At 33.4% G+C, this 60,948-nt stretch overlaps 2 non-coding genes across 2 annotated transcripts; one reads left to right on the top strand and one right to left on the bottom strand.

Annotated features, from left to right (window-relative positions):
* Positions 1-23,892: 23,892 nt before the first annotated feature.
* On the bottom strand, positions 23,893-23,996 carry LOC127901620 (small nucleolar RNA R71). Its single transcript, XR_008053864.1, has one exon. It is a non-coding gene; the product is annotated as a small nucleolar RNA R71 (small nucleolar RNA).
* A 7,618-nt stretch (positions 23,997-31,614) lies between these two features.
* Positions 31,615-31,718, top strand: LOC127901617 (small nucleolar RNA R71). Its single transcript, XR_008053861.1, has one exon. It is a non-coding gene; the product is annotated as a small nucleolar RNA R71 (small nucleolar RNA).
* The last annotated feature ends 29,230 nt before the right edge of the window (positions 31,719-60,948 follow it).

The following is a 60,948-nucleotide window of genomic DNA, read 5'->3' as shown; positions in this document are numbered from 1 at the left end:
AAATAAACACATATGCTTTTAAAGAGCATATTTTCCCAACACTATCTTCTTCATCTACAAATCATTGATGGTGAGTGATTGTTTATTATTATATCATATTCCGAGAGAAAATGGTAAAATAAGAAATATTATGTCAAAAACTTAGCTAGTCCTAGAGAAAAATCCCGGGCACTAAGGACGATTGATATAGGAGAGTAGATTATTTCCGAGTTTAGCATTTTGATTATTTCGGAGTTTAGCATTTTATTTTGAAATAAAATTCTGATTCTTTGCTTCCTAAGGAATTCATATTCAAAAATTAATATTTGTTAATTAAGATTCTTAGTCAAATTTATAATTTTAAATATAATACAAAAATCATCAAACGGTAACACTAGTTTTGTAATTAACTGATGAAAAAGACAAAAATAAAGTATGATTATAAATGAACAAATTAAACCAATCAAAAATCGATTCGATTCATTTGTTACTTAAAGATAAAGGAATCAAATCAAAAAATAATTTATATTATTATTTGTTTAATAAATAGATTGAATTTAAATTCCAAAACTTAACAACAAGTTATTTAGGATTTGACACAAATTCAACCCATTAACCCATTTTACCTCCTTTAAAAGACGACGTTCAAAAATGTAAGAGGAGTGTTATTAATGGATGGTGATGTTGTTTTCGAGATATCAAACGCGCCCATCACTTTTGTTAAGCATATAATAAAGTATTTTCTTGCTGATTGCCAATTCTCATATACATACGCACATGCATACATAAATACACCCCTCCCCCCCAACACACACATACACACACCATCCTACCAATATCCAGTTCGTCGAGCTCCATTTGATCAAGCTACTCCAATCTATCGATGGCAAGTATCCATCCAAATGTAAATTCATAATAAGGTATGATGGATATGTCCATATTCATATCTAATTTTTAAAATTTGATATGGATATAGATATGAATACCCATGAATATTTAGTTTTTATCATATGAAAAGAAAGCAAAAAATATGAACTAAAATAATAATAATATAAAATAGTTAAATCAATCTCAGATTTTAATACTAAATTAGAAATAACAAATCCAAATAACAAATATCATAACTACAAATTCACAAAAAAAAACTATCATTTGAAATTACAAGTTAATTTTAAACTAAAAAACAAAAAAAAATTATTCTTCTAATAAGCCTTCTTTGTAAATTATTCTTCTAATGGCTATGTCTCCTATTCATCATCATTATTAGTCATTTCTCTATTTATTTCTTCTCTGTTATTAGCTTATCTTTAGGAATTTCATTTTTCTTTTTTTGTTTTGCTTAAAAAAATAGTTTTGAAATAGAATGTAAACAAATGTTATCAAACAAAATGTGGAACTCAGATGAGTTTGATACCTTTCATTTGAGCTCATATCTAATTCTGAGTACAAACTAAGGGCTCTAATATACTAGGATGAAATCTACTACGATGTGGGATTAAAAATCAACAATCCATACTAAATTCTACTACATGTGTTAGCATGAACATGCACTCACAAATATTGACCAAAATGTTGTTTATGAAATATTTCAAATCCACTATTCATCAAATTATACACTCACAAATAAAAGTAATTTAAACAATAACCATTTTTACCAAGTAAGTATTAGTTTACAAGAAATGGCAGGTGTTTGAAATGAATTTTTAGTCCATAAAATTTATTTAGCCCATAAATTTCAAAAATAATTTCTACATGTGAATTATGTCGAATTATCCATAAATTAACATGCGAACACCAAATTATTGGTATATTTCAAATGATTCATTTAACTCAAGCAAAGAAGAAAACTTCCACAGTTCACGCAACATTTGGACCATCAATTGATATCAAAACACAGACATAAAATAAAAGCTATGTACACATGTAGTTATTAATGCACTGAGAGAAAGATAAAAAGAAAGATATGTTAAATAAGAAAAAGAAGAAGCTGTAACGCTGAAGAGGAGATAGCAAAGTCGGGAATAAACTAATATCAATGTCCCGTGAATAAGCAACAACCGGTGTGATCAATGGCTCGCGAGCAACTAGTAGCTGACGTGTGAAGTAAAAAGAGATAACCTAGGATTTGCTAAAAAAAAAATAGAAAAGGGTATGACATTCGGGTAAATGAATATTATGTCAAATATAATTCTTCACTTCATTTTAATTTTATAAAATATTATTTTTTAGCCCAATCAGATAAATGGATTCACATCTAATATTCATATCTATCCAATATATAATTGGATGTTTTAAAAAAAAAATCATATCCATATCTAAAATACATCGGATAGATATTATCTAATCCAATTAAATTAGATATATGGATATCCAACTTGGATGGATCAATTCGCATCCCTACTCCAATCCCTTTTGAACACAAATTCATTAATATTGTAGTCCATTTGGGCTAAAAATTGGGCCCAAACATAAATAAATAAAGGAAAATTATTTACTATATAGACTAAGTTTACCTTGCTATAAAAAATAATACAAAAATTTGAATTTATTTGATTTTTCACCCTAAGTTTGTAAATTGTATTACCGTCCACCAAAATGTTAACACTATTATAATATTCAATAGAATCTAAGTGAAAAGATAATTTTACCCTTGAATCTGGTAGTTGATCAGAAGGATAAACATCGTTAAGCATGCAATCATCTTCCAGAGCAACAAGGGTGTCTTGGTTCTTAGAATTAGAGGTCTTGATCCATTCTCCTTTCTTCCGAGAAAAATCAATGCTTGTCATAGCTTCCGGACCAATCCTTTTAGTCTCTTTATAGACTGTATCTGGAAGAGGCACTTGAAAAATGTCACAATATCTTAGAAATGATACTGCCATATGAAAGCAAGCGGTGGTTCACTACAGGAGTACTTAACATATGCCTCAAAATAACATACCCAAGATTAATAGGTCGCCCCTCAAGAAGACTATCCAATAATCCGACATCCATCCTCGTCACTTCATCCGAATGACACTTCCTAGGAGTAACAATATGTTGTAATATGGTATGGAGGATCCTAACTTGTAAAGGTAACAGTTGTGATTGGAATGGAAGAGCACAAATATCATTTGTTAGGTCTCGATGCCTACAAATATTCCAAACACCATCAGGATGAACAAAATCAACAAATGAGAATTCCTTTCTAAAAGTATAAATATTGTGAACATTTGGAATACCTAGGATATTGTTTAAGTCCTCAATATCGAATTCTATAAGAACACCCCCGACATGAGTAACCATCCTATCTAATCTAGTTGCGGAAATTGCTATGTTCGAGTAAAAAACACGGATTAGATTAGGATATACTCGATCATCAAAATCTAAAGCCGACTCTGAAGGCAATAGCATGTTTCTAACACTTCTTCCACATACCACCAACTCCTTAAAATCCTCAAAATCCACATAATAAGAATCAATTACCTTTCTTCCCATAAAGCAGTCTTTGAAGCATTTAGTCATCAAAGCTGTGGAGAAATGGATCCTTTCGAATTCGGAGGTTTCCCGTGTTGGTATTGGATTCCTACCGGGAACACCTTTTCTCTTCCGAGCACACCTTGTTAATTCAACCATGGACACACTTGAGGATATTGGACATTTTTGAAAAAGATGAAAAATAAAGGAAATGGAATCGATTAAAGAGATAATGGAGAGTTGAGGATGTGATTAGGAGGCTCAATTTGGCCAAACGATGACAAAAGTCCAGCAAAAAACGAAGAAAACCGATTGGCTTCCTTTAGCATTTTAATTTAGGGCTTGATTTGTTGTTTTGAATTAGTAAAAGTAGCTTAAAGATGTTTAGAAATGTTTCTATCGAAGTAATTTGGTAGGAAAGTGCAAGAAAAATAAAGTATTGGAGAGAGAGAAAGAGCTTGGGTATCGCGGTTATGGAGAAAACGGTGAAATGCTAAGTTGAAGTGAAGAAGCAAAACTAGGAATTTTTTATATTGTACGAATACGGCGAGACATTTTCTATAATCAGCGAGCCGATAAATTCTAGAGACCTCTTAATGGAAAACGGTGATCCGGTTGACATTAACGGTGAAGGACTAATAAAAGATAGCTCTCTATTTTTAGTCGGCGCACCGTTTTTAGCGAGTGATTTGCCGATAATTTTCATATACCATATCCTAGTTTCTAGATTTAAACGGTAAATTGTTTATCACCAAACGGTTAGCCGTTTATTTTTACTATGATTTCACACATTTGTTTTAACTTTTGGCTAGCAATCAATTTATTCCAAGATCATTTCATTGATCTGTAATATCTTAAGTGCTAGTTTAATGCATGATTTAGGAATGCACATAATTCATACAACCAATAAGCAATCACATCAAGAAAGTGAAATAGACTTGATATCATATAAAGCTATGCTATTGTGCAATTTTAATGATTCCAAGCTCGTGCCTAATTTTAGTAAATTGTTCTTCATTAAGGGGTTTTGTGAAAATATCGGCAAGTTATTTCTCGGTTGTAAAAGTTTTAATGCAATATCTCCTTTTTAAACATGATCTCTCAAGAAATAATGTCTAATCTCTATATGCTTCGTTTTTAAGTGTTTTATAGGATTCTTTGAAAGATTAATGGCACTGGTATTGTCACACATGATAGGTATTTTATCAAGGTAAATGCCATAGTCTCTAAGTGTTTGTTTCATCCATAAAACTTGAGCACAACAACTTTGGGCTACAATATACTCAGCCTTGGTAGTTGATAGTGCAACCGAATTTCATTTCTTGCTAAACTAAGAGACTAGAGAGTGACCTAACAAGCGACATGTTCCACTAGTGCTTTTCCTATCAACCTTATATCTAGTAAAATTGGCATCCAAATAACATGTTAAATTTATATGTGTTCCCCTAAGATACCAAAGGCTAAGATCTATAGTTCCACTCAAATAATGAAAAATGCTTTTTAGGGCAAGCAAATGAGATTCTTTAGGGCATGATTGAAATTTTGCACATAAGCACACACTAAACATAATATCAGGTCTACTAGCAATCAAGTAAAGTAAGAATCCGATCACACCTCGATATGTTTTGACATCAACTTTCTTCCTTGTCAAGCTTGATGGTTGAGCTCATTAGAGTACTTTTTATCTTTCCATCTTTAAGTCCGAATCTCTTTAGTAAATCTCTTACATATTTGGCTTGATGGATGAAGATTCCTTCTTCGGCTTATTTTATTTGAAATTCAAGAAAGTACTTTAATTCTCCCATCATGCCCATTTCAAATTCCTTACTCTTACAAGATGAAAATTCCTTGCACAAAAACTCATTAGTAGATCCAAATATAATAGCATCAACATAAATTTGAACAATGAGAATATCTTGATTCTTGTTCTTAATGAAAAGAGTGGTATCTGCTTTTCCCATTGAAAAATCATTATCTAACAAGAAAATTTTAAGCCTATCATACCAAGCTCTAGGTGTTTGTTTTAATCTATACAATGCTTTTGACAACTTATAAACATGATTTGGAAATTTTTCATTTTCAAGACCAGGGGGTTGTTGCACATAAACTTCTTCCATGATATAACCATTTAAAAATGAACTTTTAACATCCATTTGATATAAAATAAAATCTTCATGGCATGCAAATGCTAAGAGCATCCTAATGGATTCTAATCTAGCTACAGGCACAAATGTTTCATCAAAATCAATTCTCTCTTCTTGGTTGTAACCTTCAGCCGCTAATTTGGCTTTATTTCTTAACACCACACCAAATTCATCCATTTTGTTTCTAAATACCCATTTAGTGCCTATAATGGATTGATGTTCCGGTTTTGGGAACTAATTCCCACACATTGTTTCTCTCAAATTGATTTAACTCCTCTTGCATTGCCATAATCCAAGATTCATCATTTTCCGCATCCGTAAAGGATTTTGGTTCAATTTGAGCTATGAATATAGCATGCCTCACATGTATTCCTGAATGATGATCTAGTTGTTACGCCTCGTAAGGGATTTCCTACAATTAAGTCTTTAGGATGAAAAGAAAAATACCTCCACTCCTTGGGGAATGATTGAGAAGCACCTTAATTTTGCTCTTCATTTGTTTCTTCATGTTGCTCTTCTTGATTTCCTAGTGTTGCATCCTTTTGGTTGATGACTCTTCTTGTAGTTCTTCATCTGCGTTATCATTAACAACAACTTTCTCTATAGAGGAGGGGTTAAATTCATTAAACGTAACATGCATTGATTCTTCCAAAACTAAAGTTCTTTTTTTTATAAAATCTATAAGCTTTGCTTGAGTTTGAATACCCAAGAAAGATGTCAACATCATATTTTGAATCAAAATTTTCAAGGTTATCTTTTGTATTCAACATAAAACATTTGCATCCAAAAACATTAAAATAATCAATGTTGGGTTTTCTATATTTCTAAAGCTCATAGAGAGTTTTATTTAGATGAGGTATAATTAACACATGATTTAAAACATAACAAGCAGGGTTGACGATCTCGGCCCAAAAATACTTAGGCAAAGAATTTTCATTCAACATGGTCCTAGCCATTTCTTGAATAGACATATTCTTTCTCTCAACAACTCCATTTTGTTGTGGAGTTCTAGGTGATAAAAATTGATGTAAAATGCCTAAATTATTGTAAAATGTTTCAAATGCATGATTTTCAAACTCTCCTCCACGATCACTTCTAATGCATGCAATACCATACCCTTTTTCATTTTGAATTTTGTTACAAAACACTTTAAAAGCATCAAGAGCATCATCCTTATTAGCTAAGAACAATACCTATGTGTATCTTGAAAAATCATCAACAATTACAAAAGCATAATACTTGCCACTTAAGCTAGCATACCTTGAAGGTCAAAATAAGTTTATGTGAAGTAGTTGGAGAGGTTTCGAAGTGGAAGTATGATTTTTAATTTTAAAGAGGTTTTGATTTGTGTACCAAATTGGCATGCTTTACAAATTCTATATTTTTAAAATCCGATTTTTAGAAGACCTTTAACCACATCATTTTTCAAAATTTTTGAAATTAAATCCATGCTTGTATGTCCTAATCTTTTATGCCGTAACCAACAATCATCATGCAATGCGAAAAAACATTTATCATGGGCAGGTGCACAATCTATATCAATGGTATAAACATTACCACATCTATTTCCAATAAACAAAATTTTGTTATCACATGCATTCTCAATAACACATTTAGTTTTATCAAAAATAATTTTATAACCTTTGCCACACAATTAACGAATACTAATCAAATTGCGTTTCAAATTTTCAACCAAACATATATTTTCAATGAGAGTTGAAGATACTTTATCAATAATACCAATTCTAAGGATCTTTCCCTTTGAATTGTCTCCAAAGGAAAAATTTCCACCATTTTCAATTTTGGTGAAGCTTGAAACCCAAGTATAGTTTTTGGTCATATGCCTTGAACAACCACTGTCCAATTGCCATTTATTTTTCTTCTTCTTCAACCTTTGCAAAAGAAATCTCAAGTCTTAGATACCCAAACCTTTTTGGGTCCTTGAGTGTTAGCAATGGTTCATTCTGGAACCCAAACACATTTTACGCGATAATATGCATTTCTTTTAACTAGAAATCTATACTTCATGTGACCATTTTGATTACAATGGTGGCCGTTGTATGATTTTTATAAGCAATTACTACCAATGCCAATGTGCAAGTATACACAACAAGTAATAAAGTGATGAGTATTCAAAATCGTCTCCACAAGGATTGATGCTACCTGAAATGCTAAAGCAATCACAATAGTACAAATCAACTTAAGACCGAAACAAACAATTGTCAAGTAATTCCTATCGTAATTAATGATCGCAAGAGATTTAAATAAAACAATATTGTAATAAAATAAACTAGGTTAAATGTGTCAAAGATTCAATTGAGATTATAGCAGTTGAACGATCAAACTCTCCTAATGGGGTGACTGTTGTTTATCAAGTTAGTACCAGTTGTTACAATAAGTGCTGCAGCACTAGACATAATAAATCTGCATCCTCAGCTATCTCATGTTGGAAGTCTCGTACCTTTAAATATATTAACAATGACCAGTTGCTAATATATTTATGGTACGACATTATAACCTTTAATCTCTCCACCCTACAAGGTCAACACCTATGTCTAGTGTGTCACAAATCTTAACTTCAAGTATTGCCCTTATGGGATTCAAGATAACTTAATCCAGGAAACTCGACTTAAGATCAAGTAGTACTCTAATACTATCCGCTAAGACATGCCATTTTGCTGCTCTATCTTAACTGAAGCTATTAATTGGGTGGTCAACCGAAATAACAGTTATATTCATAAAAACTACTAGAGTACAATGCTACAGCAATCCCATAACAACATATAAGAACAGTCAAGAACCCATTGGATTATTTGTCACTCAACTACAAGTAAATTTAGTTCATATTCCGAATGAGAAAAATAAACATAAATATATTAATCTCGGAATACATCAAAACAATTAAAGGAAGAAGATAAATATAAGTTGAGCACAGTGAAAGATAAATCCAAATAATTCTACACGATTCTCTAATGTTTCCGAAACAACACTCTTCAATTATGATCTTCTTCTTCTTTCCTTGTAATTATTCTAATGATAATTCTCTTACCGCATTTCTATGTGGTGTTGCCTCCCTTTTATATTGCAAATTAGGGTAAACAAAAGCCCATGAGCGTTCATGCGTTAAATTAGGAAACATATGCTGACTCGCGACTAAGTTTTCTCCCGCATTGCTTCCAGATTGTTACAGCACGGGTTGCTCTAACATCCGCAACAACACTGCATTATTCTTGATTGTGCTTTTCTTCTTTTGTGGCCGTCTTCTTTCCTCCTCTTGCTCATCTAATGTCTCAACATCCCCTCATGAATTAAGACTTTCCGAGAACCTACAATTATGCATATGTTTTTAGCACAAATTACTTTGATTCAAGCAAAACTTATTAAAACTCAACTAAAATGAATGTTTATGCAAAATGTAACCAAAATGTAATAAAAATACCTTATTTGTTCTCTAAGTGATCTTGATTTAAGTCTAGAATTGATGTAATAACTCTTATTTCCTAGAGTTATCAGTGGCATACAACTTGATTATTAGTAGAGGTGCTCTTCCAAAATAATTATTATAAAACTTTTGTTTTAAACACACATTTTTGTGAATTAAGTAAGTTTTCCAATACCTTTTGCCCATTTGTAAATTTTAAGACAACATCACTAAGTTAAATGTTCTTTTTCTTGAGTATTTCATTTTCCTATTTCAAATCATCTATACGTGACTCTAGATGCTCATGTGAAGTGCTTGGTTTCTTATTTGATAATACAACTTTATCATACAAAGTTTTATTCTCTAATTCTAAGCATGCAATCTTTGCACTTAGAGATTCATTTTCATTTGTGAGCTCTGCAACTTTCTTTTTAAGACATGCACCTTTTGTACCATTTTTCATCTAATCATCATGCAATTCCTTAAAAACATCATATAATTCATCATAGGTATGATCATTTACCTCATTGAATTCGTTAAACGATTCTTCCCCAATTGCCATGAGAGGGAGATTTGACATTTCTTGTGGCTCTTCATCATCACTTGTTACTTCATCGTTGTCATCTCATGTGGCTACCGTTGCTTTTTTCTTGAGCTTATTTAGAAGAGGACATTCTGATCGTATGTGTCCAAGCTTCTTACATTCATAAAAGGTGATTGGCTCTTTCTTCTCCTTTTGGTTCTTGTAGTTTCGGAATCTTTTCCGCTTATTGGTTTTCTTGAAAAATTTTCTAAACCTACTAGCCATCAAAGCCATGTCTTCATCATCAAGCTCACTTTCCTCATCACTCTCATGTTTTGATGCCTTGAGTGTGATGCTCTTCTTTTTCTTTTCCTCATTACCTTTTTATGCTGCTAAATCTTCCTCATATGAAATAAGAGAACCAATTAGATCATCAATAGGCAAAGTGATTAAATCTTTAGCTTCCATTATGGTGGTTCTTTTAGGTCTTCATTCCATTTGCAAAAATCTAATGATCTTCTTAACTTTTTCGCTGTTTGAAAAAGTTTTTTCTAGGGCTCCTAATGTGTTCATGATATTTGTAAACCTAGTATACATGGAATAAATACTTTTATTTTGTTCCATTTGGAACAATTCATATTGTCTAGTGTATCTAATAATCTTAGACTCTTTAACTTTATTTTTTCCCTTCATAGACAACTTTAATTTTGTTCCATATTTCTTGAGCACTCTCACAACTAGACACTCTATGAAATTTAGTCTTATCAAGAGTACAAAACAAAGCATTCATTGCCTTGGAGTTTAAAGATATATTTTTCTTTTCTAACTCACTCTACTGACTTGAAGGTTTTGGAATATCATCTCCTGCTTCATTTTTAATCATAGGCATGAATGGACCATCACAAACAACTTCCCAAATTTCATAATCTAAAGCTTGCAAATAAATTCTCATTCTAGTTTTCCAATATGGGTAATCATTACCATCAAAGAATGGTGGCCTAGTTGTGTATTGTCCTTCCCTAAAGGTAAAGTCATTTTGGGTTACCATTGATCTTTTACTCTAGACGGTTAAGTCCTAATAAGAGAACTTTGCTCTAATACCAAATGAAATACTATCTAAGCAACCAAGAGGGGGGTGAATTTGGTTTCTAAAAATATACAATGCTTGAATAAAACTTTAATGCAAATATTAAATAAATTTAAAACAATAATAAATAAATCAACCAAAATGTAAAGAGATAAGGGAAGAGAGATTCAAACACAGCGATATTTACATGGTTCGGCCAACCTTGCCTATGTCCACGCCTCCAAACTCACCAGCCTTGAGGATTCCACTAATTAAATTGACACTTGTGAAGTCAATTGTAATTGTTCTTAAAGCCTTGAAGGCTTTAAGAACAATTACAATTGACTTCACAGGTGTCAATCAACCTTTACACCAAGAAATTATCTCCAATCTCTTAACCCAAGTGTATCCCAACACTTACAATCACTCAAAACAAATATTACAAATGTGTTTTTCTCTTACACAATATATATGATTACAAATGAATACTCAATGCGTGAATAAATGAAACAAGAACAAATTTAAGGCTTAATGAACGTTGTATTCGCAATTACAAGCTCAATGATAACTCTTTTATCAATTCTTGTTTGAATTTGATTGAGCTTATTTATTGTTGAGCTGAAAAATAGCAGTTATTGACTTTCTGCTAGAAATCGGATCGCCATTAAATGTTTTCAGTTAACTGTTTTGACTGGTCCAAGTGATCGTTGAGTTGAATTTTAAATAATCGGTTAACCATTTGCCATTATCGGTTCGCCGTTAATTTCCAAAGACCTGCAAAACAAATTTTGGCTATCCGTTCTTGCTAAACGATTCAAGGTCGGTTAGTTGTTTGCAGTTAATGGTTCGTCGGTTATTCCCAGTAACATGCAAAACAAAATGAGCTTATCCATTTTTGTTAAACGGTTCAAAGTTAAGGATTTATGACTCTCTGAAAATTATCGGTTAACCGTTTTGATATTAACTGTTCGCCGTTTAATTCCAAAATCACAATTTTAACAGAATTTTGCAGGAAATGATTTTTCAATTAAAGTTAACAAATACCCAGATTTCATGAAAATATTTAGAAATATTATACGGCTTTTAAGAAATTGTTTATTAATGAAAACTCCAACATCTTTAATAAAAAACATATAAAGTTTGTTACCATCAAAATCAATACTATAGACAAATACATGTTAACAATGGGACCAATGCAAGTTGAAATTTTAGAGCTATGTATTTGTGTGTATATGACTTTTCTACGTACACATAAGTCTACTTTATTAGAGAGAAATTAGATACATATGATGTGTTCAGAAAACTATGTGAAAATATTAAAAATGAACAAAATTGCAATATTGTCATAATTAAGAATCATCCTGGAAGAGAATTTGAAAACTCTAGTTTTGAAGAAATTTGAAATTTACATCGAATTTCACATGAGTTTTCTTCAACTATTACTCAAAAACAAAATGGTATTGTAGAAAGGAAATATAAGACCTTACAGGAAATGGCTTAAGATATGTTAAACTCAAAGAAGCTTTCAAAGAGATTATGGGCTGAAGCACTTAACACTGCTTGGTACAGTATTAATCATGTTTATCTTCGTCCAAGTACTACGAAAACTCCTTATGAGATATGGAGCGATAAAAAACCTAATTTAGTTTACTTTCATATTTTTTGGGAGTATGTGCTTTATATTGAATGATTGTGAATATCTTGGTAAATTTGATTCAGAAAGTGATGGAGTTGTTTTTCTTAGTTATTCCAATAATAACAGAGTATTCCGTGTTTATGATATAAGAACTCAAAGCATTATTGAATTTGTAAATGTGGTTATTGATGTTACAATCTAATAAACCTTCTTTAAAGGTTGTCGCAGATAAAGTCATTGAAGAAGGTCAATCTAGTGAATCTTCTTTAAAAGAAAAATAATGCTCTGTAAAAGATACCTCTAAGGAAAATCCAGAGAATGTGAAGGAGAAAGTTTCGAAGCTCCAAGCAACCATCGACCTATAGGATTAATCAGAAAGGAACCATCACTAAGAGTTAAGAAAAATAACTTGTCTTAACTTATTTTAACTAATATTGATTGATTAGTGTTCAAAATTGTATGTTTAGTAAGGGGTAAAAATATTATTTTGTGCTTATATTATAATTTATATTTATAATTATGTAACATATTATGAATTTCTAATTATTTTTCTAAATATATGATTTTGTGTATTTTTGTGTGTTTATTAGGTAAAAATAATAATTTCACGCAATTTGGGGTTCCAAACAAATGTACGGATGTCAAATTTGAATTCCAGAAGTAAGAGAAATTAGGTTACTGTCACGGAGGATTTGAATTTTTTTTTTGTAAATTTATAAGTTTTTACTACAGTAAATGTGATAATTGTAAAATTATAAGCTTTTACTATATTAGGTGGGGTAATATTTAGTGAAATGTGTTGGATATGCTTGAGTGGATTGAGTTAGGTTTATGTTTTGTTAATGGGACAAATATATGGCTAAGATGTAATTAGTTTTATTTATTTGTATGGTGTGGATTAATCATATATTAGTATAAATAGAGAGGGAAAACACACCTCTCCACACCTTTTCTTCTCTTCTTTCCCCTCAAATTCTTCTTCTCATCCCTCTTTGTAATATATTTTCAATTTTTAAATGTTTGATGAACTAACATGCTAATTGCCAATTATTTTTGTTAGCACTTTGTTGTTGTTTATGCTTGCTTCAGATTTACATTTTAGCGCCAAGTTTCATGGAAGACTTGTGTTGGATTACTTTTTCCACAAGAATCCATTTGCTCGCTAAATAAAGTTTATTGGCAATGTTAAGTCCATCTTTTATTGAGTTGGCATCTTATGGCAGTGTTGTTAAATTCAAATTTTATTTTATTGCATATCTTGTAATAGCGATTAATTTATTAATTCCATAATTAAGTGATATTCCAATTTATTAGGAATAGTTGTTTCCTAGTTTCATTAGATGCCTAATTTAGCAAGTCTATTAATGATAGGATTCCATAATTAGCACATAAGATTTATTTAGAGCAAGAAGTTAGTTGAAACAGGAAGTTTATTAAATGCTCTAGATATTTCTTGGGACACAAGTAAGGTCAGAATACCATGTTTGTTCCTATTCAGATTCATGGGAATTATAAGAGGAAAGAAACTCTTATTTGGAAAGAATCCAAGTCTTTTAAGACTTGCAATTTTTGTGAAACCCTAGTGTCTATATAAATAGACGTATTTCAGAATTGAAGAAGCACAACACATAGCATAAAGAAGAAAAGCAAAATTTGGCCTCATCCCTAGAGAATCTAGATTTGTCGCATAATGTGTTACTCATTTATTTTCTTATCTTCTTCATTCAAAGTCTTGTAATATGACTATTTCTTTTTATCTCTATTGAAAGTGTATGTGGATCTTGGATCACTAGCCATTGAAGAATTGTTGTTGATCACTTTTCAAAGTGCCTTGAGGATCGTGGATCAAGAGGGGTAACCATTATTTAATTGAAGCAGATTCAGTCTAAGGTTGAGTAAGCTATATGATGATAAATTATAAGTGAGAATCTTATATTTGGTAAATCCATAGATTGTAACATCTCAACCTAGTGAATTGCTTTCCATCTAGGTAAGTCCACGTGGGTGCAGGATTGATTAATCTTAACAGCGTAAAAATCTCCGTGTCATTTAATTTCTATAATTTATTGTGTTTTGAAAATTTAATATTTTTTAAGCAGATGAACAGTAACTGTAAACAGTAATTGCTCACAGTTCTAGTGAACAATAATGGTGAACAATATTTTCAAAAACTAATTAAGCTGTTAATTCCAAGGTTTGAACTGTCTACATCTATTTCCAATAGATCTAAGTCTTTTCCAAAATGTCATTACTGCATTAAAAAAATGGGGTACTTTATTGTTGCATTTTTTCTGCTATCGAACAAGTGTCATAATGTAGCTAATGGCACACTTATCATACAAAATCTATTTCCTCATGAGCATTTGAAAAAAATTCATTAAAGCGATCGCGAAATCTCTTAAGTTTTTTCAGAAGTGACTTTTTTCTAGACCGGCATGCCTTATTCTTTTGAAAATTTTGTAATTCTTTGATTCAGGATGTGGTGATGATGTAGCAGGCAAGCTAATTAATGGCACACATTTCCCTGCTATAATAATTTGTAAATAACAAACGTTTCACTCCCTCTTGGACATTGCTAATGAATTAAAAATAATCTTGTGAATTATGAAAAATGAGGAAGGACAGTGGCATTTGTGGTTTGGTGAAACATTCGTGAAAACTCCATTACTTTGAAAAATAATCACATAAATTTTTTATGGATAATTATGCTTGTTGACACCAAGATCTAGTCAAGTCAATTTACGAGCTATCAACTAAATATCAATGCCAGTCATTTGAATTCATTTATATGGAGAGATGATTCACCAATGTCTAGACCTCTGAGTGTAAATCAAAGACTACAAGTTAAAGCTTCAAGAGCAGCTGCAACCATAAAAAGCGGTATGGGAAGCTAGAAGTTTTTCTAGTGTTAACCTTTCAACGCTCAAGTCAGTTATGGGTTTGATAGAAAAAAGAATATAGTGTCAGGTTGTTTATAAAGATGAATTAAAAAAAATTAAGAACTCTCTCTGCTTAACAAAAAAAGTAAATAAAGAAGAAAAGTCTGTGAGATAAAGTAGTGTAAAGAGTGAGAAAAAGGGACAAATCCCTTATGTTTTGGACTAGTTGCGAGTTTTATAGGGGTTAGAATCCTCTTGGCCATAGACTACGGAATGATGGTTTTGAGATGGTGCTCAATCCCTAATTTCTCAGAGAAAATATGGAAGGAGTTTTGGCTGTGTCTCCTTTTTAAATGGCTCAGTTTAAACATCTCCTTGCAAAAAAATCCTACTCATTAGTTACCTTATGGTTGAGGTGATGTATTCAAGGTCAATGTGAGGCGAGTATTGAGTGTTAGAAAATGCATATTTATAAAGGAGAAAACCGTCATTTTACATTTCAAGTCTTACTAACACCTTTACTTTTATGAATTTAACCTTCTTTTGATTTAATTCCGTTTGTTTTATTTTAATTAAGTATTTTATGTATTTTAGGAGTATCATAGTCATTTCACAATAAACGAGAGATCAGATGGAAAAACGGACATCACTTTTGAACTCAGGACGGTCGAAAACCTTAGGAGGAGCATAAAAGAAAAAATAGCACTGTTCACATGTATGGTACTATTCACGTGTACGGTACTGTATACGTTACTGTTCATGACACTGTTCACGACACTGTTCACATAGACGGACGATGACGTGGCATTGACCAATGATGTGGCATTGACTGATGAGGTGTCACGATCCTGTTGGGCTAAAATTCTTATGTACTGTTGATGGTGACGTGGCAGCATATCAGTGGACGAAAAATCTCGCGTACGGTACATGCATCACACAGGATTATTTTCAACCAAACCGCGTTACTGTTCATCCGGGTCAAACCGTGTTACTGTTCATCCGTATGGTCAAACCGCGTACTGTTGACTGATGACGTGGCGCAATCCTGAGCGTCCAAACTGTTTTTAATCCGATGGCCATGATTTACTCCATGTATCTATAAAAAGGGGGCCTCTCCCCCCTAATTTGATATCTCTGAGTCCATTTTTGGGATCCATTTTCTGCAATTCCTTCTCCATCTTGTATTTTCTATGTATTTTAATAAATTCCTATTTTTCCCCTAGTTCAATTATGAGTGGCTAATTTTCTTTCAAGCTTGGGTTGAAGGTGAAGTCTCAACATGTGTCATGGGCTTTATTTAGTAAATTTATTTTCGCTTCCCCTCTAGTTTTTGTGGATGTTTTGACTTCTCGTCGACAAATAATACTAATCTTGTCTAGTACCGCCTTGGTTTCACCGGCCCTCTAGTATAAGGTTATTATTATTTGGCACGATAAGCCCTTAGCACCATATTGATTAGAGCGTGGTTCATGAGGTGTGGATTACTCCCTCATAATTTAATTGGCATTAATACGGATTATTTAGCCCATGATGCATGTTAATACGGATCCAGATACCCAAGTACATCATTTCAATAGATTTCGCTTCAATTTATTCTCGCTATTGCAATTCCAATTTTAGAATTTATTATCGCCATCTCAATTCCAATTTTAGAATAATTTAAATCACTTCCACCACAATTTCAACCACCCATTTACAAAATTAATTCTACATATAATTAAAATCCACCTCCTCGTGGGATCGACACTCGTCACCATTGATCTATACTACAATAGATTCGTGCGCTTGCGAGTTCATTAAAATTTGCACAACAAGTTTTTGGCGCTGTTGCCGGGGAGGTAAGTAATTTTAATTCATAGAATTAATTTGTGAATAATTTCTTTTATTTGTTTTCTTATATTTTTTTATTAAAAAAAAAGAAAAAGAAAAAAAAAGTGAATTTACATTTAAAGGTTAGTATTTCTTTTCTTTTTCTCTTCTTTAAAATTCTGTAATTTAATTTTCAATTGAAATTTTTTTTGTTTATCTTATTAATTTATTTTTAGTTAATTTAATTTCACGTATTTGTTTTTGTGTATTTTTGTAGAAAGGTTTTAATAGCGCAATAAGGTTAGTATCGTAATTTCTCCTTCTTCTTTATTTTTATTTGTTTTGTTCCCATCTTTATGTTTATTTTTATTTTATTTGTTTTGCATGCATGGTTGTAGGTCATTATTTCCTAATCTTGAACCTATGGACCTTGAACTAGAAAAAACACTTCGCACACAAAAGCACATTAAAAATAAATTTGGAATGGATTTACAAGCACCACAGGAGAAGCCATTTAAGGATTATTTCAGTCCTTTAGCTAATTTGAGCACATCATGCATAAGATACCCAAATGTAGTTGCTAGGAGTTTTGAATTAAAACCTAGTGTGCTAAATTGTCTCCAAACATTCTATGGCCTAGAAAATGAGGACCCATATAATCATCTGAATGATTTTCATGCCATTTGTCAAACTTTTAAATATGAAAATTTTTCAGACGATGATGTTAAATTCAGATTATTCCCATTTTCTTTAAAGGATAGAGCTCGTTCATGGTTAAATACTTTACCTGCTAATAGCATTTCATCATGGGAACAAATGGTAACGAAATTTTTGAATAAATATTTCCCAGTGCATAAAACCAATGCTATTCGCAGGAAAATTTCAGAGTTTACACAGAGAGAAGACGAGCAGTTTTTCGAAACATGGGAGCAATTCAATAGGCTACTCTTGCAGTGTCCAATTTATGGGTACGAGAAATGGCACCAATGCCAATACTTTTTGGAGGGATTATTGCCGAATGTGCAAGAATGGCTAATGGCAACAAGTGGAGGAGAGCTAATGTCAAAAAGTGCATCAGAGATTTGGGAATTCTTCCAGCGACAAGCGGATAATTCCCAACAACGGAGTCGATCACTCAGGAATACTAGAAGAATTAAGGGAGTAAATGAGGTTCACATTGGCGAGTCAACTTCGGGAATCAAAGAAGTTAAGGAGATGGTTGAAGGTCTTGCTCGACAAATAGCATCGTTATCGACTGCTAACTCAACAGCACCACATGACCATGACTCATACTCATATCAAGCCAATGCCATAGGTGTAATGAGAAAGCCATCAAATTACAACCCATACTCCAACACATATAACCCTGGATGGAGAGACCACCCTAATTTTTCATGGTCTCAAGGACTCCAACAGAATGGACCAGCAGCTTCAACTCCACCAATGCAACCAATTCCTCAAATTCCTCAAGCCTCTCAGCCCCCATTTAGAGTATACAATCAGAACCAGAACTACTCTCAACCCAGACCATGGGAGGAGTCATTCCAGAATCTTAAGAATCTTACTCACTCTACGATTGAGCAACAGAACCGCACCATTGATGGACTATGAAATGAGTTGAGAGCAGGCTTCAATTCACAAGCCCAATCAGTTTCAAGCCTTGAGAAGATGATGGGACAACTTGCTTCTTCAGTTCAGACCTTGGCAATGACCGTTGAGAAAGGTAAATTTCCAAGTCAACCAGTGCCTGACCCTAAAGGAGTGCATGAAGCAAGTACCAGTTCACCACAGCAGCATGGAGAAGTCAAAGCCGTCATGACCTTGCGAAAAGGAAAAGAAGTCGACAACAAAGTGGAGATGCCGGTGATAAAAGAAAATCAAATTGTACCTGTGAATGTTGAGGACTCATCACCGGAGGAGAGAGAAGAAACCAACCCACAGGAATATGTTCCCAAAGCTCCATTTCCTCAGAGGTTAGCTAAAGGAAAAAAGGGAAAATCCACAGGTGAGATTCTTGAAATCTTCAAACAGGTAAGTATTAACATCCATTTGCTTGATGCTATTAAACAAGTTCCATCTTATGCCAAGTTTCTTAAAGACCTTTGTACTAAAAAGAGAAATATGCATGTTCAAAAGAAGGCATTTTTAACAGAAAACATTAGTTCTATACTCCAACATAAAATTCCTTTTAAATGCAAAGACCCAGGCTCCCCCACTATCTCATGTAGTATAGGGAGCCACATAATTGAGAATGCTTTGTTGGATTTAGGAGCTAGTGTAAATCTATTGCCTTACTCAGTATTTTTGAAACTTAGACTGGGAGAATTACACCCAACTCCAGTGGTGTTACAGCTTGCAGATCGGTCCACGAAAATACCTCGTGGTATTGTGGAGGACGTGCTTATCCAGGTAGACAAGTTTTATTTTCCTGTTGATTTCATTGTAATTGATGCTCAACCAATACAGGATTCAAGGAAGCACATCCCCATTATCCTAGGCCGACCTTTCTTGGCAACTGCGGATGCTCACATTCAATCCAGGACTGGACATATGCAGTTTCCTTCGGCAGCATGACTATGGAGCTGAACATCTTCAACATTGCCAAACAACCTCACAATGCAGATGATGGAATTGTTGATGTGGATTTAATTGAAACATTAGTTGATGACACTTTTCTTTCAAACCTTAGTGATGATCCTTTACAAACATGTTTAACTCACTTTGGTTTTAATTTTGATATTGACAGATCAGTTGATGAGGTCAATGCCCTGCTTGACTCAGCACCATCTATGGACACTAATAAATGGAAGTCAAGTGTTGAACAACTAGCACCATCAGAGAAGAAACTCATCCCATCATCAGAATCACCACCGAAACTCGAGCTCAAACCATTACCCAACACTCTGGAATATGCATTTTTGGGAGAAGAAAGTACTCTGCCGGTAATCATATCATCATCCTTAAATGACGAACAAAAAGGTAAGTTGTTGGATGTTTTGAAAGAGCACAAAGGAGCATTAGGATGGACCATAGCAAACATTAAAGGTATAAACCCAGTAGATTGCATGCATTACATTCACCTTGATGAAAATGGTAAAACTACTTGGGAGATGCAACGCCGGTTAAATCCTAACATGAAAGAAGTTGTTAGAACTGAAGTCCTTAAGCTATTAGATGCAGGTATTGTTGTGCAAATTTTAATGAACTCGCAAGCGCACGAATCTATTGTAATATAGATCAATGGTGACGAGTGTCGATCCCACGAGGAGGTGGATTTTAATTATATGTAGAATTAATTTTGTAAATGGGTGGTTGGAATTGTGGTGGAAGTGATTTAAATTATCCTAAAATTGGAATTGAAATGGCGATAATAAATTCTAAAATTGGACTTGCAATGGCGAGAATAAATTGAAGAGAAATCTATTGAAATGACGTACTTGGGTATTTGGATCCGTATCAACATGCATCATGGGCTAAATAATCCGTATTAATGCCAATTAAATCATGAGGGGGGAATCCACACCTCATGAACCACGCTCTAATCAATATGGTGCTAAGCGCTTATCGTGCCAAATAATAATAACTTTATACTAGAGAGCCGGTGTAACCAAGGCAGTATCTAGACAAGACTATTATTATTTGTCGACGAAAAGTCAAATCATCCACAAAAACTAGAGGGGAAGAGAAAATAAATTTACCAAATTAAGCTCATGACACATGTTGAGACTTCACCTTCAACCCAAACTTGAAAGAAAATTAGCCACTCATAGTTGAACTAGGGGCAAAATGGGAATTTATTAAAATACGAAGAAAATATAAGATGGAGAAGGAATTACAGAAAATGGATCCCAAAAATGGATTCAGAGATATCAAATTAGGGGGGGAGGCCCCCTTTTTATAGATACATGGAGTAAATCATAGCCATCGGATTAAAAACAGTTTGGATGCTCAGAATTGCGCCACGTCATTAGTCAACAGTCCACGGTTTGACCACGCGGATGAACAGTAATACGGTTTGACTCGGATGAACAGTAACGCGGTTTGACTCGGATGAACAGTAACACGGTTTGGTTAAAAATAATCCTGTGTGATGCATGTACCGTACGCGAGATTTTTCATCCACTGATATGCTGCCACGTCACCATCAACAGTACATAAGAATTTTAGCCCAACAGGATCGTGACACCTCATCAGTCAATGCCACATCATCGGTCAATGCCACGTCATCAATCCGTCTATGTGAGCAATGTTGTGAACAGTAACGTAGTTAGTACCGTACACGTGAATAGTACTGTACATATGGATAGTGCCATTTTTCCTTTTATGCTCCTCCTAAGGTTTTCGACCGTCCTGAGTTCAAAAGTGATGTCCGTTTTGCCGTCTGATCTCTCCTTTATTGTGAAATGACTATAATGCCCCTAAAATACATAAAATACTTAATTAAAATAAAACACATGTAATTAAATCACAAGAAGGTTAAATACATAAAAGTAAGGGTTGTTAGTAAGACTTGAAATGTAAAATGACGGTTTTCTCCTTTATAAATATGCATTTTCTAACACTCAACAGTCTACTGGGCTGATTCATGTGGATGGTTAATATGGGTGTGATATTTCTTTAGACTGGAGATAATGCTTATACTTTTATTTGATTGCTATCATTAATCTGATTGAATAAATACGAGTGTTTCTAAAAAAAAAAAAATCATTTTGAATTTGAATTTTGTTATCGCTTTATTTGCTAGGGACTAGCAATAAGCTGGTTGGGGGGTGTGTTGTTGAGTGTTAGAAAATGCATATTTATAAAGGAGAAAACCGTCATTTTACATTTCAAGTCTTACTAACAACCCTTACTTTTATGTATTTAACCTTCTTGTGATTTAATTACATGTGTTTTATTTTAATTAAGTATTTTATGTATTTTAGGGGCATTATAGTCATTTCACAATAAAGGAGAAATCAAACGGCAAAACGGACATCACTTTTGAACTCAGGACGGTCAAAAACCTTAGGAGGAGCATAAAAGGAAAAATGATACTATTCACATGTACGGTACTATTCACGTGTACAGTACTGTATACGTTACTGTTCACGACACTGTTCACATAGACAGATGATGACGTGGCATTGACCGATGATGTGGCATTGACTGATGAGGTGTCACGATCCTGTTGGACTAAAATTCTTATGTACTGTTGATGGTGACGTGGCAGCATATCAGTGGACGAAAAATCTCGCGTACGGTGCATGCATCACACATGATTATTTTCAACCAAACCGCGTTACTGTTCATTCAGGTCAAACCGTGTTACCGTTCATCCGCGTGGTCAAACCGTGGACTGTTGACTGATGACGTGGCGCAATCCTGAGCGTCCAAACTGTTTTTAATCCGATGGCCATGATTTACTCCATGTATCTATAAAAAGGGGGCCTCTCCCCCCTAATTGGATATCTCTAAATCCATTTTTGGGATCCATTTTCTGTAATTCCTTCTCCATCTTGTATTTTCTTCGTATTTTAATAAATTCCTATTTTGCCCCTAGTTCAATTATGAGTAACTAATTTTCTTTCAAGCTTGGGTTGAAGGTGAAGTCTCAACATGTGTCATGGGCTTAATTTGGTAAATTTATTTTCTCTTCCCCTCTAGTTTTTGTGGATGTTTTGACTTTTCGTCGACAAATAATACTAATCTTGTCTAGTACCGCCTTGGTTTCACCGGCCCTATAGTACAAGGTTATTATTATTTGGCACGATAAGCCCTTTGCACCATATTGATTAGAGCATGGTTCATGAGGTGTGGATTCCCCCCTCATGATTTAATTGGCATTAATATGGATTATTTAGCCTATGATGCATGTTGATGCGGATCCGAATACCCAAGTACGTCATTTCAATAGAATTATCTTCAATTTATTCTCGCCATTGCAAGTCCAATTTTAGAATTTATTATCGCCATTTCAATTCCAATTTTAGGATAATTTAAATCACTTCCACCACAATTCCAACCACCCATTTACAAAATTAATTCTACATATAATTAAAATCCACCTCCTCGTGGGATCGACACTCGTCACCATTAGTCTATACTACAATAGATTCGTGCGCTGCGAGTACATTAAAATTTGCACAACAAGTTTTTGGCGCTATTGCCGGGGAACGAAGTAATTTTAATTCATAGAATTAATTTTTGTGAATAATTTCTTTTAAATTGTTTTCTTGTAGTTTATTTTTTTATTAAAGAAAAAAAAGAGTGAATTTACATTTTGAGTTAAGAATTTTATTTTATTTTTCTCTTCTTTAAAATTCTGTAATTTAATTTTCAATTTATTTTTTCTTTGTAATTTTTTTTATTAATTTACTTTTAGTTAATTTATTTCACGTATTTGTTTAAGTGCGTTTTTATAGAAATGTTGTAACAGCGCAATAAGGTTAGTATCGTAATTTCTCTCTCTTCTTTATTTTTATTTGTTTTGTTCTCATCTTTATTTTTATTTTATTTGTTTTGCATGTATGGTCGTAGGTCATTATTTCCTAATCTTGAACCTATAGACTTTGAATTAGAAAAAACACTTCGCACACACAAACAAGTAAAAAATAAAATGGATTTGCAACCACAGGAGAGGCCATTTAAAGATTATTTCAGTCCCTTAGCTAATTTGAGCACGTCATGCATAAGATACCCAAATGTAGCTGCTAGGAGTTTTGAATTAAAACCTAGTGTGTTAAATTGTCTCCCTACATTTTATGGCCTAGAAAATGAGGATCCATATAATCATTTGAATGATTTTCATGCCATTTGTCAAACATTCAAATATGAGAATTTTTCAGATGATGATGTTAAACTTAGACTATTCCCATTTTTTTTAAAGGATAGAGCTCGTTCATGGTTAAATACGTTGCCTGCTAATAGCATTTCATCATGGGAACAAATGGTAACTAAATTTTTGAATAAATATTTCCCAGTGCATAAAACTAATGCTATTCGCAGGGAAATCTCAGAGTTTACTCAGAGAGAGGACGAGCAGTTTTTTGAGACATGGGAGCGATTCAATGGGCTACTCTTGAAGTGTCCACATCATGGGTACGAGAAATGGCATCAATGCCAATACGTTTTGGAGGGATTATTGTCGAATGTGCAAGAATGGCTAATGGCAACAAGTGGAGGAGAACTAATGTCAAAAAGTGCATCAGAGATTTGGGAATTCTTCCAGCGACAAGCGGATAATTCCCAACAACGGAGTCGATCACTCAGGAATACTAGAAGAATTAAGGGAGTAAATGAGGTTCACATTGGCGAATCAAGTTCAGAAATTAAAGAAGTCAACGCGATAATTGAAGGTCTCTCTCGACAAATAGCATCGTTATCGACTGCTAAATCAACAGAGCCACATGACCATGACTCATACTCAGATCAAGCCAATGCCATAAGTGTAATGAGAAAACCATCGAATTACAACCCATACTCCAACACATATAACCCTGGATGGAGAGACCACCCCAATTTTTCATGGTCTCAAGGATTCCAACAGAACGGACCAGCAGCTCCACAAATGCAACCAATTCCACAAAATCCTCAAGCCTCTCAGCCCCCATTTAGACCATACAATCAGAACCAGAACTACTCTCAACCTAGACCATGGGAGGATGCATTCCAGAATTTCAAAAATCTTACTCACTCCACGATTGAGCAACAGAATCGCACCATTGATGGACTACGAAATGAGTTGAGAGCAGGCCTCAATTCACAAGCCCAATCAGTTTCAAGCCTCGAGAAGATGGTGGGACAACTTGCTTCTTCAATTCAGACCTTGGCAATGACTGTTGAGAAAGGCAAGTTTCCAAGTCAACCAGTGCCTAATCCTAAAGGAGTACATGAAGCAAGTACCAGTTCACCACAGCAACATGGAGAGGTCAAAGCAGTAATGACCTTGCGAAAAGGAAAGGAAGTCGACAACAAAGTGGAGATGCCGGTGACAAAAGAAAATCAAATTGTACCTGTGAATATTGAGGACTCACCACCGGAGGAAAAAGAAGAAACCAACCCACGAGAATATGTTCCTAAAGCTCCATTTCCTCAGAGGTTAGCAAAAGGCAAAAAGGAAAAATCCACAGGTGAGATTCTCGAAATCTTCAAACAGGTAAGTGTTAACATCCCTTTGGTTGATGCTATTAAACAAGTTCCATCTTATGCCAAGTTTCTTAAAGACCTTTGTACTAAAAAGAGAAATATGCATGTTCAAAAGAAGGCATTTTTAACAGAAAACGTTAGTTCTATACTCCAACATAAAATTCCTTTGAAATGCAAAGACCCAGGCTCCCCCACTATCTCGTGTAGTATAGGGAACCACACAATTGAGAATGCTTTGTTGGATTTAGGAGCTAGTGTAAATTTGTTACCTTATTCTGTATTTGTGAAACTTGGACTTGGAGAATTACACCCAACTCCAGTGGTGTTACAGCTTGCAGATCGGTCCACAAAAATACCTCGTGGTATTGTGGAGGACATGCTTATTCAGGTAGACAAGTTTTATTTTCCTGTTGATTTCATTGTAATTGACACTCAACCTATACAGGATTCAAGGAAGCACATTCCCATTATCCTAGGCCGACCTTTCTTGGCAACTGCGGATGCTCACATTCAATGCAGGACTGGAAATATGCAGTTGTCTTTCGGCAACATGACTATGGAGCTGAACATCTTCAACATTGCCAAACAACCTCACAATGCAGATGATGAAATTGTTGATGTGGATTTAATTGAAGCATTATTTGATAATACTTTTCTTTCAAACCTTAGTGATGATCCTTTACAAACATGTTTAACTCACTTTGGTTTGGATTTTGATATTGATAGATCGGTCGATAAGGTCAACGCTTTACTTGACTCAGCACCATCCATGGACACTAATAAATGGAAGTCAAGAGTTGAGCAACTAGCACCATCAGAGAAGCAACTTATTCCATCATCAGAATCACCACCGAAACTCGAGCTCAAACCATTGCCCAACACTTTGGAATATGCGTTTTTGGGAGAAGAAAGTACTATGCCGGTAATCATCTCATCATCCCTAAATGACGAACAAAAAGGTAAGTTGTTGGATGTTTTAAAAGAGCACAAAGGAGCATTAGGATGGACCATAGCAGATATAAAAGGTATAAATCCAGTAGACTGCATGCATTACATTCACCTCGATGAAAATGCTAAATCTACTAGGGAAATGCAACGTCGGTTAAATCCTAATATGAAAGAAGTTGTTAGAATTGAAGTCCTTAAGCTATTAGATGCTGGTATCATTTACCCAATTTCTGATAGTTCATGGGTCAGTCCTGTACAAGTCGTCCCCAAAAAGTCAGGAGTCACAGTAGTTACCAATGCTGATAATGAATTAATACCAACTAGGGTAACTACAGGATGGCGTGTATGCATTGATTATAGAAAATTGAATTCTGTCACATGTAAAGACCATTTTCCTTTACCATTTATTGATCAAATGCTTAATAGATTAGCAGGCCATGAATTTTATTGCTTTCTAGATGGCTACTCAGGATATAATCAGATTCCCATAGCACCAAAAGATCAAGAGAAAACTACTTTCACTTGCCCTTTTGGCATATTTGCATATAGGAGAATGCCATTTGGATTATGTAATGCACCTGCTACATTTCAACGATGCATGTTGAGCATTTTTTCTGATATGGTTGAACGATTCCTTGAAGTCTTTATGGATGACTTTTCTGTCTTTGGTAACTCGTTTGATCAATGTTTACATCATCTAACACTAGTTCTGCAGAGATGTATCGAGAAGAACTTGATCTTAAATTGGGAGAAATGCCATTTTATGGTAAAACAAGGTATTGTTCTCGGTCACATCATTTCGAGCAAAGGTATTGAGGTTGACAAAGCCAAGGTGGATCTCATTTCTAATCTTCCTCCACCCAAAACAGTCAGAGAAGTAAGATCTTTCCTTGGGCATGCTGGTTTCTATAGACGTTTCATTAAAGATTTTAGCAAAGTTTCTAGACCCTTATGCAATTTACTTGCTAAGGATGTACCTTTTATCTTTAATGATTCACGTCTTATGGCGTTTGAAAAATTAAAACAGTTGTTGACATCATCACCCATCATTCAGGCCCCAAACTGGAGCTTACCATTTGAGCTAATGTGTGATGCATCTGATTATGCAGTAGGAGCAGTATTAGGACAAAGAGTTGATCGAATTCCCTACGTTATTTACTATGCTAGTATGACATTAAATGATGCACAGTTGAACTATTCAACTACTGAAAAAGAAATGCTAGCAGTAGTGTTTGCATTGGAAAAATTTCGATCATATCTCATTGGTTGTAAAATAATTATATTCACGGATCATGCTGCTCTTAAATATCTTCTCACAAAAGCTTTTCCATATACTAGCCTGTAGGGTGACATCCCAATCAGGGTCTTGAAAGCCATTCTATATGCCCATAATGCATCATCAAGTCTTAATGACCAATCTTTTCTGTCCGGCCTCATCGTCTTTTCTAATATGTGTTTTATTTCTCGATTGGAGATCTCAACTTGGCCACTGGTTTGCGGATGATACGGAGTCGCCACTTTGTGTGTGATTGAATACTTTGTCAAAAGAGCTTTGAATGCTTTGTTACAAAAGTGGGTACCACCATCACTGATTATTGCTCGAGGAAATCCAAAGCGTGAAACAATGTTGCTTTTCAAAAATCCTATCACCACCTTGTGATCATTGGTTCTGCATGGAATTGCTTCTACCCATTTTGATACGTAGTCAACAGCAACCAATATGTATTGGTGGCCAAAAGAAGAGGGAAATGGTCTCATAAAGTCGATACCCCATACATAAAAAATCTCAACCACTAAAATTGAATTTAGTGGCATCATATTCCTTCGCGTAATGCTCCCCATTCGTTGACACCTATCACATGAAGAACAAAAAGTGTAAGCATCTCGAAATATAGTTGGCCAATAAAAACCACATTGTAAAACTTTAGTTGCTGTTTTCTTAGCACTGAAATGGCCTTTACAAGCTTGTTCATGGCAGAATGAAAGAATATTCTGAATTTCATTTTCTGGGACACATCGTCTAACAATTTGATCCGCACAATACTTGAACAAATACTGGTCATCCCAAAAGAAATTCTTTATCTCTGCAAAGAATTTAGCCTTGTCTTGCTTGGTCCAATACTCTGGAAATTTACCTGTAACAAGATAATTAACTATATCAGCATACCAAGGTAATACTTCCACACTCATTAATTGTTCATCTGGAAATGACTCATTCAATATTAATGGCTCTGTAATTGTGTCAAAATGGAGACGAGAGAGGTGGTCCGCCACAACATTTTCTGTCCCTTTCTTATCTTTGAATTCCAAGTCAAATTCCTGCAAAAGTAACACCCAACGAATTAGTCTAGCTTTTGCATCTTTCTTTGTGAGAAGATATTTAAGAGCAGCATGATCTGTGAATATAATTATTTTACAACCAATGAGATAGGATCGAAATTTTTCCAATGCAAACACTACTGCTAGCATTTCTTTTTCAGTAGTTGAATAGTTCAACTGTGTATCATTTAATGTCATACTAGCATAGTAAATAACGTGGGGAATTCGATCAACCCTTTGTCCTAATACTGCTCCTACTGCATAATCAGATGCATCACACATTAGCTCAAATGGTAAGCTCCAGTTTGGGGCCTGAATGATGGGTGATGATGTCAACAACTGCTTTAATTTTTCAAAAGCCACAAGACATGAATCATTAAAGATAAAAGGTACATTCTTAGCAAGTAGATTGCATAAGGGTCTAGAAACTTTGCTAAAATCTTTAATGAAACGTCTATAGAAACCAGCATGCCCAAGGAAAGATCTTACTTCTCTGACTGTTTTGGGTGGAGAAAGATTAGAAATGAGATCCACCTTGGCTTTGTCAACCTCAATACCTTTGCTCGAAATGATGTGACCGAGAACAATACCTTGTTTTACCATAAAATGACATTTCTCCCAATTTAAGACCAAGTTCTTCTCGATACATCTCTGCAGAACTAGTGTTAAATGATGTAAACATTGATCAAACGAGTCACCAAAGACAGAAAAATCATCCATAAAGACTTCAAGGAATCGTTCCACCATATCAGAAAAAATGCTCAACATGCATCGTTGAAATGTAGCAGGTGCATTACATAATCCAAATGACATTCTCCTATATGCAAATGTGCCAAAAGGGCAAGTGAAAGTAGTTTTCTCCTGATCTTTTGGTGCTATGGGAATCTGATTATATCCTAAGTAGCCATCTAGAAAGCAATAAAATTCATGGCCTGCTAATCTATCAAGCATTTGATCAATAAATGGTAAAGGAAAATGGTCTTTACGTGTGACAGAATTCAACTTTCTATAATCAATGCAAACACGCCATCCTGTAGTTACTCTAGTGGGTATCAATTCATTATCAGCATTGGTAACTATTGTGACTCCTGACTTTTTGGGGACAACTTGTACGGGACTGACCCATGAACTATCAGAAATGGGGTAAATGATACCTGCGTCTAATAGCTTAAGGACTTCTGGTCTAACAACTTTTTTCATGTTAGGATTTAACCGACGTTGCATCTCCCTAGTAGTTTTAGCATTTTCATCAAGGTGAATGTAATGCATGCAGTCTACTGGATTTATACCTTTTATGTCTGCTATGGTCCATCCTAATGCTCCTTTGTGTTCTTTTAAAACATCCAACAACTTACCTTTTTGTTCGTCATTTAGGGATGATGAGATGATTACCGGTATAGTACTTTCTTCTCCCAAAAACGCATATTCCAAAGTGTTGGGTAATGGTTTGAGCTCGAGTTTCGGTGGTGAGTCTGATGATGGGATGAGTTTATTCTCTGATGGTGCTAGTTGTTCAACTTTTGACTTCCATTTATTAGCGTCAAAATCAAAACCAAAGTGAGTTAAACATGTTTGTAAAGGATCATCACTAAGGTTTGAAAGAAAAGTGTCATCAACTATTGTTTCAATTAAATCCACATCAACAATTCCATCATCTGCACTGTGAGATTGTTTGGCAATGTTGAAGATGTTCAGCTCCATAGTCATGTTGCCGAAAGACAACTGCATATTTCCAGTCCTGCATTGAATGTGAGCATCCGCAGTTGCCAAGAAAGGTCGGCCTAGAATAATGGGGATGTGCTTCCTTGAATCCTGTATTGGTTGAGTGTCAATTACAATGAAATCAACAGGAAAATAAAATGTGTCTACCTGAATAAGCACGTCCTCCACAATACCACGAGGTATTTTCGTGGATCGATCTGCAAGCTGTAACACCACTGGAGTTGGGTGTAATTCTCCAAGTCCAAGTTTCACAAACACTGAATAAGGTAACAGATTTACACTAGCTCCTAAATCCAATAAAGCATTCTCAATTGTGTGGTTCCCTATGCTACATGAGATAGTGGGGGAGCCTAGGTCTTTGCATTTTAAAGGAATTTTATGTTGGAGTATAGAACTAACTTTTTTTGTTAAAAATGCCTTCTTTTGAACATGCATATTTCTCTTTTTAGTACAAAGGTCTTTAAGAAACTTGGCATAAGATGGAACTTGCTTAATAGCATCAAGTAAAGGAATGTTAACACTTACCTGTTTGAAGATTTCAAGAATCTCACCTGTGGATTTTCCCTTTTTTCCTTTCGCTAACCTCTGAGGAAATGGAGCTTTCGAAATGTATTCTCATGGGTTGGTTTCTTCTTTCTCCTCCGGTGATGATTCCTCAACATTCACAGGTACAATTTGATTTTCTTTTGTCACCGGCATCTCCACTTTATTGTCGACTTCTTTTCCTTTTCGCAAGGTCATTACTGCTTTGACTTCTCCATGCTGCTGTGGTGAACTGGTACTTGCTTCATGCACTCCTTTAGGGTTAGGCATTGGTTGACTTGGAAACTTACCTTTCTCAACGGTCATTGCCAAGGTTTGAACTGAAGAAGTAAGTTGTCCCACCATCTTCTCGAAGCTTGAAACTTATTGGGCTTGTGAGTTGAAGCCCGCTCTCAACTCATTTCGTAGTCCATCAATGGTGCGGTTCTGTTGCTCAATCGTAGAGTGAGTAAGATTCTTGAGATTCTGGAATGAATCCTCCCATGGTCTGGGTTGAGAGTAGTTCTGGTTCTGATTGTATGGTCTAAATGGGGGCTGAGAGGCTTGAGGAATTTGCGGAATTGGTTGCATTGGTGGAGCTGGAGCTGCTGGTCCATTCTGTTGGAATCCTTGAGACCATGAAAAATTGGGGTGGTCTCTCCATCCAGGGTTATATGTGTTGGAGTATGGGTTGTAATTCGATGGTATTCTCATTACACCTATGGCATTGGCTTGATCTGAGTATGAGTCATGGTCATGTGGCTCTGTTGATTTAGCAGTCGATAACGATGCTATTTGTCGAGAGAGACCTTCAATTATCGCTTTAACTTCTTTAATTTCTGAACTTGACTCGCCAATGTGAACCTCATTTACTCCCTTAATTCTTCTTGTATTCCTGAGTGATCGACTCCGTTGTTGGGAATTATCCGCTTGTCGCTGGAAGAATTCCCAAATTTCTGATGCACTTTTTGACATTAGCTCTCCTCCACTTGTTGCCATTAGCCATTCTTGCACATTCGGCAATAATCCCTCCAAAAAGTATTGACATTGGTGCCATTTTTCGTACCCATGATGTGGACACTTCAAGAGTAGCCCATTGAATCGCTCCCATGTTTCAAAAAACGGCTCGTCCTCTCTCTGGGTAAACTCCGAGATTTCCCTGCGAATAGCGTTGGTTTTATGCATTGGGAAATATTTATTCAAAAATTTTGTTACCATTTGTTCCCATGATGAAATGCTATTAGCAGGTAAAGTATTTAACCATGAACGAGCTCTATCCTTTAAAGAAAATGGGAATAATCTGAGTTTAACATCATCGTCTGAAAAATTTTCATATTTAAAAGTTTGACAAATTGCATGAAAATTATTCAGATGATTATATGGGTCCTCATTTTCTAGGCCATAAAATGTTGGGAGACAATTTAGCACACTGGGTTTTAATTCAAAACTCCTAGCAGCTACATTTGGGTATCTTATACATGATGTGCTCAAATTTGCTAAAGGACTGAAATAATCCTTAAATGGCCTCTCCTGTGGTTGCAAATCCATTTTATTTTTTACTTGTTTGTGTGTGCGAAGTGTTTTTTCTAATTCAAAGTCTATAGGTTCAAGATTAGGAAATAATGACCTACGACCATGCAAGCAAAACAAATAAAATAAAAATAAAGATGAGAACAAAACAAATAAAAATAAAGAAGAGGGAGAAATTACGATACTAACCTTATTGTGCTATTACAACCTTTCTATAAAAATACACAAAAATAAATACGTGATATAAATTAACTAAAAATAAATTAATAAGATAAACAAAAAAAATTACAAAGAAAAATAAATTGAAAATTAAATTACAGAATTTTAAAGATGAGAAAAAGGAAAGAAATACTAACCTTTAAATGTAGATTCACTTTTTTTTTAATTAAAAAATATTACAAGAAAACAATTAAAAGAAATTATTCACAAAAATTAATTCTATGAATTAAAATTACTTACCTCCCCGGCAACGGCGCCAAAAACTTGTTGTGCAAATTTTAATGAACTCGCAAGCGCACGAATCTATTGTAGTATAGATCAATGGTGACGAGTGTCGATCCCACGAGGAGGTGGATTTTAATTATATGTAGAATTAATTTTGTAAATGGGTGGTTGGAATTGTGGTGGAAGTGATTTAAATTATCCTAAAATTGGAATTGAAATGGCGATAATAAATTCTAAAATTGGACTTGCAATGGCGAGAATAAATTGAAGAGAAATCTATTGAAATGACGTACTTGGGTATTTGGATCCGTATCAACATGCATCATGGGCTAAATAATCCGTATTAATGCCAATTAAATCATGAGGGGGGAATCCACACCTCATGAACCACGCTCTAATCAATATGGTGCTAAGGGCTTATCGTGCCAAATAATAATAACCTTATACTAGAGAGCCGGTGTAACCAAGGCGGTATCTAGACAAGACTATTATTATTTGTCGACGAAAAGTCAAATCATCCACAAAACTAGAGGGGAAGAGAAAATAAATTTACCAAATTAAGCTCATGACACATGTTGAGACTTCACCTTCAACCCAAACTTGAAAGAAAATTAGCCACTCATAGTTGAACTAGGGGCAAAATGGGAATTTATTAAAATACGAAGAAAATACAAGATGGAGAAGGAATTACAGAAAATGGATCCCAAAAATGGATTCAGAGATATCAAATTAAGGAGGGGAGGCCCCCTTTTTATAGATACATGGAGTAAATCATGGCCATCGGATTAAAAACAGTTTGGACGCTCAAGATTGCGCCACATCATCAGTCAACAGTCCACGGTTTGACCACGCGGATGAACAATAACACGGTTTGACTCGGATGAACAGTAACGCGGTTTGACTCGAATGAACAGTAACGCGGTTTGGTTGAAAATAATCCTGTGTGATGCATGTACCGTACGCGAGATTTTTCATCCATTGATATGCTGCCACGTCACCATCAACAGTACATAAAAATTTTAGCCCAACAGGATCGTGACACCTCATCAGTCCATGCCACATCATCGGTCAATGCCACGTCATCGATCCGTCTATGTGAACAGTGTTGTGAACAGTAACGTAGTTAGTGCCGTACACGTGAATAGTGCCGTACATATGAATAGTGCTATTTTTCCTTTTATGCTCCTCCTAAGGTTTTCGACCGTCCTGAGTTCAAAAGTGATGTCCGTTTTGCCGTCTGATCTCTCCTTTATTGTGAAATGACTATAATGCCCCTAAAATACATAAAATACTTAATTAAAATAAAACACATGTAATTAAATCACAAGAAGGTTAAATACATAAAAGTAAGGGTTGTTAGTAAGACTTGAAATGTAAAATGACGGTTTTCTCCTTTATAAATATGCATTTTCTAACGCTCAACAGGTATCATTTATCCAATTTCTGATAGTTCATGGGTCAGTCCTGTGCAACTTGTCCCCAAAAAGTCAGGAGTCACAGTAGTTACGAATGCTGATAATGAATTGATACCCACTAGAGTAACTACAGGATGGCGTGTATGCATTGATTATAGAAAGTTGAATTCTGTCACACGTAAAGACTATTTTCCTTTACCATTTATTGATCAAATGCTTGATAGATTAGCAGGCCATTAATTTTATTGCTTTCTAGATGGCTACTCAGGATATAATCAGATTCCCATAGCACCAAAAGATTAGGAGAAAACTACTTTCACTTGCCCTTTTGGCACATTTGCATATAGGAGAATGCCATTTGGATTATGTAATGCACCTGCTACATTTCAACGATGCATGTTGAGCATTTTTTCTGATATGGTTGAACGATTCCTTGAAGTCTTTATGGATGACTTTTCTGTCTTTGGTGATTCGTTTTATCAATGTTTACATCATCTAACACTAGTTCTGCAGAGATGTATCGAGAAGAACTTGGTCTTAAATTGGGAGAAATGTCATTTTATGGTAAAACAAGGTATTGTTCTCGGTCACATCATTTCGAGCAAAGGTACTGAGGTTGAAAAAGCCAAAGTGGATCTCATTTCTAATCTTCCTCCACCCAAAACAGTCAGAGAAGTAAGATCTTTCCTTGGGCATGCTGGTTTCTATAGACGTTTCATTAAAGATTTTAGCAAAGTTTCTAGACCCTTATGCAATTTACTTGCTAAGGATGTCCCTTTTGTCTTTAATGATTCATGTCTTGTGGCATTTGAAAAGTTAAAACAGTTGTTGACATCATCACCCATCATTCAGTCCCCAAATTGGAGCTTACCATTTGAGCTCATGTGTGATGCATCTGATTATGCAGTAGGAGCAGTATTAGGACAAAAAGTTGATCGAATTCCCCACGTTATTTACTATGCTAGTATGACATTGAATGATGCACAGTTGAATTATTCAACTACTGAAAAAGAAATGCTAGCAGTAGTGTTTGCATTAGAGAAATTTCGATCTTATCTCATTGGTTGTAAAATAATTATATTCACAGATCATGCTGCTCTTAAATATCTTCTCACAAAGAAAGATGCAAAAGCTAGACTAATTCGTTGGGTGTCACTTTTGCAGGAATTTGACTTGGAATTCAAAGATAAGAAAGGGACAAAAAATATTGTGGCGGACCACCTCTCTCGTCTCTATTTTGACACAATTACAGAGCCATTAATATTGAATGAGTCATTTCCAGATGAACAATTAATGAGTGTGGAAGTATTACCTTGGTATGCTGATATAGTTAATTATCTTGTTACAGGTAAACTTCCAGAGCATTGGACCAAGCAAGATAAGGCTAAATTCTTTGCAAAGATAAAGAATTTCTTTTGGGATGACCAGTATTTGTTCAAGTATTGTGCGGATCAAATTGTTAGACGATGTGTCCCAGAAAATGAAATTCAGAATATTCTTTTATTCTGCCATAAACAAGCTTGTGGAGGCCATTTCAGTGCTAAGAAAACAGCAACTAAAGTTTTACAATGTGCTTTTTATTGGCCAACTATATTTCGAGATGCTTACACTTTTTGTTCTTCATGTGATAGGTGTCAACAAATGGGGAGCATTACACGAAGGAACATGATGCCACTAAATCTAATTTTAGTGGTTGAGATTTTTTATGTATGGGGTATCGACTTCATAGGACCCTTTCCCCATTCTTTTAGCCATCAATATATATCGGTTACTGTTGACTATGTATCGAAATGGGTAGAAGCAATTCCATGTAGAACCAATGATCACAAGGTGGTGATAGCATTTTTGAAAAGCAACATTGTCTCACGCTTTGGATTCCCTCGAGCAATAATCAGTGATGGTGGTGCCCACTTTTGTAACAAAGCATTCAAAGCTCTTTTGACAAAGTATTCAATCACACACAAAGTGGCGACTCCGTATCATCCGCAAACCAGTGGCCAAGTTGAGATATCCAATTGAGAAATAAAGCACATATTAGAAAAAACGGTGAGGCCAAACAGGAAAGATTGGTCATTAAGACTTTATGATGCATTATGGGCATACAGAACGGCTTTCAAGACCCCGATTGGGATGTCACCCTATAGGCTAGTGTATGGAAAAGCTTGCCACCTACCTGTGGAACTCGAGCATCGTGCGTATTGGGCCATCAAGAAATTCAATTTTGACATGCAGCAAGCCAGCTCAGAAAGAAGATTACAGCTGGGAGAACTTGAAGAAATTCGCAATGACGCATACGAAAATGCCAAGATTTACAAGCAACAAATGAAAGTCTTTCATGACAAGCAAATTATGAGAAAATCTTTCACTCTAGGTCAGAAAGTGTTTTTATTCAATTCTCGCTTGCACCTCCTATTCCCAGGTAAATTACACTCTCGTTGGTCTGGCCCATTTATTGTACATATTGTTTTTCCACATGGGGCAATTGAAATTAAGGACCCAAAGAACGGTGTCACGTTTAAAGTTAATGGTCAAAGACTAAAGCCATATCTAGAATACCAACCACATGGAGAAAACACCGAAATAAATTTGAGTGACCCACCAGATTTGAATTGATTTTTTTTCGGTGATTGATTTTTTTTCTTTCTTTATATTATTCTTTTGCTAATTGAAATTATTTTTGCATAAGTGTGTTTGTTTAACTATTAAGTTTTCTCTTATCATTTTTAATCATGAGTACCTTACTTAGACCGTTCCTCCTGAACATTCTTAAACCACTTCAACGTGTCAAAACTCATCTCAAAAGGCAGATTCAATTTTGTAAAATACATCGCATTTGGGCTCTACAACCACCAGAGTTAGTAGCCTATGTTGAGGGTTTAGAAAGCCAATTCAGAGACATTGAGAGAAGTGTTTACGACATCCAGTTGGAGCTTGAGGTAAATTCAATAAGAGGATGATTTTAATTTTCTTTGTGTGTTTTAATTTGTTTTTCTGTTTGTGTGCTTTAGTTTGTTACCCTGGTGAAGTGGCAGATAACGGTACTCCGTGACAATCAAGTCGGTTACTTCAGTTTCCCATAATAACTGATATTCTGAGGCGAAAGTATGGACAGAAACGAGATTCTAGCGAAGCTTCACAAGCGATTCCCTTCACTTCCTCAGAATGCCCTCCTTACGATCTATAAAGCTCGGTCCGAACGCATACGATTGCTCATGAGGAATAACATACCTGCTGATATTCATTGGTTAATTGAGGCGAAAGTACGATTGGCAGGTGAGTTACCTCCAAAATTTATTGCATGTATGCCTGGTTGTGGTAAAGGAAATTATGCAAGAAAACGACGAGCTCGAAGAATTTCTGTTGCTTGTCATAAGTGCGCCAGAATGAGTTGCAATAAAAACTCATGTTCTTTAGGAATGGTGTCTGATAACAGGGAAGATAAGATTCAATTCATTAGGGATGGCTTGAATAAGGAGTCATTGGATGATATCCTTTTGTCTCTTGAAACGCATCCCAGTGGATATGTGCAAGGAGCGATTCTCCAGTTATGGCCATTATTCCAGAAAGAGCATGCACGATATAGTCTCGGGAATCTGACTATAAACAACCCTGTTTGCCAGTTTATAAGAAAACTGGATGGGAAGCCTATCCTCAACCCATAGAGGGCGTTCAAGCCGTTTCTGGATGTAAAACCAAAGGAAGATGTGAGCCACAGTCGCAACTACCTGTAAATATCCTTTCACTTTACTGTTATTTTATTTTACTATTGTTTTATTGTGTGCATTATTATCTTTAATAATTTTATTACTATTTGCTTTTTCCTCATTACTGTTTGCTTTTTCCCTTTTACTGTTTTCTTTTTGACTAGCGAGCCACGTGCTTTACGCGTTATTTGACACTGACATGTTACCTCATACACAACTGTGATCCACTATCACCAAGATTCTTAAATGTGATTTCTTTTTTGTCAAGCACTCACAAATTGTTTTTGAGAAGTATCACAATGGCAGCTACTCCCAATAAACAATTCAAGAACATTTGTGTGCTTTCTGGATTTACATATGGCAAACATAAAGAGTTCATTGAGGCAGCCATCAATCTTGGTCGAAGTATAGCAGAGAGAAAATTACACTTGGTGTATGGAGGAGGTAACCGAGAGTTATCAAAAATGGTCTCAGAAGCAGCTTTTATCAGAGGAAGTCAAGTGTTAGGCATCATCCCCAGAGTCTTAAAACCATTGGGCAGTTCGTCTGACTCATCAACTGGAGAAGAGCTAGTCGTCTCAGGTATGCAAGAAAGAGTAACTGAAATGCTTAATCATGCTGATGCTTTTATTTTCTTTCCAGGAGATCTTGCAACACTAGAGGCACTTATCACACTAGCATCTTGGGCCCATTTGCACATCCACCAGAAACCCATCGGTTTGTTAAATGTCAATAACTTTTATGATGGCTTTATCGCATTTCTTAACCATGCAATAAAAATTTATTTCATTCCTTCTATTGTGAAAAAACTTTTTATTTGTGCTCACACTGCTAATGAGCTACTTGATCTGTTATAAGCTTATAAACCGGAGCCAGACCCCTGCACCTTTGTGTTGGAGCGCCCAAATAATGAAGGTAACAGTAGCCGCAGTAAAAAGTACAAATTAGATTTAACTCTCCGCTTGTAAATATTTTCTTTTGTGTTGCACCACCCAGGTGATGTCTTTTAAACTCTACTTCTTTCCTTTCAAACATTGAGGACAATGTTTCGTTCTGGTTAGGGGGAGGGAATAGTCAACAATTGTGGAATTTTGGTTAAGTTTTTACTAATTTTTTGTTGTAGAAACTAACTATTGCTAACTTTTTGTGTTGAAGATGGCTGAATATGGAGGGTAGTGACTCTAGAAACGCATCTTCATTGTTTAAAAAAAAAATCTTTTTCTTTATTAAGTTTTGATGTTCATTTTTCTTCTTCTTTTTAATTTCTCCTCTATAAATATACATTTTCCAACTTTTGAGTCGAAGATGGCTGAATATGGAGTATAGTTCCTCTAGAAACGCATTTTCTTTAAAAAAAAAAATCATTTTCGTTTTCTATCATTTTACGTATAACTTTTCTAATTTATTTTTATGCATCATTTTCACATTTCTGCATGCATATTTTCCTTTCATGCTTAGAATAGGTTGGGGGGTAAAATGTTGTTTAAAAAAAAAATTGTGTGATTTGTTTTAACATTGGATGACATGATTAATTTCAAATTTTCGTATTTGTATTATCTTTGGTCTTAAGTGATGTTACATTATGTTTGCTACTTTACATGTTGATGTCGGAGACAAATATGAGTTGCTTGAAGGAATGAACATGTCATAATAAGTACCAAGTGAGTTTTTAAGCCTATCATTTTTCTTGGAGAGTAACCATTTGCTCATTCTTTATACAGCTTAGCAGTTTATTATTTTATATACGATCTCTAGATTTCTTTTGAGTTATCCCTAAAAAAAAAATTGTAAAATAAAAAAAAGAAGAAAAAAAAAAGTGTGTTGCTACATTAGGAGGCCCATCTAACTAGTAGATATGGATGATTATTTAGAGCCCTAAAAGACGATGGAAAGGTCATCTTTGATCCGTTTGAGTCTTTCTAGCCATCCATTTTATTAAATATCCATAGTTAACCCTTTTGAGCCTTTAAAAAAAAAAAAAACCTTTTCTTTGTCAACTTATCATCTTGAACCACTCCGATTTGGAGTATTACCCAATATCTTATAAGTTCCATCACCTATTTATGTTTGAGAAAAATGTAAATAATTATTTTGTTCAGTGACGTTGTACCAAGCAAAAGAAAAAAAAAGTTTCAAAAAAAAAGAGAAAAAAATAACAATAATAGGTGAAATGCACCTTGCAACTTCAAAAAAAAAAAATTCTTCTGCATTTTTCTCAAACATATACTTTGTTTTCCTTATTTCCCTTCTTTGTTAACCATGTCCCTAGCCTATATTTCATCCTAATAAAAGTCCTTCTTGATTTTAGGGAACTATAGTTTGAAGTAGAAGCTAGTTATATGGGCTAAAAAGATGTAGTGATGCATAATAAAAAAAAAAGATAAATAAAGTGGGTTGACTAGCATTTTTGTTTGACTTGAGATCGTATTATTTCTAAGCTGAGGGCATATTTATTTCATCTTGGTGAGAGCATGTGATATCACTTCTTTATTATTTTCTCTCTCAATTACCATTCATTGGAATGACTATTTTTAGTGGGTTTAATTTATTTGTGAGAGTGTCACTACTTCCAGTGAGATTTTGGGGTTTGACATGTCATTCTTGAATGTAGATATAACAAAGTCTACTGGGCTAATTCATGTGGATGGTTGATGTGAGTGTGATGTTGCTTTAGACTAGAGATAATGCTTATACTTTTATTTGATTGCTATCATTAATCTGATTGAATAAACACGGGTGTTTCTAAATTAAAAAAAAAATCATTTTGAATTTGAATTTGAATTTTATTTTCGCTTCATTTGCTAGGGACTAGCAATAAGCTGGTTGGGGGGTGTGTTGAGTGTTAGAAAATGCATATTTATAAAGGAGAAAACTGTCATTTTACATTTCAAGTCTTACTAACACCTTTACTTTTATGAATTTAACCTTCTTTTGATTTAATTCCGTTTGTTTTATTTTAATTAAGTATTTTATGTATTTTAGGAGCATCATAGTCATTTCACAATAAAAGAGAGATCAGATGGCAAAACGAACATCACTTTTGAACTCAGGACGGTCGAAAACTTTAGGAGGAGCATAAAAGGAAAAATAACACTGTTCACATATGCGGTACTATTCACGTGTACGGTACTATATAGGTTACTGTTCACGACATTGTTCACATAGACGGACAATGACGTGGCATTGACCGATGATGTGGCATTGACTGATGAGGTGTCACGATCCTGTTGGGCTAAAATTCTTATGTACTGTTGATGGTGACGTGGCAACATATCAGTGGACGAAAAATCTCGCGTATGGTACATGCATCACACAGGATTATTTTCAACCAAACCGCGTTACTGTTCATCCGGGTCAAACCATGTTACTGTTCATCCGCGTGGTCAAACCGCGTACTGTTGACTGATGACGTGGCGCAATCCTGAGCGCCAAACTGTTTTTAATCCGATGGCCATGATTTACTCCATGTATCTATAAAAAGGGGGCCTCTCCCCCCTAATTTGATATCTCTGAATCCATTTTTGGGATTCATTTTCTGTAATTCCTTCTCCATCTTGTATTTTCTATGTATTTTAATAAATTCCTATTTTGCCCCTAGTTCAATTATGAGTGGTTAATTTTCTTTCAAGCTTGGGTTGAAGATGAAGTCTCAACATGTGTCATGGGCTTTATTTGGTAAATTTATTTTCTCTTCCCCTCTAGTTTTTGTGGATGTTTTGACTTCTCGTCGATAAATAATACTAATCTTGTCTAGTACCGCCTTGGTTTCACCGGCCCTCTAGTATAAGGTTATTATCATTTGGCACGATAAGTCCTTAGCACCATATTGATTAGAGCGTGGTTCATGAGGTGTGGATTCCCCCTTCATGATTTAATTGGCATTAATACGGATTATTTAGCCCATGATGCATGTTGATACGGATCCAGATACCCAAGTACGTCATTTCAATAGATTTCGCTTCAATTTATTCTCGCCATTGCAATTCCAATTTTAGAATTTATTATCGCCATCTCAATTCCAATTTTAGGATAATTTAAATCACTTCCACCACAATTTCAACCACCCATTTACAAAATTAATTCTACATATAATTAAAATCCACCTCCTCGTGGGATCGACACTCGTCACCATTGATGTATACTACAATAGATTCGTGCGCTTGCGAGTACATTAAAATTTGCACAACAACGAGCATTGATTAACACTAGAAAGTGTACATTTAAAAAGGATAAAATTATTATTGTTCAATTACAGTGTCAATTACACTGAAAATTTCATCCCATTTACACATCCCTAACCTATTCTATGAATCACTTATTGTTATTTGTTTTAAGTATGATTTTTGTGTTTCATATGAAAATCCCTAAGATTATGATGTTCGGATCAAAAAAGCAAAAGTGGAATATTAGATGCTATAGGATCAAAAGCCTTTGGAAGAGTTCTAGCTCTTTGATCCAATGTTATTTCTGAATGATTGAGGTCATACCGTGTGTTCGAGGTTACGTGCACCCTATTAGACTAGGTTTAACATACCGAGTTTAGTTGTTCAACCCACCTTGATAAATGAGCAAAACGAGGAATAGAGTTTGACTTCAGTTTTAGCTACTAATTATGTTCAATCCAGAGATCCGTGATGATTGCAATTTAAGATGCTTGGATTGTATTAATAAATCACATTGTAAGGTTGTAATTTATACTCCCCTAAAATATCATGTAAAGACCAACACTTGAGGATGTGCTAGATTTCAGGGGAATGAAGGAAATGAGAGAATTGTGTGGGGGAATTTAGGGGCGAGCTATTTCGTTGTAAATCAAGAGTGAATTTAGGGGGAAAAAATCCCTTTTCTTTCCTTTTCTTTTTTTCATTTTTCTTGTGTTATACTTCTTAAGTTTATTAGATAAAATAGGTGCTTCCATTTTAAATATGATTGGCTAAATTTTCTAAACTAAGATGAAAGGTGAAGGTGAAGGATTCAAATCATGCAATTAATTATTCTCTCAAGTGAGTTTTAAGTTCATTTTATTTGTTTTATGTTTATAATTTTATTTTTTACCAGCTACTTTATGTCATATTAATTTGTACATCTAGATGTCCTTGGATCTATATGGAATTTTAAAATAGTGTCGATACTTTAATATAGTTGTGTCACATTAGACACTCGATCCCATATTTATCCATACAAATGGTTAATTGAGAATTAAATGGCATAATAATTAATTGGCAAAAGAAGTGCAAAATATAATATATGAGAGAGTAATACGACCATAATTTAAAAATCAAGAGCGGATCCTATAACCTTAGCATTTTTCTAGATTGGTCTCCATTAATTTCTTTTTCTACAATTTATTTTTTTTAATAATTGACTACTAGATTTATAAATTCTCTACGGTCTGACCCCAAACTCACCGAATTATATTATAATTAGACATTGTTATATTTAAAAGTAATTAATACTTTTGAGTCGTGTCGCATTTTTAGTGTCGTTGCCTAAAACTTCCTAAATTTTGTGTCAATTTTCCTTTATTTTAGCCGTTCATTCCTATCTTTGTCGTTTTGTTTTACTTTTGTAAAATTTTAGTTAGCTCCCTTTCTTCTCCTACAATCATAGTTTTACCATTAAACTTGTGAGAAAACTTCATTTTGCCCTAAAAGTTCTTGCAAAACTGTCCTTGAACTGAATTTGAGCTTGGATCATTGAACTGTGACTTACTTCCTTAGACTTTTGGACACTGTGTACTAAATGAACATGGACTTTTGGTCATTATGAACTGAATGAACTTGGAACAAAAATTACAATTACAGCCTAAATTTAAATTGGTTGCTTACTTAGTTGGTAATTTTTAATAGTTGTTTTAAAAAAGGGTTCTACATCTCAAGACAAGTATATCTTTCTAATTGTAGTTTCATTTTCCTTTAGCTCCATTTTTTCCTTTTCTTATGCAGTTAACTTACATGGCCAGTCTTATAATAACGCTTGCAAATTAATAACCAATGTTGGGTTTTTTATCTTTTCAAAGCTCATATGGAGTTTTATTGAAATGAGGTCTAATCAATACACGATTTAAAACATAACAAGCGGCGTTGACGGCCTCGGCCCAAAAACACTTAGACAAAGAATTTTCATTTATCATGGTCCTAGCCATTTCTTGAATCGATCTATTGTTTCTCTCAACAACTCTATTTTTTTTGTGGAGTTCTAGGTGATGAAAATTGATGCACAATGCGTAGATTATTGCAAAAGATTTCAAATGCATGGTTTTCAAACTATTCTCCATGATCACTCCTATTGCATGCAATACCATACCCTTTTTCATTTTGAATTTTCCTACAAAATACTTTAAATGCATCAAGAGTATCATCCTCACTATTCGAAAAAGTCTTTCCTAGGACTTATAAGGTGTTCACTATGTCCGTAAATCGCGTATACACTTTTATTTTGTTCCATTTGAAATAATTCATATTGACGAGTGTACCTACTGATTTTTTACTCTTTAACTTGATTTGTCCCTTCAAAGACAACATCAAGTTTATTCCATATTTCTGGAGCACTCTCACAACTAGATACTCTATGAAATTCTTTCTTATCAAGAGCACATAGCAGAGCATTCATTGCCTTGGAGTTTAAAGACATTTTTTTTTCTTTTCAATTCACTCCATTGATTTGAAGGTTTTGGAATATCATCTCCTTCTTCATTTTTAGTCAAAGGCATGAATGGACCATTACAAACAACTTCCCAAATTTCATAATCTGAGGCTTGCAAATAAATTCTCATCCTAGGTTTTCAATATGGGCATTCATTACCATCAAAGAATGGTGGTCTAGTTATGGATTGTCCTTCCCTAAAGGTAGAGAGTCATTTTGGGTTGCCATGGATCTTTTACTCTAGCTGATTAAGTCTTAATAAGAGAACCTCGCACTAATACCAAATGAAATACTATCTAAGCAACCCAAGAGGGGGGTAAATTGGGTTTCTAAAAATTTTGCAAAGTTTAAACAAAACTTAATACAAATCTTAAAAGAATTTAAAGCAACAATAAGTAAATCAACCAAAATATAAAAAGATAAGGGAAGAGTGATTCAAATACAAAGATTTTTACGTGGTTCGGCCCACGCCTCCAAGCACACCGAGCTTGAGGATTCCGCTAGTCAAGCTTTCTATGGCTTTAAGAACACTTACAATTGACTCAAAGATGTTAATCAACCTTTACTCTGAGCGATTATCCCTAATCCTTTAACCTAAGTGTATCCCAACACTTACAATCACTCAAAACAAAGAGTACAAATTTGTTTTTCTCTCACACAATATATAAAATTACAAATAAATGCTCAATGTGTGAATCAATGAAACAAGAATGAATTTAAAGCTCAATGAATGTTGTATTCTCGATTATAAGCTCAATAATAACGTTGTGATCAACCCTTATTTGGATTTGATTGAACTTATTTATAGTTGTAGCAGAAAAATAATCGTTGTTGATTTTTTGTCCGAAATCGGATCACCGTTAACTCTTATCGGTTAACCGTTTGATTGGTCCAAGTGACTGTTGAGCTAAATTTTAAATAAACAGTTGACGGTTTGCCATTATCGGTTTGCCGTTAATTTCCAAAGACCTGCAAAATAAATTTCTGCTATCCATTCTTGCTAAACCGTTGAAGGTTAGTATAGAATTACATTCTAGAAATTAACGATTAGCCATTTGCCGTTAACGGTTTGCCGTTTAATTCTAGAAACCTGCAAAACTCATTTGCCTTATCCATTTTTGATAACCGGTTCAAGCTTAAGGATTTATTCCTTTCTAGAAATTATCGATTAACCATTTCAAAATTAACGATTCACCGTTTACTTCTAGAATCACAATTTTAGGCAAATTTCACATGGAATGATTTTCCGATTAAAGTTAATGATTATCCATATTTCATGAACACATTTAGAAAGATTATACAGCTTTTGAGAAATTGTTTATTATTAAAAAAACTCCAACATTTTAATCAACACACATAATGTACTCTTTAAAGCATATTGATTTATTTATTTTCTTATTAACAAAATATTTGAGATATTTTTCAAACTTCTTAATTTCATAAATATTTTGAATAAGGTCTATTTAAGCATATTATATGTATTTTATGTGACCATCATATGGATTCACAGAAGATATAAATACAAGTTCTTTCATGATTAAATAAATTAAGTTCGTAGTTGATAAATAGTTTTGAGCAATCTATTTTTACTTAGACTGTAGTAAATTCATTGAATAATTTATCTTAATCATGTATTTAGTGGGAGAGGGAAAATTCAAGATAATTTTTCCTACAGGCTCCATTGTTAGTTCAATAATAAAACTATATATATATACATTGACGTCATGATATGGTGTTGCTCCCTATGGAGGGTGTATATATATTCTTAAACATTTTATTTGATGAACTATTTTAAAGATAAGATCGATATATTTTTTAATCTGTTGATCACCCTAACGGTGGCTGCATTTTATTAATGATAAGTAGATTGAAACAATGGTTATATGCTCAATAAAAAATTGTTATTAGCCTTCCCAGTGAAGCTTTGTTAACAAGTTTGGGCCCCAAAAGATAACAATAATTTTATCATGTTTCAAAATGAAAGTAATTAATGTAATGGTTAATTGGGTCTAGTAAATGTAGACATGACTTCCCCAATGAATAGCTTGCCAAAGCAGTACTAGATTATCGTTACAATAAAATAAAATGCATTTATGGCTTTTTGCATTTTAGATTATTTATTATGAGCATTATTTGTTTCAAAGTGTTTGTGCATGTCTATTTTATTTTTTTTCAGAAGATGTCTTCCGTCAACCCATTATTAATTATCCTTATTAAAAATGAACTCATTGGCGAAAATTACGTAGATTGGAAACGCAATCTATTTAATATTCTCACTATTAAAGGCTGCAAATATATGGTGACCCAGTCATGCCCTCCAAAACCAATATTATACGATTATAAAAATCAGAGGGAGCCTTATGAGAAATGGTGCGAAACTAACAAAATGGCTAAGCACTAAATATTGGCTTAAATTTTCGTCAAACTACAAAAGAAACTTCATATCATCGAAACAACCAATAAAATATTAGCTAGTGGGCAAAATACTCATTTTGCCAGAAAAGCAGCGTTAAAACGTACTACGGATACCGCAATGAAGAGGGCACAAAAGTTTGTGATTATGTCCTCAAAATGATGGACTATTTGAATGAAGTAGAGACTCATGATGTTCAAATCGATGATAAAACAAAGATTAACATGGTGATTGAATTTGCTTGATACATTCAAAGAGTTTAAGGTAAGTTATATCTTAAACAATAAAGATATTACCTTAATTGAATTAGTGCATGAACTACATGCTATAGAAGAATTTTATCATAGCAAGAAACTTCCTGAAAAAGGATTCTCTTCAAGGCCTAAGTCGAAAGACAAGAATATGCAAGAGAGAGTTGGGAAGAGAAACTGTCTGCTAAAAGAGATGGCAAGCTAAAAGATAAGTGTTACAAATGTGGACAAAAGAGTCACTAAAAGAAAGATTATCCTAAGATTATTAAAATCAGGTATAGGAAATCTTTAAGCTTCCTAATTAGTTCAAATTTCTATTGATTTATACAACAGTGAATTCTGAGATAACTAATCTTATTTGTAATTCATTTATTTGGTTTTCAGGAATCCAAGAGGTTAAGTGAATAAAGCTTCAAACTGTCATTGAAAACATGCTAGTTTATATTAGTTGAAAGGGTAGGTCAATTTTACGAGACTTTAGCTTTGATATTTGTCTTTATTGTTCCAAACATTAAAGGAATTTAATTTCATTTGGCTTGTTTTAATAAATAAGAGTACACTGTTATTTTTTTATTCTCTTTTTATTACTTGTTTCGGTTATTTACAAAGACAATTTATATCATATAAGTTCAATGATCTATTCAAAGCAAGATATAATGATAAAGAGTATATACATTTATCTAGGAAAAAAAGGTTTCTTCTAACAAATATCACCTTTGATATTTATTCTTAAGTCATATAAACTATAATAAGCTATTAAGAAAATAATTAATGATAAGCTTGTTGGCCTATTAAAATTGATCATTGTCACTCTAGAAATTTTATTTAGAAAAGTAATATGAAGAGAATGATCTTTTTGAGCTAAAAGCATAACATTGTATTGTATGACTTAGTGCGTACACATGTATGTGAACTAATTAGTTTATATGTTATAAGAGGTTATGAGTCATCTATCAATCTTGTTGATGAATATTCATTTCATTTATGTTTTTCTAAATGCACCATGGTTCCATCGCTTTTGAAATTCAAAAAGGTACATGGATAAGATAGAGGAGCAATTAGACAAGACATAAAAGAACTTCAACCTGATCGAAGCAAAGAATATCTTTCTGGAGAATTCAAGCTCCACTTGGTTGTCAAGTGGGATAAACTCCCACCTATAATAAACACTATGATATAATAGTGTAATTAAATGGAAAAACATGATTCTTTTGGATAAGACAAGATATATGCTAAGTGGTTTATCTTTTACCTTTTGGATTCTAGATACTAGTATTTAAAACTATAAAGTTCGCCGGTGCCTTTTACTCCAAGGAATTATAGAAAAGTCACAAATATAGTTTAAAACACATTCATATTTGGAGTTTACTAATATTTCTTGATGTTGTTAATCTCTAGTGTTATCTAGAAAAGAATTTGTATTGTAATGCCACTATTATATAGTAGAAGATTATATTGGATTACAGTCCCATAGTTTTTCCCTATTCGAGTTTTCTACATAAGAATATTTATCTTTTATGGTTGATTTATCGCTTTAAATTGTATTTGTTCATTTGTGGTACACATCCTATTTTAATTACACAAAGAGAGGAAGAGTTAGTTTTTGCTTAATTTACAGTTGCTTGTGTGGGTTCTTTTCCCAACAAAAATATGAGGAACATTCCAAATATCAGCCTCAATTTTCAAGGCAAAACAGTTTCTCGCATGAAGGTTGTAATTATTTCTAATGATTGGAGTCATCCAAGAAAAATAGAATTTTTTATTAGACATCTTGATTAGTTTGCTTCAGGTAGTCGAATAATAATAACAAGAAGAATTAGACAAGTCCTTACAAATTGTGGAGTTGATAAAATAAATCATATGAAGGAATTAGTACATTCTGATGCTTTTATGCTTTTTACACGATGGGTCGATGCAAGATGTGGAGAGCTGACACGCAAGGCAATAAAATATGCTCACGGGGTTCCACTGGCTCTAAATGTTTTGGGTCTCTTTCTCACTGGAAGAATAATAGAGGAATAGGAAAGTGCAATAAAGAAGATGGAAATAGATATTGCATGTTTCTTAGAAGGAGAGCGAAAAGATAAAGTAATATGTTCTCTTAATGCGAGTAGCTTCTTTATAGAAATAGGATTAAGTGTTGTTGTTGATAACTGTCCGGTAATTATATCATGGTACAGCAAACAAAAAAAAATGCATGATTTGCTATAAGACATGGGCAAAGAAATCATTAGAAAAAAAATCTATCAATGATTCTGAAAAATTCAGTTGATTGTGGCATCGCAAAAATATTTATGAAGTTTTAACAAAAGTTGTAGGGTGACCATTTTTCATGACTTTCGTGTATATTTCAATATGCATCTAATGGGAGATTCAAAAGCATACTTTTTGATCCCTAAATATGGAAGCAGATCAAAACGAGGCGTTATTACTATACAAACAGAGGACAATCCCATGAAAAATTCTCTTGCCACTGTATGCTTTTGGTCAGAGGACAATCATAATTAAAGAAAGTCCACTTAGATCACACTGCCAGATCCCATTGCATTTTTCTCTCATTTTTACTCTCTGTATTTTTTAATACTTCTATATATTTTTCACGTCTCGCGCACACTTGAATTTTAGGTACAATATGCGTGTTTTATATAGAAAGAAGCAAATGAGAGTAATTAAACTCTACCAAAAGACTTCACAACTTTCACTCTAACTAGACTTACAACAATCATAGAGAACTCTATCTAAAAGAAGCTTTTAGGTGTTCTTTATATTAGGCCAGTCTAGCCCATCTACCAATTCCAACATCATGCAAATAATCAGATTTACACTCGAGTATTTTAGAAGTAACATAGACTTTCGTGTAGCCGAATAGTCTCCAATAAATAAATAATATGATTCAGACTATCTGATTAGAAAAAGGAGAAAGAAATAAAAATAATATATTGCCACATAAAAAAAAAGTTTCGAAAGTGATCAATGTGAGTAGGACGTCCCTTCAAAAACATATATTTTATAAGATTAATGTTAAGTTATATACATATAACTTATAACTTTCTTATATAAATAATGAATAGATCTACACCACTCACTATTTATATGAAAAAATTATAAGTTACGTATATATAACATAAGAGGATTCATTTCATAAAAGAAAAAATTACATAACTTTATAATATTATCCTTGAACAATTTATAACTAATAAGTGATTGATTGATTGATTTATCAATGATGATTTATTGATAGGACAACCTACCTTGGTCCAATGTAATTGTCTATTTGCCACGTCAATAATGTTGGTAGGTAAGCTTTTTATTTTAGTTTTTAATAATTGATATGCGTTAAACAATCGGAAATCTAATAATATTTGCGGTTGACATCTATAGGAACCACTTTAGATCAAGTCTATTACAATAAAATCTAGATTTCTGCCCCAATAAATATTGAAAAGATATCTACTCAATTTAAAGTTCATTGGAAGAGATGCATATTTGGAAAGAAAATGTTGAGTCTCTAAAAAATTAAATTAAAAGAGAAAATATTGAATTTTCATGAAAGAACTCAAACCACTGCACCCTTAAAGCCCACCATTTGGACAAAGGTTGAGTAGTTAGTAGGTAAAGTTTTATATGTGTGTGTCTGTATAGAAAGAGAGGAAGAGAGAGGCCGATCAGTAGCATCCTAAAAGTATATTTAGTTTTGAGATAAATCAGAGAGGCCGATCAGTAGCATCCTAAAAGTATATTTAGTTTTGAGATAAATCAATGAGATTTATTAAAATCAAATATTTAAAAATTTTAATATTTTTCTCTCCATGTGGATCTCACTCTAAATCTTTCTCTCCAATATTTTATCGCTTCTTTTATCGTAATCTGTCACTCTCTTTTCATTTCTCTACTTCTTGTGCTCTCTTTCTCTCTCTTTACTCTTCCTCTTTGTCATACATAAAAAAATAGTAATGGGGGCTACAACGATAAAATAAATCCTTGAATTTATTATTATGTAGAAAAGCAAATGAAAATTAGATTAGTTGAAGTCCTGAAGATTTGGTCACATTGCTATGAATTCAATGAATATGATTGAAACGACCCGCCCTAAATCTTTAGGATGAGTCTATCTAATCTCGCCTAAGCGAATTAATAATAGCTCTAATATCTAAGAATTCTATCAAAACTTTAATAGAGTCTCCTATATAATTATTACATCCCCAAACTTGTAATTTATATAATTAACACATCAAAAAATAAAACAATATTTAATCAACCTCCACAACCAACTTCCTAAATTTAAATACCAGTATCCTTCAAATATGTAATGTCAAGAATACAATAATTTATCCTTAATCACAAATAAGTAATAAATTATATAATTCAAAATGTCCCAACAAAACATCTATGATTCCTAACACCATCACGTAGCCATAATTTCAAATCTAACTATCGTTGTTGGGTCGACTGATATAACCTGCAAATGTCTTGGGGAAGGGGGGGGAATATAATAAAAACAAGGTGAGTATAAAATTCAGTGAACTCTGTTAGTGGATAGTAGTTTTTGGAAAAATAAATTTATTTAAAATAATTTAATCTTTTCCAAATTAATTTCATCAAAATATCATAAGAACTTACACAAACTTATTTAATTCAAATCATGCACTGAAATAACAATATTACATAAATCTGCATAAAATCAATGAAATCGTAATACTTATTATATCAAATATTGAATACCAAAAACTATTACCAAACAAGTACTTAGGGGAATAATCTCATCATATCCGGACCTCGACGGACAGGCAATCAGGGAACCATCATGCCCCGAAGCTACAACAGATAGAGGGGAAAATGTCATCTCATACCTCATGTATCTCAACATCTGTATCTCTGTAATCATCATACTGCATGCATAAGCCTCCAAGAGGCAAAAGTGCCCAAACACACGGCCCAAAGCCTCTATGTGTGTTCAGACGGGCCCCAAAGGCTTCTCATCTCATATCATCTACATCACTCTATTCATCTCATATTATCTGTATCTCTGCATCTGAAGGGGAAGGGTAATGTCCAATTATTTTCCAAACAACTTTTTATACACATGCACATAATCATATAATCACATTTGAAATCTCATTTTCTTTTTATTTAACATATCTCAAATCCACTCAATTCTAATATCATGCATTTACTCAAAAGAATGATAATAAAATCATTAATCAAACTCATTTTCAATAATAATAAATATCAGCACGTAGAATAAAAATCAATTTTTTAGAAAATCATTAAGTTCAAGCATCAAATACTTATCATCAAAACATATTGTACTGTATGGTAAAATTAGAATATACAATGAAAATAAGTTTTGTATATTCCACTCACAGTGACGATGTTCAGACTCGGATAACCAACGTCTGCGAGTTGATTCTCGCTCGCGAGTCTTCCTAATTAAATAAACGATATAATTATTATTCGTATAATGAAATACGACTAACAGTACAAAATAAAGCTCAAAACCAAACTCCCGGATACATAAAATTTCACAATTACCCTTAGGTTCAAAAATTACCAAAATGCTCCTGACACCGAAATTTACCGAATTACCATCGGAATCATAATTTATCGAATCATCCTCAATATCTTAAATTACCAAATTGTCCTCAATTCGGATCACAAAATTAATCACAAGTTTTGAATTTACAAAATTACCCTCGAAGTACGAAATTACCAAAATGCCCTTAATAACTTAAATTACTGAATTACCCTCAAAATCTCAAATTACCTCTCTGTCCTAATCGAAAATTACCAAATTATCCACCATTTTCATAAATTACAAATTTACCCCAAATTTTTATGAAATTACTGAATTGCCCCTGCCGGTCCACGGTGACCGAATTTCAGTCAACGACAACGGGAAGCTCAGGCCTGATAGTTCAGACCTCGGTGAGTCCAACGGTGCCGGCGGTGACCTCCTACGCGCGGCGACGACGGCTGATTCCCGGTGGTCGTTCGCGGCCAAGACAGCGTCCCCGATGATCGTGGTCGGTCGGAAAGTGATGAGTGTGAGTTGAGGAACAAGATCCAGGCGGTGGCGTGGCTAAAAATCCCACGGGATCGAGGGCGACAAAAACGGGTTGAGCCGTGACGTTTTGAGCTTCAAACGGCAGCGTTGCAATCGGCTTTCAACGGTGAGGACGGCGAGGATGTGACCGGCATCTCACAAGCTTCAGATCGGTACCAAACTCGGCCGGTGAGGTGGCCGGAATCGGCAGCTAGAGCCGGGTCAAGGACGCGGGTCCGATCCGGGTCAACTTCTCTCTCCTCCTCTCTGGCGTGCCCTATCTCTTTCCTTTTTTTTGGGAAACCAGCTCCCCCTTTCCATTTATAGAAGGGTGAAAGTTTATTTAATTAATGTATTTTAATATTAGTGTTTATTTAGTTCTTATATTTTTTAAAATATATCAAAACATCTCAGTTATTAAGTATTAATACATTTATCGTTATTTTTTATTTTTTTAACTTACTTCTATAATATTACTTTTTTATAATAATTTTTTTATTTGGCATTAATAAAAAGAAAATAATTAAATTACTAATTTAATCTTAAAAAATAAAAAAAAAATTAAGATTAATTTTTAACTGTCAAAAATTAAATTGTCAAAAATTATATACAAACTACCAAGTGTGCAAATGATGCTTGCAAAAAAATTAATATAATTTTTTTATTTTTAGGGTTAAATTGATAATTTAATTATTTTTTATTAATATTCAAAAAAATTATTATAAAAGGGTAGTATTGTAAAAGTAAACCAAAAAAAATAAAAAGTAACGGTAGGGGTATCAATACTTTAACGGCAGAGATGTTTCGAGGTATTTTAAAAAATACAGGGATTAAATTGACACTAATCTTAAAATACAGGGACTAAATGAGCTTTTACCCTTTATAGAAACTAGCCTTCTTTTTTTCCTTTTTTTTAAATTACTACTAATTAATTTAATGCCGGACCTGTGTTGAAATAAAATCGAACTACACGGCCATTGAATCGTGTTCGGATTGTCTCAATTTTATGTCATGACAAATTTAAAATTAATACCGAAAGGAAATATTAAATAATAGACTTAATTAGGAAAATTAAAGTGCATATGTTACAATGACATAGGTGGAGCTTTTTCTTTTGTTTTCAAAACTAAGAAGAGAATTTTGAGATGAATTTGGAGAGAGTGAAATGTTTTGTGACTGGGGAAAAAAAGTCGGTGATTAAAAAAAAAAAAGAGAAGAGAAGAGAGAGGGGGGAGAGAGCACGACAAAGGGAGAAAAGGGGAGAGAGAGAAAGAGCACGAGAGAAAATATTCAGTAGAAAGATTTAAAGTGGGGACCACAAATAGAGAAGATATTAAAAATTTTTAAATATTTTATTTTAATAAATCTGGTCCATTAATTCATCTCAAATTTAATGAATATTAATGAGTGTAAACTAAAATTACTTTTAAGGGCTACTTATCCGCCCTGTGTGTGTGCGCGTGCCTGTGAGCGCACGCATTAGTGTGTGTGCGTGTGCGCATGCTAACGTGTGTTAATAAATAAGATTTTATTAAGATAATTTATAAAACATTAATAAAATTTTGCTAGTTTAGTCTAAAATATACAGACTGAATAAATATTGCAATGGCTATGATGGAGATGGTCCATCGTAAAACGCTCCTTTATAACCATAAAATCAAAGACATAGTAGTAAAATTTTTTATCGTCTAGTTATGAAGGAGTGTCCGATGTCGAGCATCTCCACTATAATTGGTCTCAATAAGTATTTATCAAAATTTAATTTTTCATAAAAAAGTTTTCCATAGTAAGATAATATACATGAAAACGATCTCGACAATCGTGTATTTATAAAATAAATATTGATGCTTTCGATATTATGTTCTTATTCATGCACTAAACTAAACAGATGAGAGTTTGCCGCCAAACAATTGCAGGCACCACTGTAGCAAATAGGGAGAAGTCAAAAATAAAATAGGTGTTAAAAGAATAATTTAATTATTTCTATAAGTCCTGCCATGAGAAATGAGGACAGCTCATGTCAAATAGATTGATCGAGCTTATTTAAGAACTCATGTTACAACTCATTCAACTTGGATTAAATAATTTATATTTCAAGTCAATAAAAAGCTGAAGAGATGAGTCGGTATCAATGTTTCCCTTTGCAAGGCTCAGTAAGGTTTAGAACCCATCAAAACTTTAGAAGGCTCAAGGAAAGTTGAAATGCTTATAAGAATAATAACATAACCTTATTCAACCTAGAGTCTTGATCTAAAAGGATTAAAATAACCTCACAAAAAAAAAGAGTTATTTCATCCTTTTTTCTTGCCAAAAAAAGGTAACTGCGCGGACGCACACATAATGGAAAGTTTTTCCCTTAATGTATGAAGATTTTAGCTTAATATCATCGGCAACAAGTTTCTCTAACCTCTTTCGCCATCATTTTATTTGCTCTAGCATCGGTTTGTTGCAGCGCAGCTGCTCCCCACCCTAAATTCAAGAGGAATATACCCTATATATAATATAGGGTGGGACAGCGCAGCTGCCCCAAAGCACCCCTAGTTACTCAAATATCGAGGTGCATTTGTCTTGTTGAGTACAATCTTTCATTTTATTCTGGCTCTTTTATTTATTTATTTTACAATTAGGCACGTTTTCCTCTAAATTTCAGCTCAGGTGAGATATTTTCTCCATTTACCAGCGTCACGTGCAAGCCTGTAGATACAGAGGTATTATAAAGTACAAATGCTGATCAAATATCAAAAACGTAAAGTAAGTACCGCAATTTATTTGTGATTCAATTGATTTGTAGAATAAATTCATAACACAGTTTAACTGCCATTATCAACTTGTTTCGCTTTTCACTTGAGTAATTTTATTAGTGGTAAAAATTGTCACTTGAAATAAAATCGAAAAATGGAGTTTGATGAAATGTAAAGTGTGATTAAGTAGCGTAGGTTTCTTCAACAGCTAAGGACTTTTGTTGATATACAAGAGCTAAGTATTGCCACAAGCTTATATCCACACCAAGATTCATTCTTAACTAACGTAATTTTTATCTTAAAGAGTGGCACTATTGACACCCTCAAAACCCCTGAAAACATCTTACAAAAACAGTCCTTCATATTTACCACTTTAGTCATGATTAAAAGTACATAAGAGAGCAATAACCATCTCTTTACATCTGAATTTTTTTTTTTTTTGGCAAGACTGAAGAACACCTAATTACTCATCATGATTTCATAAAATAATATTTTTAAAGAAAGAAGTCATATGGGTTTAATTTATGGAAAATATAGATTAAAAACTATATATAACAATGCCAGTTTTTCGAACTTTAATTTTTTTAATAAATAAGATCACAAAGAGGGATGATCATGTTCTGGTATTGCACACTTTCACAACGAAACTGTGAGACTTTATTAGTGAAGAAGATGGAATCGGGTATCTAAGGAATAAAAATGGGCAAAAATAAAATGTTTAATTTATTTTGATTATTTAATGGGTACTATTAGGAAAGGGATTTCAAGAAGCTTTCAGAAGTGCTTCAAGAGGTTATTTAAACGAAATGGCGTCAAGTTTACATTCATAGCGCAACATTCATTTTCAAAACTTAGGTATGATTGATGGCATAACATTTAGGTAATGTATGCGTTTCCAAGAAGAATTTTCGAGGCAGATTTTATACTTTACGCATCCAAAAACAGTTATGTTTTGGTTGTAAATCTTAACTTTTAGCAAAATTAGTATAATTGTTAATAGGCTAACACTATGTTACGTTGGATGTAACATACACTCAAAAGTAAAAATATCTGTTAGCACCCCTACATTTTATGGAAACTACATTAATCGAATTAAAAGAAATACTTTTAAATCTTAAAGAAGAAATGAGAGAAATTAAACAAGAAATAGGAAAGATAAAAATAGAATTATCAACAATTCAGATAAGCCGAAAGAAAAATAAAAAAGTTGAGAAACTTGAAATAATAAAATCAGGAATAATAGGGACAAGCATTGAAAAGCATATGACAAAACCTCAACCAGGAAGTTATGATGATTGGTTTATAAAAACCCAGTATCCAAAAATATTAGAGGAATCAGAAAAGTTAAAAGCAGAATTAAAAAGAGAAGAAAAGGGAAAAGAAAAATTAGAGATAAAAGAAAACACACCTAGTGATACAGAATAATGGAAAATACATTAGAAGAATTAACAGAAAAATTTAGTGATATTAACCTTAGTGATTTAGAAGAATTTGAAAAAGAATACCAAATAAAGATGAATGTTGCTGGAGGTCCAGAATTAAAACCTGATATTGGAGAACCTAGCCATAGATATGAAACAAATAAAAAGAAAAATAGACCTTTTTATGAATATTATCCGCCCGTTAAAAATACCCCTTGGAAAAAAGATTACCAACCTAATAATGACCATTTGATGCCAATAAGCAATGCAGGTACATTTTTAGACTTAGATTGTAAAATAGACCCCCGAAAAGCTTTAGTAGAATGGGGAATGCAAATGAAATTATTCTTTATATTCAATGGATCCAAAGATGATTGGAATGTAGATACTGAAGAAGAAAAAATAAATATATTAACAGATATTCTAATAGCAAGTTTTACAGGAAATGTATTTAATTGGTGGAAAGGATTAAGTGACGATACACAAAAATTAATAAAAGACTCAACCAAAATAGCATTAGGAAAAGATAAAGGATTAGGTATAGAAAGAATAATCGAATACATTGCTAGTGAATTCTTAGGAGAAGATTGGTTACAAAATACAGAAAATGAAGCAAAATATGATAAATTAAATGCTAGAATGAAATTAATAAACTGACAATCTGTAATATGTGTTTTGTAAAAGAATATACATGTGAATTTAGTAAATATTATTATACAGAATTCATGAGTCATGAAGACCAGAACATTTATAAAAATTTGTATTATTCTAAATTACCTTATCCATGGAATGGATATTTCATAAATGAATATGAAAAACATACTAATAAAAGTGATAGCAGAATCCCAGATACATTAGGATCTAGGATCAGGTTTTTAAATACAAGATTGTATCCAAAGAAGTTTAATAAAAAGAGTAAAAATATAACAAAAATATGTTGTGAAAAGACAGAAATGCCTACCCAATGGGGATGTTATGTACCTCATAAAAGACGCAGAAAATGTTATAATAAAGAAAAGAGATATAAAAAATATAATAATTTTAAGAAAAAATATAAAAAATCAGGAAGAAAATATTATAAAAGAAAATATAAAAACCAGAGAAAAATATTAGATAAGTCCAAATGTAAATGTTGGAATTGTGGAGAAATAGGACATATAAGTACAGATTGTACAAGAAAGAAAAAAGTTAAACTCTTAAAAGAGGATTTTGAAAATATAGAAAGTGACTTAGAAGAAATAAATAATTTATCTGACTATATAGGAGAGGAAGTTTATATGGCTGAAGAATCTGAAAATGAATCAGAATAAGGAAGAGTTATTAGATAATGAAAAAATAGAAGAGATAGAAGAAATAGAAAAAGAAGAAAACAAAAGTGGATACAGCCTTGTTGCTACTTTTAACAAAGAAAAATACAATAAACTTTTAAAATTAAATATGGAAAAACCAGAATATGGAATAATCCATAGATTTAGAGATATGTTTAAAAGAAAACGAATAATATTACATGAATATTATGAACAAGAAAAAGCAGTGACAATTACACAAGCTGAAGGAAACATTAGATTTAGTTTAATAAATAAAAGATCCATAGATTTAGCACTGAGAAAAATAAAAAATGAGTCAACTAAAGAAAAAATTCAATATGTATATCTTGCTGAGATACAAATCTTAATAAAATCTCTTTTTAAAGAAGGAATAGATAGCCCAATAGTTTTATCATTGCATGATCAAAGATTTATAGATCCTAATATAGGACATCTTGGAACAATAGAAGGAAATTTATGTTATACTAAATTATTATTTACTTGTCACCCTAGATATTGTGTACACATTAAAGATAAAAACATAGACGAAACATTAAGCTTACATTTTAAGTTATTAAAGAAAGATTTAATGAAAGAAGGTAATAGAATAATGACAATACATTACTCAGCTTTATATAGTTTCTGTAATTCAAATTACGGAGAAATATATGGTAATAAACCTTACATCGAGATAAATAAAGATTGTGAAGATATTGCAACATTTATAGAACCAGTAATCCAAGATTACAAAATCCCTATAAATTATGAATTAAATATCGATGATAAAAAACAATTTTTAAACAATAGTAATGAAAACTCCATTATTCGTATAAGCTTTGCTGGAAGAACTTTGCTGGAAGAACCTTAATAAGAGGAAGTTCTTCTAGAAGATTAAACACTGATAAGCAAATAATTAAATCAGTACCAACAAATAATGTGGTAAAAATACTTGGACAATACTTTAATGGAATAAATTACACAGCAAAAGTACCTATACTATTAGACACTGGCACAAGCCATAATTACATGAATCACACAAAAAATAAAGGACTCTTAGTAAAAGAAAAGGAAGTTCCATATGAGTATACTGACTTCAATGGGAATAAACATATTTGTAAACAAGAAGTTAAAGTCCCCATAATAATAGAAGGACTTAGAATAATAGTAGCCTGTTATATAGACTCATTCATGACTACAGACCCAGAAAAACATATAGTACTAGGAAATAGTTTTTTAAATGATTTAGAATATTACAAAATTGAACCTAATAAGATAACTTTCTTAATCCAAGGCCAAACAATAATTTGTTACACATGTTAAAACAAGCTTATATAAAGTACCCTATGTCTGTATATATACAAATAAATATAACAGAAAAAGATATAGATACTTGTGCTTTAATAGATACTGGTAGTGAAATAACTATTATGAAATCATTTTTATCTAATAAATGGGAATCAAATGGAAAATTGAAAATTATTAGTATTACAGGAGATAAACAACATGTAAATCAATCTATTCTAAATTTTGAAATCTTACTAGGAAGTAAAATAGTACGTATTAATCACATATTCCAATATAATAATATGGATTGTGATATCCTTTTAGGAAATGACTTCATACAACAGTTCCAATATTACCAACAAACACCCTATATGATCACTTTAAAAACCCCTTGTAATCATATTCTCCGCATCCCTCGCGAATTCAAACCCTACAGAGTTCAGCCAGCCCAGCGTGGTGATAAGTATATTTATGAAAAACATTATTTAATACAAAAAGGACAAAGTTATAATATACAATTAGAAACAATAAAATCACAGCTTGAGCAAGTTTATAACGAGAATCCTTTAGCATTATGGAAACCAGATCATCCTAGAGCAAAGATAGAATTAATTGAAAATAGGATTATAAGACTTAAACCTATGATGTATACAGAAGAAGATAGAGAAGAATTTAAAATTCAAATAAAAGAATTATTAAATTTAAAACTTATTAGAAGCAGCAATAGCCCGCATAATAGTCCAGTTTTTATGGTTAGGAAAAGAGCAGAACAGGTTAGAGGAAAAGCAAGAATGGTAATAAACTACAAAGAACTAAATAAATATACAAAGGGATTAAAAAATTCTCATTATTTTTACTCCAAAAACAATTTATTGTAGAAACTGATAATTCTCAGGTAAACGCTCTTATTAATAGGATTTTACCAAATGAACCGCAGTATAGAAGATTGTATAGATGGCAAGTTTATCTGTCATATTATAATTTCAAAATTGTCCATATAAAAGGAATTAACAATTTCCTTGCAGATTTCCTAAGCAGGAACATAGAATTTGGAGAATGAATCCCGAAGTTAATAGAATCATCGGGAAAATAGAAGCTGAGGTACAAAGGCTCAAAACAGAAGCATTTGACATAATTGATGCAATAAACTATTTAAAAGAAGCTTCTGAGGCTCATGAAAAAGGAGTAAATTTGTTAGA

Source organism: Citrus sinensis, chromosome 3 (genome assembly GCF_022201045.2).
Source record: "Citrus sinensis cultivar Valencia sweet orange chromosome 3, DVS_A1.0, whole genome shotgun sequence".
NCBI classification, from domain to species: domain Eukaryota; kingdom Viridiplantae; phylum Streptophyta; class Magnoliopsida; order Sapindales; family Rutaceae; genus Citrus; species Citrus sinensis.
This window is presented reverse-complemented; position numbering and strand designations above follow the sequence as displayed.